Genomic DNA, 56,046 nt, shown 5'->3' with positions numbered 1-56,046 from the left:
ATTGGATATGAGTCCAGTAGAGAAATGCCAATAGAGGATATATTATTATATTTGCAATAATAGTAAACAATACAAAGAGTACTGAATGGTACTGTACTACTAATCGAATGTGGTTGACATGACTTCATTATATTCTTTGTTATACTATATAGTATCTTCTGTTGTATCCATCAAACATGTACGGTAATCATATCATTTCAAAATAATTGAAAAGTACACGGTGAGCATAAATGATTGCCCTAGTTTGGGAATTTTTTATAGACAAACCGTGAATGATACAACAATGGTACTAATATTACCAAATAAGGTATCTCTCAAAGTTTTATTTGAAATTATCCGCGCGGCGTAATTCCACTTCTTACCGGTAGAGGACCTTAGTTTACAGAGTTTACAGAAATGGCGACTGGTGTTGAGCGTGGATTTGTAGCGTTGGAATTTCATTCCACAAGATCAGTCATAACAGTGCAGCGAAATTTTCGAACAAGATTCCATAAAGATCCACCAGACCCCAAGACCATTAGACGATGGTACACTGAATTAGTGAGCACAGGATGTCTGTGTAAAGGAAAATGCCGTGGTCGGCCACTCGTCTCGCAAGAAACAGTTGAACGAGTGCGGGCATGCTTCCAGCGTAGTCCACAGAAATCTACACGCCGCGCCAGCAGGGAGTTAGCTGTATCGCAAAAAACTGTGTGGAGCGTATTGCGCAAACGATTGAATTTCAAACCATACCGCATAAAGCTGTTGCAAGCATTACAGCCTAATGACTACCATCTGCGGTTAGATTTCTGTTCTAACATTTTGCACCGCATGGCAGAAGATGATTATTTCAGCAACAAATTGGTTTTCAGTGATGAGACAACTTTCTTCCTCAGTGGGAAAGTAAACAGATACAATGTGAGAATATGGGGTACTGAAAACCCTCGGGTTTACGTGGAGCATACTCGTAACTCCCCGAAACGTAATGTTTTCTGTGCACTTTTCAACTCCAAAGTGTACGGCCCCTTCTTTTTTTGTTTTAACCCACTGTGTCAGGGCATTCCTATCTGGACATGTTAGAACAGTGGCTGATACCACAGCTGGAGACTGATAGTATTGATTTTATCTATCAACAAGACGGCGCTCCGCCTCACTTCCACAACGAAGTCCGGCAATTCCTGAACAACAGATTGCCAGAGGAGGCTACTTGGAACTTTTCAGCTACTGCCCACGGAAAGGGACCAATAAATGGGTTAGATGGTACTGTGAAACGACAGATACGAGATGCTACCGTTTCAAAACAAGTGATCCTGAAACTGCTGAGCAATTTGCTGAATGTGCACAGCAACTATGCCCAATGATAAATGTTTTATACTACAATGCAAGTGATATCTATTCAAGCATATCAGAAAAACTAAGGAAGTGGAATCAACGGGAAAGAAATCTGCAATGTACCTGATACTAGATATTATCATTACTTTCACTCTGTATCTCGATACAGAATTTAATGTTCTGTTATTTCACACGGAGCGCCGAAAAGGTTATTTGATTTTAAGGAAGGAGTTTTCTGTCCTACAGATGAATGTACCAGTAAGCGCAACAGTGATAGTATTAACATTTCAGTGACACAGGAAGACTCTAAGATATGAATGAACATAGGGGACTGGATTTTGGTACCATTACCTGGAAAAAAAAAATGTGAAACACTTTGCAGGAAATGTGGTGAATAAATTTGAAAAGGAAAAAGAAATTCAAGTTAAATTCTTAAGATATGATGCAGAAACCTCTAAATGTCATTGGCCAGTCAAGGATGATGTGTCTATAGTCGAAGAGAAATAAATTAACACAGTACTAAAACAACCAAGTTTTGATAACAGGCTTAAAAATTATTTCAATTTTGATTTCAAGAATGTAATTTTAGGCTAAGTGATATGTAAATGTTGCAAGAAAAGTCATAAGTTTTGTTATATTGTATGCAGTTATGCTTTATTTCGCAAGAAAAGCCATTAGTATGAACTATATAGTGTGGAGCTATACTTTATATTAGCTTGTTATGTTGCACAGAGATGTATGGACACAGAAGCATACAGAAGGTTGAGAATGTTATGTTTGTAAGTATTATGTTTGTAAGTACCTTGACAAATCGTGTAAGTCACAATATACCTGTCGTGTAAGTCACAGCATGCTTTGAGGAATAAGCAGTAAAATAATATTCAAAATTTAATTTTCTTGCCATTGCAATTCAGTTCATCATAGCTGAAGAAGAAGAAGAAGAAGAAGAAGAAGAAGAAGAAGAAGGTGATCAACAATGTTTTCACCTTGGATTTTTGCAGATGGCTTTTTTTTTTGGTCGCGGGGAAGTCGGTGAACAACATAACATCGATTGCCGTTTTGATTCCGGATCGAACTGGTAGCACCAGGTCTCATCTCCCGTGACGATGGTTTTCAGAAGCAATGGATCCTGGTCACACATGGAAATGAAATCACCAGAAGTTTCCATCCGTTTTGCTTTCTGCTCGTCTGTGCGGCACAAATAGGGAGCAGATCTTCCGCTTAACCAAATCATCGCGGACGATGGTGTGCACCGTGTCCTTGCTAATGTCCAATTACTCCGCAATCAATCTTAGAGTCAGTCGCCGATCTTGTGCCAGCATTTGTCGCACTTTCTCGATCATTTCTGGGGTTCTGCTTGTCGATGGCGGACCTGAACTTGGCTCATCCTCAATTGTTTCCTTCCCTTCAAGGAAGCGTTTAAACCATTCGTAAACACATTTTCTGCTCACGGCTTCCCTCCCGTACACCTGCACCAACATTCCATGTGTCTCCGTTGCAGTCTTCCCCAATTTGTAGCAGAACTTGATGTTTACACGTTGCTCCATTGCGCTGTGACACTTCCTCTCACACTGACTACGTTCAACTGGTCGCAGTCTGTTTACACTGCCAGTCCCATGCATTGCATGCTGTGTATCGATTCTCCCCAAGTCTCTGAAGAACCATGCACATGCGCAAGCACATGCGCCAAGTTGCCGTTCAGATATGACACCATTCACCGAACTTTTTAGACACACCACGTATGTCGTGTCAGTGAAGTGTGCTGTGTAAGTGAAACGTGTTCCTGTCAGTGAAGCTTTATAGTTTATAGTGGCAGTGCAAAGTATTTGAACAGTGAAATGTTTTTGAAGTGTTAGTGAAATCAGGATAGAATCAGTGAAGTGTGTCGTAGTTCCATTGCAGTGAGTGAATTGACAGCGAAATGAGTGTAATTTCAAAGGTACTTGTGCAGATATTAACATATCATACTCGTGGGTTTAGTTCGATCTTAGTTTTAAGATACAAATTAGATTTATTTCAAATGTTATTTTAAGTGAACGTTTCATTTAATTTAGTATATTCCCTGTTGTTGTTGTTGTTATTATTATTATTATTATTATTATTATTATTATTATTATTATTATTAATTATTGTTAGTATTAATTTTTAGTATTATTATTATTAATTGTATTTTTAATTAATAAGTTTATTATTGTCATTATTGAGTGTAGTTAGTTACCACTGCCACCGGGTATATACCCACTGCAGTGTGAATAAATATATACATACACAAAACCGCATAGGGTAAACTAGGGTCTGTTGGACAGTCGGGCATATTGGACACTCCGTACTTTAACGTGTTACCACGCCACTTGTGGGCACCACATTCTGCTAGAAGACAATGACGGAAATAGCCCCACTCTTTCCTACTACCGTCATTAGTTTCTAGCTGAATGTGGTGCCCACAAGTGGCGTGGTAACACGTTAAAGTACGGAGTGTCCAACATGCCCCACTGTCCAACAGACCCTAGTTTACCCTATGTCGCATTGAGAACCTGATTTTGAATATATATTGAAACATGTGATAATCAACGAAATAACGTAACTTCAATGATAAAATGAATTTATGAAGTTAAAATACAATCCATAGTAAACTAAAAGACAAAATAATTATAAGTAAGGATTTGCGATCGCAATATCCCAAGCATATTGGTCTCCGACAATGCAAGACGTGTGCCCTTCAGACGGTAGACAAATTTCGACTAGTGTGTAGTGTAAGAATTAATGACGATACCATTCTAATAATTTTATTTTATACACATATAAAGGAAGATTAAATAAAGCGTAAGACACTAGAACATGATGCGAATTTCACTGAAATACGTTTCCTGATCATGTACTCTACTTATCTATGTCAGAGGTATGCATTGATCAGTGTAAAATTAATTACAAACAATTAATTTGTTTCTCTCAACTCGAATTTTAAAAATTGCTCATGCCTAAATATAAACTATTTACGGCATTCTGAGACAAGCAGGTTCCTGATAAAACAGCACATGTTATTTAGCGAACTTGACTCGATGACCATGAATCGTTCTTCCGTGTTGTCAGATAGTGCGTTAATTTTATGAATGTGTGGGACGTATCGAACTCAAACGTAAAAGCTTCTTGAAATAACATCGAGCCTCTACCTAACTGTCAACTTTCGTGTGCCCATATTTCAAAATATATCGTTCCACTATTTATATAATAATGAGACCACAATGCTATCGCAAACAACATTTCCAGTTCCTGTGTAATCATTCTAAAATTTAAGCCGAGGCTAACCGATATTTACGTTTGTTTCAAAGGAAAATGTTGGTTTTTAGCACTGTTTCTGAAACGTCAATGCTACATATACATATTTGAAAATTGTAGAGTAGATTTTTTTTAGGATTCCAATGGATCAGATTATAAAAAAAATTCTGATAATTCCTCTTATGATGAGACAGACAAATATTTCATGGAAAACCACGAGAAAAGTGTTATTTTAGCTTTTGCAAGTGTGGTGGAAAATCACGTTCCTTAACAAAATGTGCTGGCGCTATTGAGAAATAGATGTACCAGCACTTCCACGAACTTCATATATGGACTGCAATGGCATCACTTTCTTCTCCCAATTGGAAAACGCGGTTCTTTTCTTTTAAATACACGAAAATTGTGTTTCTGTTAACAGAAAGAAGATATTATACGGGTCATTAAAAATTGTGGCAAAACTTTAATTAAGAACAAATACGTAATATTTATTCCCAATTGACAAATTTATGAGTCACAGACCAGTCGAAATGCGTGGACCAAACGGGGCTACAAATGCAGATATCTATCATGGAGAAGGTACCGTGAGCCAGGGACAGATGTGTGACTTCCCCTGATCAGGGTAATCTGCTATTCTATTACCTCTGTCATCATCGGACCTAGAGCCCCAAGAGTAGAAGGATGCATTGAAATCCTCCAGTAGCTACTAGATATGGAGCAAGTACCTGCGACAGAATAGCTTCAGTGTTATTCACTGTGAAAAGTATACCAGGCCGTATATACCCATCATCATCATCATCATCATCATCATCCTTCATGCATTAGGAAATTGATTCCTGTAGCAGCTACTGAAATTGGTCCATCCATCTTTTGGCTGGTCTTCCAATATCTCTTCTTCCCCGAGGTTTATATTTCCAAAACTTATATGGTATCCTGTCCTCCTGCATCCTTGAAATGTGAGACATCCATGTATTTCTATATTCTTCTATTTTGTTGTTTAATTCATATATCTCAAGTTCTTCTCTTATTTCTTCGTTTCTTTTATGTTCTATTTTCCTGTAACCTGCTACGCTTCTCAAAATTTCATCTCATTTGTTTGTAATCTAGAGGCATCTCTCTTTTTCATAACCCATGTTTCGCTTCCATATAGTAAACTGGGCACTGACATCACCTTATAAAATTTTAACAATGTATCTTATCTAGCTTTTGATTTCAGGGTTCTTCTTATTGTTCCATTTATGTAATTAAATTTTTCTATTTTTTCTTTTTGATCATAGTCTTCTTTATAAGATAAGGTAACACCCAAAAATTTAAATTTATTTACCTGTTCTATGATATTGTTTCCTATTACTATTTTAGATCTTACAGGAGATTTGCCACAAAATGCCATAGTTTTAGTCTTATGTACAGATATCTCCATATTATAGTTCTTATTTATTTTCCATAACTCATGTACTGCTCTCTGTAGGTTATTTTCATTATTTGCTATTACTACCTGATCGTCAGCGAATAGCATCGTCATTATGAAATTATCTTCATTAAAATTCTGTGTATAGTTCTTTATTTTTATTTTCCATTTTCTTAATATTTCATCCATATATATATATTGAATAGAATCGGCGACATACTGCAGCCTTGTTTCAAACCTAAGTTAACTTCCTCTACTCTTATCTGTGTATCACTAGCTATTTGTCGTATATACCCATAAACTATTTAAAACTATCCTAGGTAGAGTTATTGTTCTTGAAGCCTGGCATTGCACACCTGATGGCAAATCCTGCACGAGAGGCGAGCCGCTACTTCATGCCCTACGACGGGAATAACCGCCCGCGAATCCCCACTATACACTGAACAATCCCAGGACAATCCAGCTAGCCCAACCTGACTCGTAAAAAGCTCACCCGCTCATAAGACAAAATATGATCCGAGATCGTCCAGCTTCAGGGAACTTGCGCTTGGTTACATCGCGAATATTTTAGAACTGCAAACATAAATGTTGATGTCATGAATGAAGTGCACAGATTTTACGTTAAGTTCATTTTACAATAAGCTTTGTCATTGATTAACTTTTTTGCCGGCCATTCATACAATATTCTTCTTCTTCTTCAACTTCAGGGTATAGGCCTTAAGGCCTGTTCCGACTTCAAAGGATGATGTCATCTATCCAGCGGGTTCTAGGTCTTCCAACGCTTCTTCTACCAGTAGGTTTGTAAGGGGAAGGATTTTAGGAAGTCTATAATATTCCATACGTTGGATGTGTTCGTACCAGTTTTGTTTTTGTGCTTGTACCCGCTCATAAAGATTATATATCTGTAATCTATTGCGTATATCTTCACTTTTTTGTTTATCTAATAATGGGAGGCCTGCAACACTTCGAAGAAATTTCATTTCGCTGCTTTCTAATTTTCTCTTCCTATTTCTCTTTAGTGTTCAATTTTCGCAGCCATAGGTGAGTAATGGGACTGCAATATAGTGATCGAAAAAGTCTGAAACCGACATTCTGATTCCCATGTTTGCATTGACCGTGACCAAAATAATCGATAATTGTAACATTATGCTATCTACATATGGATTTTTTTTATATTTTCCGGAATGAAAAATAATCTCGAAGAAGAAAAATTTCAAAATCTGAAATAAAACTACATTTTGATGTTTAAGTTGATATTATAATTTGCAACAAAGGAAGATATAATAAATAAATAAATGCAACTAGTATTCTAAGGGGAGATTTCACTAACTTAGAGTCCTTTTCTGGAGTTGGCAAGATAATAAGATATATTATTTTAATGTACCCAAGTACATATGATATTCTGTGTCATCATACGTGGTGGAATCCGGTGTCGCTTAGTGGATAAAGCATCAGCAGAGCTGAAAACCCGGGTTCAAATCCCGGCGCCGGAGAGAATTTTTCTCCGTTCCATTACTCTTTCATCGTATGATGACGCAGAATATCTGCATGGATATATCATATGTACTTCGGTACATTAAAATAAATATATGATATGCGTAAATCACTTCGTGATTTAAGACGGCGCTTATTCCGTCGGATCCCGGCCAACTAGTCACTCATAACGAGTGCACCTCAGCACATGTGTGGACTTCGGTCCTACGTCCATAGACATCTATGACGTAGTGCAGAGGGCGGCCACTAGAGGGAACCCAAGAGTTGGAACTTCATCTGAGACGATTCTGTCCGACGTCTGGGTGGAATCCGGTGTGGCTCAGTGGATAAAGAATGAGCACGTAGAGCTGAAAACCCGGGTTCAAATCCCGGCGCCGGAGAGAACTTTTCTCCGTTCCATTACTCTTTCATCGTAAGATAATAAGAGTTACATCCAAGTGAACCAAGAATACAGACACAGCACAAGACGGATTTCTGTATTCGAGGGCATACTAAAAAGTATTTTGAAAGCAATTTGTTAACATATAGTTTACGGAATTTCCGATTGCTTATGGATTTTAAAATATTCTGTATTCATGGGAGATAATACTGATCTCAAGAACTTATAGAAGAATAAAAAGGAAAAGAATTGAAGACCTCAATCGAATGAGGGTGTAACCAACAAATCTATAATACACGTTTCAGGAGAAAAGAAAATAATTTCAGGTCATATTTCTTAAGGCCTACATTTTTTAGCAAAACTATTTGATTAATCAAGGATATGAGTTTATTAAGCTATTGGATGCATTCATTTGCCAGGGAGGTCTTCAATTATATGAATGGTTTGGCTGTTTCTAAACAGTCTAAGTAGCATGTGATGATAACGCTTTCAGGAAGAGCCACGTTATATCCAACATTCACTGCCAATTTAATCCACAATACACCGCACGCATGTTCCGTCAAAGTCCACAAGGTCAATTTTATGTCATATCCTTAGGCTATATATAAGTAAACGTAAACGAAATTTGAATAAGTGTCCATAATTAAGAATTAAGAAATGTTTATTGAATTTGGATGCAGAAGGTGTACGTAATATCCATTCATTTTCGGCTACAGTAACAATGAGTAATGAAGCTGGTGTTTCACTACTCAGCAATGATTTGCTTTGAGTCTGTAAGCTACCACCCCGAAGTTAATAGTAATGCGGTGTTCATTGCAAAGGGAGAAATTAATAATTATTCGAAACATTTTGAAAGTGTTGTTATAAAACGTAATATTTATTCACGGAAATGGAATATTTGACTAACATTTATATAAGATTTTGATGCTGAAGACGCCTATAACGTATAATATGATGGTTTGCTTCGCTTTGCAGAGACTTGTATTTTAATATTCTTATTTATGGATCTCAGCTGGGAATGTAGTCCAATCATATCTCGCTCAGGGGGCAGAATAACTTGAAGCCTTCAAACCCCAGAACCGACTTGGAGAGCGCTACCTTGGCTACGTTCACATCTTCTTCGGTAGGGGTCGACGTAGGAAAAAAAAATAATTGCCACAGATGAAAATAAAATTCTACATTGATACCGGCTTAATGTGGAGCAGGAATGTGACATCTAATTACATGTGTACTCACTCTCTGCATTTATGACTTTGGGACATCCGCCCGCGATAATGAAACTTCCATTCTTTGTGGACAATATATCGTACGTGCTGGACCAATCTTCTGCATAAAGAAAACAAACTTGTTGACGTAACATTACTGTGATGTGAAACATTCAGAGGTAGGCCTACATTATATGTATGCTTGCCATGTTGTTGCTGATGATATTTAACAACAATATATGACGTAATGTGGCGACTACCACTAACAAATGAATATACACTCAGAGATAAAAAAAACCGGACATTTAGTGTTGAAGAGCACTTTTATGTCAGAAATTGTTAATCGGAAGTCTATAGGTTATGAAATTTAATGGTTTTTAAATTGTAGAAAAAAAATTAAAACAAAGGATCGTGTAATTAATCATAAGTACACTATTAGAAATGAAATCTTTTCTTCAGAACGCAAAGGCCGTAAAACCAGTAACAATATTTTTCAGCTGTGGTTCAGATGTTTCGTGGTTGTAACATTGAAATTACATTTTTAGTAACGTGTGTTACTCCCTCGACATTGGATAGCTGCATCCATACGTCTTGCCATGTCTTTAATCAGGTTAGAAAGGGCTTCTTCAGGAATGTTTTCCCATGCTTCAAGAAGTGCCTGTCTTAACTACTGTAAGTTTTCTGGTTGTGGTGGATCTTCAGTAATGTTTTCCCATGCTTCAAGAAGTGCCTCTCTTAACTCCTGTAGGTTTTTTGGTGTTGGCTCCCTCTTCATAATAGGCCGTGCCAGTATCCCCACAAATGCTCAATCTGATTGATGTCAGGACTCCTTGCTGGCCATGTAAAACATGAATCCCCACTTCTTGCAGATAATAATCTCTGGTAACGCGAGCGACGTGTGGGCGTGCATTGTCGTGCATTAGAAGAAAAACATTCCCTAAATATGGACCAAATGACACAACATGATGGACCAAACATTCATTTATGTACCTATCAGCCGTTAGATTTCCATCTATGAAAACCAAATACATACGAGCATTCATAAACACTCCTGCCCAAACCATCACTCCACCATTTCCAAATGGCGATCTCTCGGAAATACAGCATTGCAAAAATTGTTCCCCTCTCCTTCTCCAAATCCTTTCACGTCCATCAGGTGAGCGTAGATTGAAACGGGGCTCCTATGTAAACAGAACACAGCTCCACTGTTCATTTTCACACACTCTATGATTCTGTGCGAAACTCAATCTTTCGACGCGATGCATCCTGAGTAATCTGGGGTAGCTCAGTCGGTAGAGCATTCCTTCTCTAAGCAAAGGCTCCCGGGATCGATACCCGGCCCCGGAACAATTTTTTCCTTGAAATTATTCAATCTGGGACCAGTTGCAGGTTTAGCTGATATCAGTCGACTTGCTTTCAACCTTCTCCTACATGTTTTTGCCAATATTGGACGTCCGTGCATGTCAACAAATCGTTGGGCTACCATCGTAGCTGGTAGGTTGCTTACTTAATTACTGGCTTTTAAAGAAATCGGAGGTTCATTGCCGCCCTCACATAAGCTCGCCATTCGTCCCTATCCTGAGCAAGAATAATCCATTCTCTGTCATCATATCCCACCTGCCTCAAATCCATTTAATATTATAGCTGGTAGGTTGCGCTCCCTAAAAACTGATAACACCATGTGCATCGCGGGCGACCCGAACCTAGTTTCCTGGTGTGTTTTTTGTGTCTCTCTCAAATGGGTAAAGCATCGGCTACAGCAATGTCTTCGGATCGCATTCTTTAAAAAGATAAAGCGTGACTACTAACTTATAATCAAAACACTGATAACATGTGAAAATTAAATAAATAGCGAGAATAAAAACATACACACAAATTCTGTACTAACTGAGACTTTCTACAAATAAACGGCGTATCTCATAAACAAAATAAGTTACATCCGAAACTACACTATACACTAGAAACAGAAAACAACTAATCCATAAATTTCTTAGACATCACAATAACAAATACAGACAATAAACACGTATTCAAAATATACAGGAAACCTACAACCACGGTAACACACATACTCAGCATCTTCAGTCACCCCACACAACACAAACACGCAGCATTCCGATCCGTGATATACAGACTCATCAACATTCCTGTGAGCCAACAAGACTATAACGAACAAATACACACTATCAAATACATAGCACAGGAAAATAGATACATCCCCAACGTAATAGATAACATCATAAGAATGACTAAACGCAAACAAGAAAACGCCAGATAAGCACAGGAAGGAAACAATACATCACACTAACATACGAAAACAAGAACACATTGGCTACAAGATTGCATCATCATTCAATAAACTGAAATACAACATTGCATACAGAACACACTACAAAAGCATCTTAACATACAGAAAGACACAAAAATAAATACAACTTAACAGGAGTTTACAAACTATCAGGCAACAGTTTCAACAACTTCTGGATATGTTGGAAGATCATTTCAAACACGTCACAAAGAACACACCATAGCCATAATCAAACTACGCAACAATTCAACCTACGCAGAACATATCACAAACACCAATCACAGCTACAGCAACATAGACAACGACATGAAAATACTACAAATCAGCCAAAAAACCAGAAACGTGACACCCTAGGATAATATGAAATTTATAAACATACAGGAACACACCCACAGCACATCATGAAAACTGAACTCAATTTCAAAACACACAAACTTTCCGACACAATCATGAACACATCCCACTACAACAGGAAACCAGAAGATAGCGCGAGACCTCCAGCAGGCTTTCGACAATGAAGAACAAGACTTCGATAGTAGACAGCCAGGGTAAACCCTAAATTTAATCATTGATATTATTACTTATGTTAAACAATGACTTCTTGCGAAATTATATTGTATTGAATACTGTAAATAAATAAAAAAATATTGTATTTACTATTTTCTGAATAATTTGTGAGATATAATTTCTTCAGTCGTATTTTTAAAAAAATCAGGTACAGTATAAGGGGTACAGTGGTCAAATATAAATTGTATTATGTAAGTATGTGTATAGGCCTATATTGATTCTTAGTTACGGCCGATAGAGAGATATATTTTGGCTGACAACACCCCAACGGGTTTAAACTGGGAAAAACGGAATTCCGTATTTATTGTCAGCTGTCTCTGAAGTTGAAGTGAAAGCACATATAGACATGAAATTACGTGAAATATATGAGGCGTTCAGTAAGTTCAGCAAGAGCCCGCCAAGGGTCGAATTTTCTGTTTTTTACTCCTCCGAATTTTTAAGACACATATCTGCAACTTAAGCCTGGCAGACGTTGGCTGCCTCTCCCTTACTACATCGAAATTATCATTTTTTGTAAGGTTGGAGAGAATGATTAGCCTGTGACAAGCTCATAATATTCATATTACTCTTTACGAGAAGGGCGAATACGCCACTCTGCCTAAAGGCGCGCCATTCATTGAGTGTTGTTGTAACCACACAGCCGAGTACAAAAGTAGTGAGGAATTATGTGTATTTATGGGCAATGTAATAGCTTAGTATGGTGACAGTGATGATCAACAGGCATATCTCGTTATTGTAGGAAACGTCAGAGGCATGTCGAAAAATGGATTAACGTACAAGCAAAGATTAAAAGAAACAAAGGTGAATCGTACATTAGTACGAAAACATCTCGAATGTGCAAGCTCTCGGTATAGGTCCGCCATGTACTTGTGGGTGCTTCAACGCATTATGTATGGAGAAAATACAGCCCGGGAGTTGGGTGATTATGACTCCAGAATGCCTATATTTCTAAGCCCGTAACCAGTGTTGATGTGAACAGATGTCACATTAAGAACAGGCCGTCCTCTCTCAGCTGGTTTTGCCAAAGAGGTATATCACGTCCACGATGAGCATTTTGAGCAATTGTTGTAACTGTAAAACTCTAAGATGATTAGTGCTCATCATTTTCTGTTTGTGTGGACTCAGCTTTGTTATGTTAACATAGAATTCGACGTCGACGGTGGACATTTTGAACAAATGTTATAACTGTAAAAGTCTAAATGATTAGTGCACATCATTTTCTCTTTGTGTGGATTCAGCTTTGTTATGTTAACATAGAATTCGACGTTCACGGTGGGCATTTTGAACAACTGTTGTGACTGTAAAAGTCTAAATGATTAGTGCTCATCATTTTCTGTATGTGTGAATTCAGCTTTGTTATGTTAACATAGGTTTTCCACGTCCACGGTGGGCATTTTGAACAACTGTTGTAACTGTAAAAGTCTAAGATGATTAGTGCTCATCATTTTCTGTTTGTGTGGATTCAGCTTTATGTTAACATAGTTTTTCCACGTCCACGGTGGGCATTTTGAACAACTGTTGTAACTGTGAAAGTCTAAGATGATTAGTGCTCATCATTTTCTGTTTGTGTGGATTCAGCTTTGTTATGTTAACATAGTTTTTCCACGTCCACGGTGGGCATTTTGAACAACTGTTGTAACTGTGAAAGTCTAAGATGATTGGTGCTCATCATTTTCTGTTTGTGTGATTCAGCTTTGTTATCTTAACATAGTTTTCTACGTCCACGGTGGGCATTTTGAACAACTGTTGTAACTGTTAAAGTCTAAATGATTAGTGATCATCATTTTCTGTTTGTGTGAATTCTGCCTTGTTATGTTAACATAGTTTTTCGACGTCGACGGTGGGCATTTTGAAAAACTGTTGTAACTGATAAAAGTCTAAATGATTAGTGCTCGTTATTTTCTCTTTGTGTGGAGTCAGATTTGTTATGTTAACATAGTTTTTCGACGTCCACGGTGGGCATTTTGAACAACTGTTGTAACTGTAAAAGTCGGATATTTTTTGTGCTCATCATTTTCTGTTTGTGTGGGCTCAGCTTTGTTATGTTAACATAGTTTTTCGACGTCCTCGGTGAGCATTTTGAACAACTGTTGTAACTGTAAATGTCTAACATGATTAGTGCTCATCATTTTCTATTTGTGTGGATTCAGCTTTGTTATGTTAACATAGTTTTTTCTTTGCTTGAAGTGTGTGTACATTTTTGGCACCCTTTGTACTTGTTGTGTAGTACTGAGTTGAGACGGAAGCCAAATTATTCGTTCGGAATAGCGCACCTCCTTTGAAGAATAGCTTGCAATATTATACGTCTTTTATTTTGTATCTTTGAATGTCAGTTTGGACGTTTAGCATTAAGATCGTCAGCAATAATAAAATGTTTATTTATGTGAATAAGTTCATCTAAATCTGACAGTAAGAAAGGTTTACTGGGCAGGTTGTAAACCGATTGTATTCTTGTTTCCACATTATTTTCTAGATGTATATATTACATAAGTTTAGATTTACGTTAAGTTACCGTCCTCAGAAAATAATTATATGGCTACTTCAATTAAGGGAAGAATTTTTTAGAACGCACGTAAATCGTTTGTGTTGAGTAGATTTTATTGTTTTTATAATTTCTTGGAAATTTGTTTCTTTAAAAATTTGAATAATTGACTAAATGTCTTCAAATGAACTTGTAGGCACACAACACGTTTGTTGTTATTGATGTTGTTGTTGCAATTGGGACAAGATCCTGGAATAGCTGTTGTCTATAGTGAAGGGAAATCCTTGACGCTGCTAATGTGGATAGCTGGTGTTGCTTGTTGTGAAACTGTTTGATATGGGCCTGTTTTTCAAAACTCATGGACTAGTAACACTAGTCTGCACAGTAGTAATATTGGTTTACTTTACAAGTCTGTGTCTCTAGAAACTTCAAGAATAAAGTGGTAGTAACCATTTCACAGACTAGTATTATTGGTCGATTTCACCAGTCCATAAGTGATTCTGTTTCTCATATTGCTAATCTAGTTGATTATACTGGTTTTCAACAGGAAACAAGATTCTAAAGACTGATGATTTCTATATTATCAATGACCAGTGACGCCCTTTCTCAGATAATAATAACAAAATATTGTGGTTATTTATTTTTAATATGTGGTTTAGTGATTCCAGTTCAAGTGATGAAAAATTTGTTTTGAGAAAAGCTAAACTATATCGATAAAGAACAATTATTCCTCTATGGGAGCCTTGTATAAATATAATGAACAGTTTAGGTAAAGTGATGAAAAGCTTGAAGAGTTGTTAAATATAGTGAGACCAGACAAAACAAAAGAAATAAATAGAAGCCACGCTTCAAGTACAAGTTCGTCCACAAACTCGGATGTTGATTACTTTCCAGTGCCACCAGGTCTTTCTGCCCTAGACCAGCAACACTTGCAGAATTTTTTCCGAATAATGTAATACCAATTCATCAACTGCAGTGAATTTTGCTGGCTTTCCTCCACTGCCAGTTTCTCTGGAATTGTCAGCTTTGGCCTACAAATAAAATATAAAACCACACTAATTTGTGAATAGATCAAATGTAAAATTGAAACAGAAAATTAGTGAAATTTTTTATCAAGGCATAAGTGGCATCCATATCGGCAGTAGACCCACTACCTACTTTACAGCATATATTCATATTATGATACTAACTGTAAACTTGAATTGCTACTTACCAAAATTGCTTTCTTAATGTTGGGCCAGTAAGTGTCCCTAACGTATGCATAGTCTTTGTTCTGAGGTATCAGTTCCATAGCCTCACACATTACAAACTTTTGTCCATTCTTTTATGTTATCACTTTTTTTAATATGCTTGAAAAAGCACTGAATAATGTATTCTTTGATTCATTAATCATATTGAGTATAGTTAATTTGCTTTGAATTGTTGACATTTCAGCCGCAAAGAGAAATCAAAACCAAAACACAAGCAACCTCTAATAACAATACCTACAAATGACTATAAACAAATGAACTCAATCAGCTGACTAGTATAAAAAATCATGTGACTAGAGAAAAATTGTCACAAGTTATTAGACTGGTGAAATAGTTGGAGAAACGGAATCTATTAGAGCTGGTGAAATGTACTCTGGTAACTAGTAACTGGTGAATTATTAAACTAGTAGTTTAGAGAAACAGGCGCTTGTTATTAAACTGGTGTAAATGACGTAGAACTTCTGAAAAATGCCTATAATTGGATATATGATCGCCAGAGAAGTTACTGTAGCACATTTTGTACCCTTTCTTTGCAATGAGCAATTAAGTGTTTTCTTCGCATTTTAGACAGTAAGGTCCTCTCTGACATCCAGAAGAAATTTGACCAAAGCTGTGACATTGTCTTACTCGCTTTGGAGGATTATATGTTTCACCTTGAATAAAATTTTCTGTAAGATTTTTAATTGATATATTTCTTTTGATTTTGCATAATTTTTTAATGTAACCTGAAATATTGGAAGTTTACATTTGCTGTTTTCAACACCTTTTTTTAAGTCATTGTTGAACTTGTAGTACTTTAAAATTTCATGTTTAAATTTTATCGTAAACGTCTTGTTCAGTGATCCTACAAGACAATTTTCGAATGAGTAGGCCTACCTTAAATGGACGTTCATTTGTATGTGTATAAGTGTAGTATCCATATTAATGATTTTTAAATATTTCTGTCAGATTAATGAAGTCAGTTTCTATTTCACAAAAGTATTTTATATCTTCCTTCGAATAAATTATTTTTAAATTGTCTTTCATGTATGCTTGAAATATTTTGTTTTTAGAGAAAAAATTTGATAGCTTGGTTGTTAGAATTGTACATATGGAACATTTGATTTTCGTTTTGACTGAATAGGAATAATATATTGTTGTTTGGTCGATGTAGATGATGCTTGAGTATAGTTCTTAAGTTCTCATAATAGAGATTATATATATTTGATGTTGGTATGATAAATCGTTGAGAATCATCATTGGCTTTGCTCGTTGTGGTTTAATTGAAGAGTGTGATCAGTCCATTTTTCTTAAAGGACTAGGCTAGTTTTTGTATCCACCGATCTACGGACTGAGCAAGTTTTCTAGTTACATACACAATAACACAACCATTTAGACAAGGATTAGCATTGTTTTAGAAGAGAACATTGTTAATAATTGATATAGATCGCAAATATATAAATCGAATGGAATGAAGATAAATACAAATAAGATGAAGATAATTGCAAATAAGACGAAGAGTATGGTCATGGGAAGAAGAAGAAGAAAAAAGGTAAACTTGCGAATTCTAAATGAGGCATAGAGGGAGTGGACAGCTTCAAATATTTGTGGTGTACTATAAGCAGTAACATGAGCTGCAGCCAGGAAGTCAAAAGGAGGATAGCAATGGCCAAGGAAACTTTTAATAGAAAAAGTAGCATTTTCTGTGAACCTCTGGAAATAGAACTAAATAAGAGACTACTAAAGTGCTTTGTGTGGATTGTGGCATTGTTTGGGGCAGAAACATGGACATTGTGACGAAGTGAAGAGAAGCCAATAAAAGCATTTGATATGTCGATAAGGAGACGAATGGAACATGTGAAGTGGACAGACAAAATAAGAAATGAAGCTGTGTTGGAAAGAATGGGTGAAGAAAGAATGATGCTGACACTGATAAGAAAGAGGAAAAGTAATTAGTTGGGTTACAGGCTGAGAAGAAACTGCCTACTGAAGGATGCACTGGAAGGAACGATGAACGGGAGAAGAGTTCTGGGCAGAAGAATATATCAGATGATAGACGACATGAAGATATATGGGTCGTATGCAGAGATAAAGAGGAAGGCAGAAAATAGGAAAGATTGGAGGAAACTGGGTTTGCAGTGACAGACCTGCCCTTGGGCAGAACACGGAATGAATGAAATAAAAATGACCAAATGGACTGAGTGACTTTTGGGATCACACACTTCTATTGTAGATTAATTATCTGATTCAAGTTGTCTTTCCTCCTTGATATTTACCTCCGTATAGTCGGATTATTACATCATCTACTTACAGAATCTGTAGAACTGTGTGAAGTCTTATTATTTTCATATGTCTTGGTTAAAACAGTGCTGTGCAAACTGTCAGCAATACAACTCTGCGGGATTGATGACTCCGCTGGAAGAGGGAAGTTCCATGCATTCATTTGTAGTTTCAATTTCCATGTTGTTGTTAGTCCCATTAGGATAGAAATCTCATCGTATTCATAAATTTGACGGTTTTTCAGCCACAATGCCTATTTATAAATGTGACCCGTTGCGCGAAAAGGGACCTAAAGTCGTGAAAGGAAATTTTACAGAAAGCAAAATAACGAATTTGCGGTGTAAGAACTGCATTTCTATATTTTGACATCTTGCGCTACCTGCAGGCTTTTTTACATACTAAACTAGGACGTAATTTTGCACAGTGCCTCTTAAATATCTAAATCTTTCTTATAGTTGCTAAGCAAACAAATGAAAACTTTAATTGCATTTTTCTCGAAAATGTAATATCAATATTCAGTAAGTAATATATTAAAAAATCTAGCACCCAGAACCATGGATTTTTTTTTAATCCTCACTATTTCATTCTCTTTTTGAAGCCACAAGAAACAAGAAAATGAAAAATCCGACTTTAGGTCCTATTTCCTGGAACTAGTCACAAATTATAGAGTTAAGAACACACAAAACTATAAACTCACAAGAACTATTATTTTGTGCGAGATCGTGCGTATTTGCTTGTTTTCCGCACAGAACCAATACGCGGTAAGTGTGAAATACCACATTCAATATTCCCAACGTAACACATATAACAATTTCCCTCTTCTTACCGCTTAAGCGCGACATTCATTTTACTGCTTTAGGCTTTTAACATAGTAATAATTATAAATTGGAAACTTACCACTGCAATTTCACCTAAATTGCAATGTTAATTATTGTTTTTAAATATTTGCAAAAATTAAGTAAAGTCTACTACTCCACGAAACTTATTGCATTCCTGATACAAGTAACATTAAGGAAGCCGTGAAAAAATCAACCAGATGCCGATGTTATTACTGCAATATGTTATATAAATAATACTGTTAATATATTTAAATGAAAAATAAATAATTACATAACCTTACCCTTTGTTTTAAGTTTGCATTTATAGACTGGGGGGGGGGGAAAGACAGACGTATATCACGGCCTGCTGGAGTAAAGTAAGCACAGAAAACATTTCATAGCAATAATGTTGAAGAAAGATATTTTGGTTTTCCGAAGTTGCCGTCATTAAACAGAGACCAACATGGAGATTTCATTGTAACTAATTAGAAATTCGTCTTTCAGGTATATAATAAACGATCTTCGCACAAAATAATGTACGATACACGAGCGGTATGTCTATTTTCATGTTCTCGGAAATTAAAAAAGCTCAACTACGTTTCGCTTTTTCAGTCTTTTCCTCGACCATGAAAACGTCAACATACCGCTCTTGTAACGTAGATTACTATTAAAGATAATAGTAACTAGTAACTAAATTAAACAATATTTTTAAGCAACTAGGTTTTCATACGTCTATATTTGAATATGACGCGCAACAATCTCTTTCATACACATTTGGTTGCGAAACTGTCGTCTGTCGCCTGACGCAATAACAAAAGCGATGGTGTTGCCTCTGTAATAAACTTTAGGAACTTCATCTTGAAAAAAATAAATTTACTTCAGATTTTGACACTTCCTTAACATTCTCTCCATTTGGTCCTAAAGCATAAACGTTTCGTGTTGAAAAGTAAAATGGAACGAAAAAAAAAATACAAATTTTCTTATTGTTTGGTCTAATATATTCATATATTGTTGGTATTCATTTTCAGTGAGAGAGTATTTAATGGTTTCGTTTACAACATTTATTATGTCAGAACAACAATAAATTTTTAATCACACACAGTATAATGAAATTAGTACTTCTACTAATTTAATTCCCCATCGTTGGTACTTCTGACGAAATTATTATTCCTTTATTTCACTCAGTGGACAGAATGTCTCGAAGTCCTCGAAATCGAGACCAATCTTGGCGAGAGCCTCTTTGGCGGCTTTAAGAGCTTCCTCACTTGGTGTCCAAGTCAGAAAAGTGATGGCAACCACAGCTGCAATAAATTTCTCATTTTTATACAGTACACATAATATCCGAAGACCCCACATCATAGGTGAAAGATGTTGTAATGTTTAGTATTATTATTTTTTTTCGTTGCAGATGAATCATGTTGAGCATTGTGTTGGGATGATTACTCGATGGTGTTAGGGTAAAGCGAGATAAGTTATAAAAATGAGTTTTGAGATGAATGAAAATTAAAGTTCGGACCGTATTGAAAATAATTTTCTGCACTAATAAAATACATCACATACTGTACTAATATTACTATCTGTTGTTTTGTACACCCACTTACAGAATTTAATTTCTGTATTCACCCGGGGGAACAAAACTCTATTTGCACAAAAATGGCTTAACTCCCTTTACCCGAACATCATTGCATTTCCTCTGCTAACATGAGGGATGGTCACGAGAGCGTTGCCTGATTTGCTGAATGAACTTCATCCCAGTTGGCAGGTACAGCAGAACTGTTCGCTCAATTGTTAAGAAAATTCAACGACCTCGGTAGCAGATTCGTCGTGTTCAGACTTCCAAGGACTCACTGGAAGCACATGCCAATCCACGGGGCAGTAGTTTCCAACTGAGCGCACCAATATAAAGAATTATGCTTTAACATAACTTTTTCCTAATTGGAGAATAGGACATTCCTGATGAAAATATATTATTCTATTTCTGTTTGACCAAGGAATTACTCACATCTCCATCCGTCGTTCGGAATCATGTTGAACGTTACAATGTGATCAACCCTCATGTCCGCATGTACTTATTGGCCTCAACGGGATAGTCCATTATCATCATGATTCTTGCAGCAAGAATAGAAATATTAATACTAGGCATTACAAAAATGTCCTGTTTTTGAGGTACATTCCGGACAATGTATAGTAGGAAATTTAACAATCATTTCAAAAAAGCATAATTTAGCGTTTAATAAACTCGCTACAGCATTTTTCTGTTATTGGAAGTTACCTGTTTCAGATATTTTTCATAGTAGCTGATATAATAATATGATGAACCTTAACAAGTTCAATATTGATATTTAAAATATATTGATCTTGGGTCGTAAAAACTTTCGTTTACTGTAACTTTTGAAACTAAGAGATAGGCATGATATACTGTACTTCGTTCCGTGAATATATTCATTATTTCTAAATGTGTTCAAATTAAAATATATTTCTCGTCACTCTATACGGTACCTTAGTCAGTGTGTGCGTGTTAGAATTTGACAATGAGAAACTACAGTCTTACTCGTTGAAATAGAAACACGTTTAGAAAATTTTTCTTAGAGTGAAGCATTTGGAAACATATTTTTGCGGGAATAATTCCATGGAATGGATGTAATTCGCAGGTAATGATTTCAAATTTATGTCCCCGATGTTAAGAGTAGGTTAGTGTATCCAAATGGTGTTTACATTTTTACAATAAAAGCACATTCTTGGAGAGCAAGCTCTGTAGTAAATCACAAAATCTTTCAGAATGCAGGGTGAGTGCACTCTGTGCAGTAAGACACGATTTAACATTGCATGTGGTTGCAAATTAGGCAAAGTCTTCATAGGTTACGTTCACCACGTTATGTGTGATATTCTTTTATTCGAGATACATACTGCAAGTTTTACGAAATCAGAAATCCTTCATCATTTACCTTCACGGCGCACAGTGATTCTTTTTGCTATCTGGCCGCGCAAAGTACAATTTCAGTTTCACGTATGTTCATGTTTTATGGAGTTTGTAATTGATATAATGTCCAAGGATACGAGATTTGTTATAGTTACGCTTATTTGTGCAGCTCTTTTGTTACAAAAGAAGTCAGAAGTATGGCGTTTCTTATCGTATCCCTGGCCTGAAGCCGAGCTCATAATTTATGTTCGATAACTGTGCTGAAAATGACGTTTTTCGTCCGACGATTTTCATCGGTTACTGGTGCATATGCGAGACCAAGATTTGTGCTATGTTTGTGATATTTTAAAAATTCCACACAGCTCATTACTTTAAAGTGAAATTTGCTTGAAAATTGAGAAATCATTGCTATTTTAACTTGTAGTTTTGAGTATTTTTACACCCGGAAATTTAGAATTGTCAACGATTGGTCAAATTTTTTCAGAAGACTAAAGACAATATCTTATTCTTTCTCCTATATAGAAACTAGCTCCTACTTTTTGCAACTTTGCCTTTTTTTATAGAAGAGGTATCGCGGAACGATCTGTTTCGTGTTTGGCGCCATACAGATGACAAAGCAGAAAGAAGTGATGAACTATTTAACTGTTTACTGCAAAATAATGATTTGAAAACTTACAGATAATCTGTTTTGTAGATGCTGTTAAGATTGTTACTTTTGCTTGCTTGTCACCGAATCCAGAGTAAATTCCAGTCACAGAAAGAAGTTGCTAGAGAGAAATTTGTTTTATATCAACAAAATATAGAAAAAGTTTCCATAATTGGCTTGTTATCTAATGCTGAATATGGTTTTGGTGTCGTCAGATCCTCTAATAAGCAGTCTCACAAAGAAAACGCGAAAGAGAAGTGGACCTGTATTCAACGAAGTTCTTTGTTTATCAAGAACCCGCGCCAGCTTCAGGAACTTAATCTGAAACTTACAGCAGCACTGAGAACTAAATATTATTGAAAACACTTTTAACATTGAATTACATTGAAGGAAAAATTAGTAGTGATAACTGTTCATTGTTAGTGTACGTCTTGTCGTCCTCCCCAGTACTTTATACTTGTAAAATTTTCCTCACAGTTTATAATAAAGAACTAGCTATGTCATAATGCCATTATGATGTAACTGATTTCTTCCACGTATTTTTCTTATATTTTTCATACATGCAGTGATGAAGACCTGAAGTTCTACAGTGTTGTTGCCTATAGAATACCTACATCACTGTGATTGAGAGTTAATATTAAGCCCAAATTGAATTCGAATCATGCCATATGGATAAGGAAATTGCTTCACATACGTACAAATTGTTATTTTAATGTTTCTGCATCATTTTAATACTGAATCGAATTTTGCGCGGCCAGATAGGTAAAAGGATCGCTGTGCGGCGCGGCGGTAGAAGTTACTTCAAAATTGTTTAACATCTCAAATCTATGCAATATTGAAAATATCCACACTAACATAAGAATTAAGATCTTTGGACTAAGATTAGGATGTATTTTTCGTGTAGGCAGATATGTTTCTCTATTTATTCAATAAAGCTTTGGTAATAATAATAATAATAATAATAATAATAATAATAATAATAATAATAATAATAATAATAGTGATGATAATAATAATAGTGATGATAATAATAATAGTGATAATAGCATTACAAATGTTTTTATGACCAAAAGATTTTAATGGCAACTTATAGTAGGGCGTGACTTAGGAAAACTAGAAAAACTCTCATTTTCAGGAAATTAGTTTATTTCGAAAAAGAATATAATTTTAAATTTCAACAGTTTTTTGTAACTTAATTTCTCTTCTTTAACATTATGATGTATGTTTTTAGGTTTGAAATGTTTATAAATGCAAAAATTTCATTTCTGAATAATTTAATAAAGCTGCTCAGATATAGTAAATTGTCCACACCTGTGGAGTAACGGTTATCGCGTCTGGCCGCGAAACCAGATGGCCCGGGTTCGATTCCCGGTCGGGGCAAGTTACCTGGTTGAGGTTTTTTCCGGGGTTTTCCCTCAACCCAATATGAGCAAATGCTGGGTAACTTTCGGTGCTGGACTCCGGACTCATTTCACCGGCATTATCACCTTCATCTCATTCAGACGATAAATAACCTAAGCTATTGATAAAGCGTCGTAAAATAACCTGCTCCTTTTCCAGTCACAGCCAGATTTTTATGTTGTTCTTAATTATCTGTATATGCATGTGGAAAGTGAATAAGTGTTTATAATACTTTCAAATTTAATAAAATGAGTAGCGAATTTTCGTAGGGTTTTTTTAAAATTCTATTCATATTAGCTATTGCCTATTCCGGAAGTTACCTGCCTGTTTCCATTCTAGGACATATTAATTTCATTTATGAATGCACCTCACCTTGCATTTACCGCTGTAACTAGGCCAGGATAAAATACCAAAGCCTATAATCTCTTGGGGTGCAGCATACAGTGCTTAACAGACAGAATTCTTGTCCTACAAAAATGAATAATTATAACCATTTTCAGAATTAAAACTCGCGAGTCTTACAACGTCTATTCAAAAAACAGAAGATTCTAACAGTTCTGTCCATAATTGTCTTCGAATGTGTCCATAATGCTTTCAAACATAACAATTTATTCAAGCGATATTGTGGTTATCAATATTATTATACTAAAAAAAACGCCCTAACCCTCTATAAGTATACTACTAAACTTTTTGACTCGCCTCCCTTTGACCTATGTTTCAAAATCTTTAGTTCGCTTCCGCCCAACATCTGCAGTCAGAAAACAGAAAATTCCTTTTGAAACTCTCTAAAGCATTTCCTCGTAAGCAATCGTACTGCTTTAGGAAGAATGTACAAACGGACAACTAATGCAAGTACTCTAAACTCAGCGTAAACTGCTCACATAGGTTTCTGTGATACTCTTTACCTCTGTACTTCATACTCTGCCATATATCCCTCCATTTATGTTTGCTCTAACGTTTAATCACGGTTTGGCTCTGCTGAGCAATTAGTTCTATGAATAATTGTTAATTTTAGATAGTTGTAATTTGCCATTCTCGAGTGTTTAAACATTCATTTGTATATACTGTAGATGTTATATTTTGTTAGCATGTAATTTGGTATTTATTTAAATAAAATCATTTACACTGCTGTCACTGTAATTAACTTGTGGTCTGTGATTTGCTATTTATTTCACAGGTTCATTTGTAATGTTGTTAAATTTTGTTAGCTTGCAATTTGATATTACCTTCAAAAATGTATTTGCACTGTTATCGTTAATTGAATCTTTTTTTAGAAACCCCTTAAGTCACGAAATACAGCGTTTGGGGAAGCACAAAAAACTGTTTAAAAGAAATGCATGACTTGAGAACTGGAATGTTTGAAATGGGAAATGTTAGTAAAAATTTAACGAATATTTCTGTGTCCGAAAGAATAATTTTAATTAGAATATGACTCAATTTCAGGTTTAAAAATGTCTGACTTATGGCGTTTATCAAATTCTGGTAAAGATTTAACAAAACAATATATTTATTTCATGAAATAATAGAAAATTTGGTTAAAAAATACGAATTTCATTCTTAAAAACAATATTTAGAAGCTGAGTTCATAATTTTTGCTTCTTGTGGACAAACTTTACTCCAACCTGTATATAATGTCACTAAAGACATAAATAATGAACTTCTGCATGAAATAATTCAGTACAATAAATCAGTAATACGTTAAAAACATTATTCTAAAAAATCCAAAATTCACACTCAAAATAAATTAATTTATCAAACACAACAGCATAGGTTATAGTTTTGATCATTCTGTGTCAATCTTGTCACTGACTTATGGGCCTTATCCACGTAACTTAATTTTCAAGCGCACATGTCACAGCAGAAATGCCGTTTGGCTTGTGACATTTTTCTGAAAATGGTGTATCTATCCCTATGCAACATAAATTAGCAATACACTCAATTTTGTTAAAATTTGACTTATCGGATTTCACAAAAAAAAAACCGATTCAATTTTAGTTAGCCTGTGATTTACTGTCTATTTTAAACATTCAAATATACTGCTCTCGTTAATAAATTTTACTCACTTCGTAATTTCCTATTTTTAATGATTACTTGCTACCTATTCTATTTCATTTTTATTTACAATTTATCAATTAATGCAGTGGTTCCCAAGCTTTTGTGACTGAAGACAAACTTTACAGAACGCCCACGATATCGCGACACACGTATTTGTTTTTAAAAATAATAATAATAACAATAATAATAATAATACATAACAACCAGTGCTTCCTTCTACAGCAAAAGGTAGTTGAACTCTGTGGAGAATATTTTGTAGCAAACTGGGGAGATGATTACTACTCATTGCACGAGAATTTTGTCGTTTTAACCTCCTTTTCGTTCAGCTAAGACTTTCAAGGTCTAAGCCGTTCCAGTGCGTTCCGCCAGAAAAGAAAGCACTGATAACTTCTGTGTAATGTTGGACATCCACTGCTGTAGTTAGGTCGATGTTAACACGCAATCTAAAAAAAAAGCAGCAACTTGAGTGGCATTAGAAATAAGCAAAGATACAATACCTGTGTGTCAAAATTCCCAACTGTCTATACTGGATGTCCGATAAAAGATTTTTATTGTCGTTTTTGAAAACTAACTTATTTAAATTAATAGGCGTATAAAATCTGCGCTTGGTGGGCTGCACAGAGTTTCTCCATACGTGCCTTATGGTTGCCAGGCCAACACGTAAGTCATCAAGATGCAGCAGTCTCTTCCTTTTTTTTAGACTTGACTATTTTGATGGTAGAGAATTGCTGATTGACACAAGTATGAATTTGAAAACGGCTGTTCTAAATAATTTTTTAGTTTATTCGGCACCATCGACTGATTTGACAAAACATTTCCGCATATAAACGCTCGGGATTTTGTTTATATTCATCTCCACGCCACGTAAGACCATATTATAAGTATTCATAATTATAATTATGAAACGCAAAACGTTTTTGTGAACCCTGAAGGGAATTTTCGCTCACATTATTTGAATTAGTACTGCTGTCATCTAACCCTGAACTTCATTCGGATTGTCTTTTTCGAATTAAAAATTTTCCCTTGACAAAATCTAAATAAAGAACTTTTGATAAAATAGTAGCACTATCACCCGCTCACAAGTATTTACTGAAACTGACCAATATGTTCCAGCGATTCTAATTTCTGTTTTTTACTAAGTGGCAAGAGTAAATTAATTACAAAGCATTGTTGCAGGTGTTCACGTTTCATTGTTAAATTCTCTCTCAAAATACAATGTACCATATTATCAAAGACTTCGTTGTAAATAAAAAATAAGTTGTAAAGATACTTTCTGGATGACATGAAACTTATTTTTCAGTTCCAAATTCCGCGACACACCGGTTGGGAACCCCTGAATTGGTGTATTCTCGTTTCTTATTTATATTCCATATCGAAGCATTATAGCCTATCTGGGTAATGGAAATTGTTCTACTACTGCTTCTGCTGCTACTACTACTACTACTACTACTACTACTACTACTACTACTACTATTACTACTTCTACTATTACTACCACTACTACTATTAATACTACTACTACTACTACTATTACTATTACTACTACTACTACTGTTGCTACCTTCCTTTGTGAAGAAAATATTAAGCAGTGGAAAAGCAACAACTGTGATTTGTTTGTAACATTACTGGAAAATAAAACAAGAATTTCTAAATACTATAAAATGCTATAAAATGCCATTTCGAACTTTCATCATGTATGACTTGAGGCTTTCCCGGCGTTTGATGTAGAATAACTCTTCTCGGGTTCTCAGCCAGGTGAGTTAGAGATTAGCTTCCAAGCTTTCGACGGCTAGCTCTGCCATCTTCTTCAGGGACGAAGTGATGTGGGACCACGTCTAGCCGGTATATATGCAAAAGTAGGGCTTCCCGCTGCAGGCCAATCAGGAGCTAGTTCCTAGTCCCGACCGCCAGGCGCATTCTGGTTGGTGGACACGTCAGCCAATCAGGAGCCACTTGCTGGTCCCGACTGTCTGCCGTGTGCTGGTGGTCTAAGTGTATTGATGGCAGGTTTCCATGCCGTACTCAGCTGTAGACCCCCGTCTCTGTTGAAATTATTGCCATCTAGCTGGATTTCGATGGCTTCCTTGATAACTAAGTCCCAGTAACCTGATGTCTTGTGATAACTAAGTCCCAGTAACCTGAAGACATGTGATGATTTAATAACAATGCATACAAAATTTGATACGAATTTGAATTTAATACTCACGCTGTCTATTAATGGCTCTAGGGCATGCAGTGATGATTTGAAACCGGTGGTAATCCACCGCCAAAATCTCGTAGAGAGATGATAAGCCCGCTACAAAAATGAGACAAATAAATGATAAGCACACATTCGTAGACTTTGGAACATCACTATAAAACCAAGATATGAAAGAGCACACTTTAAAACATGATGTGAATGCGTGGTAGCTATAATTGCTTCTTCCGGCCCCAAATTGTTGTCGTCCATATTATCTAAGCTATACAAACTTACTTACAAATGGCTTTTAAGGAACATGGAGTTTCATTGCCGCCTTCACATAAGCCCGTCATCGGTCCCTATCCTGACAAGATTAATCCAGTCCCTATCATCATATCCCACATCCCTCAAATCTATTTTAATATCCTCCCATGTACGCCTCGGCCTCCCCAAAAGTCTTTTCTCCTCAAATCTTCCAACTAACACTCTGTATACATTTTTGGATTCGCCCATAATACGTGCTACATGCCCGGCCCATCTCAAACGTCTGGATTTAATGTTCCTCATTATGTTAGTTAAAGAATACAATGCGTGAAGTTCTGCATTGTGTAACTTTCCTCATACTCCTCAAACTTCATCCAAATATTTTCCTAAGCAACTTATTCTCGAACACCCTAAACCTCTGTTTCTCAAAGTGAGAGTCCAAGTTTTGCAACCATACAGAACAACCGGTAATATAATTGAATCGGTCATTTCAAAAAGGTCATGAGTCAAGAAACTGAAATTTTACAGGAGAAAGTTAAAACTACCTGCAGCATAAACTACCTAATTTTTAATTCTCATATGACTGTCAATGATTAAAGCGTTATCGAGGAAAATATTGTATTATAAATTTTTCATTAAAAATTTTTTGTTTGGCATAAAACACATTTTCAAAAACAATGACTCATGACCTTTTTGCAATGAACGTTCACATTTTACCAATTAATAAAATATATTTTTAGCAAATAATGTTCTAATTACATAAATTATTTAATGCACCAATATACCATGAATGAGAACACTTATGCGTACTATTTTCATATTATACAGGGTGATTCACAAGGATTTACCGTCCTTTACTTAGGTTATTTCTGAAGACATTTCGAACAAAAAAAAAAAATGTAATATAATCATAGTTCCTATTCTCAATATTTTCAGAGTTACACTAATTTAAAGTTGTTTGTAAAATACGTTTTTTTCTTAACTCTGTAAATATTGAGAATAGGACCCATGCTTATATGATATTTTTTATACATCTTGATTACACAACTTTTAACACTGTATCACTTCGGAATATGTATGATAAGAACTTTCTTGTGTTAAATATTATTGACGTACCTTGTTAACATGTTTCGACCTATTTCCGGTCATCTTCGAAACTGGTCATTGTTGGTCTTGGCGCCTCTTGTTTCCTGTGTGGGTGCGTTAGTAGTGTAGAGCCAAAGAGTGTATGTGTTTTAAAATTGAGTAGTGTGTTGAGAATATCGTTGGGGTGTGTTTTCGTGTGTTTGTATATTTCATATTGTTCTAGTGTGTTCAGTTTCTGGAAATGACATGGAAATACTGCACATCTAACCAAAAAGCCAGAAACTCAAATATATACATTATATATATATATTTTTTTTTTATGCGTTTAATTTCCTCTCGAGTGTCATTGACGTCACTGGTAAAATTTCACCAGTGACTTCACTTTTCCGTTGCTGCCACCGCATAAAGTTCCTATGCTACAACGCGATTATGCATCGCAGAACGGTAGGAGGAGCGGCGCAGAATACCACGTCCTCATACACGCATGTGTGTTACGAGAACGGCGTTCATCGGCTGTGATAATGTGTTCACACTTTCTCGAATGTATTCATGTGACTATTGCGGTAAATGACAGCATGCTTGTCGCATTCCTTTCCCAACTCCACTTCTCTCTGACATTTCTTCTCCTATCCTGACTTTCACTCATAGTTTTATATAAAGACTAGCCGTGCCCGCTGCACTTGTTATAAATAAATATAATTGTCTTAAATCTGATATATTTCCAAATACAGCTTTGTTATTGTTAGTGAATAATTAATTTATTATCAGTTATAAATCGTTTGCTCCTCAATGACGTTCACAATTGTATTTAGAAATATGAATGTTACTGTTATTAGCATGCAATAGGTTCTGGAGTTGTTCGATTAAGTCTTCTTTTAAGTTTGGTATTAAGTTAGATTAACAGCGTCTGAAATAGAATACATTTGTAAGAACTGAAGGTTGTTACTCTCAGCTGGAAGAAGGTTTTGTCATCAAACGATACTATTTGAAATAAGGTGTTGTACTGCCCTATATTATTTAAAACGTGTGTTGATAACAGATGTTCCGCTGTAAGTACCTACCTAAGTTTTTAATTGGTTGTGAGGGCTCTTGAATCTCAGGAAGAAAAACTTTTCCAGCAGCGCAACGTATTCAAGGCTAATTTACAAACATGTTAAGCGAATTATTCTTGCAACCAAAAAGGATGCTCCCTAGACCAATTAGTCGTATTTCAATCATGTAATTACTTCAAAATTTCATCTGGTGTTACATGACGTTATGACTGAAATACCTATGTTGTTAATTGTTTTTATTGTAACATTCGGCCAAAACTGACAGAGTATATAAGATCTCGCTCTCAGAGGGGTGGAGTTTGGGGTTTGAGAAGGCCTACAAACCACAAGTCATGCTAAAGTGTTGGTTTGTTAATTAGTCAATATGGAGTATTGTTCACTACATAAAACTGTTACCTATTAAGTATACATTGCCGTAGCTCACCCAAATACGTAATTAAGAAATAAAATTTTGTAGTATTATGTTATTGAATAATTAATACTTAATATGTGCCGCATGTATATTTATAAAATTACTCCATCTATGGCTTTCATTCTTTTATAAAAATCGCAACGCAAATCTGACATCATATTTCAATACGGTACCTCCAAATAGCATTAAATTTAACTGCAGTTCATATAGCTAATTATTAGTTTCGACACTATACAAAGTGTTCTGTGCGTAAGGTTCTGTTTATTCCTACCTTATATGCATTTGTGCCCAGTCATCGATTCATCCATGACCTTCTGTAATGACATAAAGCCTACGTCCATCTAAAGGAACTACACTTTCCAATGATGAAATAATTATTGAAATGTACGAGGCGCGTCCATAAATAACTTTCCCACTCGTCCCACAGCTAGCAAACCATATGCTGCGCGAAGCGACTGCGTGCACATGATAGAGTAATATCCTGCCATGGCGCATGCGTTAGTGGAACTTCCCGAGTGCTCTCAGTGCTTCGTTTTATTGGTTGAAGATGGACGTTCCTATTCCAGCTCCCGCCGCGTCAGTATAAAGTTTTTGAATGCACAGAGCATAGCGCGGATTCACATAAGTTGATTGTCAGCTGTGCCAGATATATGGGCAAGCAGATGGTGCGTTGCTGCTGCAGGACGCCAAAATGTGCATGACGAGGAGCACAGTGGAAGGCCAACCATCATCACAGACGACCTTGTGGAGCAACGCGCCATCTGCTTGCCCATATACCTGGCACAGCTGACGATCAATTTCAATCGGCGTTATGTTCTGTGCAATCAAAAACTTTATCACTGCTCGCACTTCACATGCAGCGGGAGCTGGAATAGGAGCGTCCATCTTCAACCAATGCAACGAAGCTACTCAGAGCACTCGGGAAGTTCCGCTAGCGCATGCGCCATGCCAAGATATTATTCTATCACGTACACGCCCTCTCTTCGCGCAACATATGTAGGACGAGTTGGAAAGTTACTTTATGGACGCGCCTCGTATTATATAGTTTCCTGAGATTTCCTCATACAAACACACAAAATAGGCTAGTAATATTTAGTATACTATAAATACATATTATATCATCCGTATATTAATCCGACTGTTGCCGCCTGAAATAAATGCAGAGTCATTTCTTTTATCTTTATTACTCGTATATTAATCGAACTTGGCCATGATATAAAAGCATTGTTATTTCAAAACGGATATATCTCGCCACATGGTAATGCAGAATTCCTGCATGGAAATATTATGGACTTCGGCACAGCATAGTAATATCAGTCCTATCAATATTTTGCATAGAATAAAAGTTATCGGAAATCGTTTTTAAAGAAGTTTTATTACGTAACATTTGTCAAAAAAATAGTAATAAGCGAGATATTTAGATTTATTTAATTCAGGTCCCCTTATAACCCCTCTTTTAAATTAAGTATTTTGAATGGCATATAGCCTAAAATCTAAGCTACAGCGCAGTTAATTTACATTCCAATTTTTCATCGAAATCCGTTCAGCCAGTATCGCGTGAAAAGGAAAAAACATACAGACAGACAGACATACAAAGAACAATTTCAAAAAAAGCGATTTTTGGTTTCAGGATGAATAATTATACATGTTGACACCAATTATTTGTGGAAAACCGAAAATTATCAGAAAAATATCGGTTATAGATTTATTATTGGTATAGATTACGGAATAGTCCTCTCTTGCCAATCCATACCAATTTTTTTTCTGTATCCCATAAGTTTATTTCAATCCGCTATGTCAAAAGCCTTTGCATGTCCACAGATACGATACGTTCTTCTTTCTTTCTTTCTTTCTTTCTTTCTTTCTTTCTTTCTGTCTTTCTTTCTTTCTTTCTAGGTATCTTTCGCCGATTGTTCGCAGCTGTCGAATTGCATCTCTTGTAATTTTTCCTTTCTGAAGCCAAATTGCTCTTCTTCCAACTTTCCTTCCATCTTAGAATATAAATGTCGATTTAATATTCGCAGGAGAATCTTCATCGAGTCCGATAACAGGCTGATAGTCCTAAACTCATAAAATCTCTTGGCGTTATTTTTCTTGAAACTATATATAATATATTTATATATAATATATTATATATCCAGGGTGGAAAGTATTCAGCGGAAGTCCTTTTAAAGGACGAATCCTTGACGTGTTATGATTGGAAAAGTACCTACTCTACTATTTTGCTCTTTTTCGTTAAATTTCCCAAAAATAATTGTTTGACATGATAAATTTTGAACTTATTATTTTTCAAACACGTATTTTATGAATGTCTTTACATAAGAGTGCTCAGTTGAAACGAATATTTTGTATAATGTGTCTGCCATGTTTATGATTTAGGGATATTCCATTACTTTAATAATTAATAAAGCAGTTAAATTAATGGATATTTGGCAAAGCTGTTAACGATATGTACAGAGAGGGTTTGGAATTGAATGGGTTACATCAGCTCCTTGTTTATGCGGATGACGTGACTATGTTAGGAGAAAATCCACAAACGATTAGGGAAAACACGGAAATTTTACTTGAAGCAAGTAAAGAGAGAGAGGTTTGGAAGTAAGTCCCAAAAAGACAAAGTAAGGTCCCTGTGGGTATTAAGGCCCACCTAACGGATCTTTTATTATGGCCGGTACTGAAGTTGGTTTAGAATTACACTAATGAGGTAATGTCTAAAGATGTTTATTTATGTAACAAAATACGAAAAAGAACAGACTGATATATCAAAATGTTTCCTTGTTATTCCAAATTTAGCAAATATTTGCAACTGGACCTTATTTCCCGAGTAGTCTGTTAATATGGCCCATGCCGTAGGGTAATAGAGTCCAAAGAGAGTACATTTCAATTAACTCATCAGATTAGGAAACAGAGTTAATATCACAATAACATAAAGTGAAATGAATACAAGCAACAATTACATGTACTGGAATACCTGAGCAATCGTATTTGTCAACAATAGTGACAATAAACTTCTTAAAATCTGAAACAGTGTGTCACAGAAAAAATCTGACTATTCCAAACATTTAGGGCATACAAGAACATATTTATTAGAGGCAGTGAGGCCCACACAAACTTCATGGACCCACAATGAACATGATGGACACTATCCCATATCCAATGCTTCAGCTGATTCACAGACAAAACAGTACATTCCTTATTAACATCATGTCTCGACTGGGAGATATTGCTCTTTTTCAAGCCAACTGTTCTCGTTTCCTCAATACTTTCCTCCTTAGTGTTTTTCCTTTTAGGGGTTGGATTGTTATTTCCCATTCCTTTATTATTGTCTTTCTTATATCTTTCTTCTTCGCCCTCTTTGGTTACTTTCACAAAGAATTCCTTTGTAAGTGTGACTGCTTTATAATTTAATGCTTTTTTACAGATTACCTGTTTCTCGCATGCTACTTTCTTCGGTGTGCTCAGAATAGTTGCGAATGGGCTTGTTATCTTACCAGTATTTTCGATTTGTACTCCACTTGTCCTGGTACCTGATTGTCATCACTCTGGCTACCTTCTATTGTAGTTGATTGAGGTGTTGAAGGCTTGGAGCCAAATGCCTTATTTTCTATACCAAAGAAAGATGATTCAGTTGTAATTTATGAATGAGTTGCTGCTCGTATTTCTGAGTCCTGTTGTTCCAGTGGATGTTCAGTGACCAAACTTGGAGCAAAGACTGTTTCTGGTATAACATCTGGCGCAAAAAGATAGATACCAGTGGCTCGGAAACCATTGGCGACATTTTGTACGGTCATGCATTTTATTCCAGACAGGTTTAAATAGTGCTGAGAATCTCTCTTTATGTAGTCGCCTTTCAGGATGAAGCTCCCAGTATCTGAGCAATGTTTCATCCCAATAGTGTTCGAAGGATCTATAGATCGTTTTATCAAGTGGTTGCAGTTCACAAACACATAAGAGTAAATGCAATGTCTGCGAACAAAATAGTAATCTGTACTTAAATTATTTATATAGCATAGTTTAATTTTATCCCTAGATATTTATTATTATTATTATTATTATTATTATTATTATTATTATTATTATTATTATTATTAAAACATTTGCAATCTGAAGTGGAAGTTCATGCTCAATAATATAATTAACTTATTTAATCGTCTTGTAAATTTTAATAGTTGTCGGGAAATAAGGCCCGGGCCTTATTTGCCTGTTGTTGCTTGGGCCTTATTGCACGATCACAGACCTGGTATGATTTTGAGGGTATATCTGTGTCATGGAGATTTGGAAAAATTATTTTGAACCTGTATCTGGAACGATGAAATATCTCTCAAGCATAACATGCAATAACATTTCCAATATTCTGAGCATTGAAATATATTATTACATTTAACTTTACTTCCAATATTATAGTTTTGTCTCCTCAACAATGTTTCGGCGCGTTTTCTTCTTGTTACTCCATTACTACCAACATAAGCTGCGCGCAATTTATTAGGCAGATGTAATTTTAGTTCCCCAACATGACTACAGAGTGATCACTCTTCCTCTTAGCCTTGATCCGCGAATTTCAAAATTGGGCCTTATTTCTCGATGGGCTTTATTACCCACTGGGACCTCATATAATGATGTCTCGTGACCAGATTATTGTAGGACATGGAAATATAAACACTTGAAATTCATCCTATGAAGTAGTGTAAACATTCAAATATCTTGAAGCAACAGTAACAAATATAAATGATACTCGGGAGGAAATTAAATGCAGAATAAATATGGGAAAAGCGTGTTATTAATCGGTTTAGAAGCTTTTATCTTCCAGTCTGCTCTAAAAAAAGCTGAAAGTTGGAATTTATAAAAGAATTATATTACCGGTTCTTGTGTATGGTTGTGAAACTTGAACGATCACTTTGAGGAGGAACAGAGGTTAAGGGTGTTTGAGAATAATGTGCTTAGAAAAATATTTGGGGCTAAGAGGGATGAAGTTACAGGAGAATGGATAAGTTACAGGACGCAGAACTGCATGCATTTTATTCTTTAGCTGACATAATTAGAAACATTAAATCCAGACGTTTGAGATGGGCAGGGCATGTAGCACGTATGGGCGAATCCAGAAATGCACATAGGCCTACAGTATTAGTTGGGAGACCGGAGGGATGGCTGGCTTATGTGAGGGCTGCAATGAACCTCCGGGTTGCTTAAAAGCCATTTGTAATATAATAGTTACCGATATGTAGACGCATGCTAGGCCTATCTTTTTTCCGTAACATGCTGCCGAGAGGGTGAGTTCTTTATGTTAGGTTCTTTGAAGGTAGGCTACGGGATTCCTACGAAAGGGAATTTAGCATTTTTTTCAAATTCACTTCTGTATGTTGAATTTTGTTATGCAAATGTATTTCTGAGAAGCTTATGTAGCCTATATGCTAAAGAGACTTTTAATGTAATAAATAATGAAAATAATTTAATAATTGGTAGTTAGTTGTACTCCAAACAACAGCAATGGAAAAGTGGCACAGATTGCAACTTAATTCAACTCTATAGCAAAATATAAGGAACCCATTATAACTGCAAATAATGTAACAATTCAACCTAGTCGACCTGCTTGGCAAGTTGGTATAGCGCTGGCCTTCTATGCCCAAGGTTGCGGGTTCGATCCCGGGTCAGGTCGATGGCATTTAAGTGTGCTTAAATGCGACAGGCTCATGTCAGTAGATTTACTGGCATGTAAAAGAACTCCTGCGGGACAAAATTCCGGCACATCCGGCGACGCTGATATAACCTCTGCAGTTGCGAGCGTCGTTAAATAAAACATAACAATTCAACCTAAAACCTATATTTTTTTTTTACTGCGCTTTGCGTGAAATGGATTACGGCTTTATATTTTGGTGTAATAAATTATTATTTGAAACTCAATGTGACTGGATATTTTTGTAACCTGATGCATCATAGTAATAAACAGAGATTTTTAAGATTTGTACTGGGCTTTTACAGAACAGAAGATTTAAAGTCTTCATACTGTAATTCTGATGTTAGCGCCACATTTAACCTAATTTTATTGTTATTCCAATAGAAAGTAACATGTTTCGTTTCTTGTATTCAATGCAGCATGGGAATGATGTTCGACAAAGTTTCAAATTAAATTTTTATTATTATTATTGTTATTATTATTATTATTATTGTTATTATTATTGTTATTATTATTATTGTTATTGTTATTATTATTATTATTATTATTATTATTATTATTATTATTATTATTATTATTATTAAAACTTGCTTCTGAACTGCGTACACATTCTTGTGCCTATTCCAATTATATTTAACTGCATTGATATTAAGCAGTGATACTTGATTGGTTTGCAGTAAAACTCGTAATTTATTTAATGCGGAAATAAATAAATTAATTAATTAAACATAAAAAATTATGATGAATGATTATTTTGCAAAGGCACTCAGTCATCTCGTAAAACAAACTTGGTGTTTCCTGACAATATAACTAAGTAATAACAAGTCTTAAACACTTATCTTTCTTATAATATTAATATGGTAGTCATCTCCAGGTCCCAATTTACATACGCCCTATATAATTGCATTGCGAACACAGGAATATAAGTTATAAGGTTTACAGATTAGCACAGCTTTGAACAATTAAAAATCATATATTGAAATTAAATGTTGAAATTACGTAAAGGTTACCTTATGGTTTAACAGTCAATGTCGATTTTACAAACAATAACTGCTTAAAACATTTGTACATTTAACGAATTCTTGAGCAACGATGTTAATTGACCAATTGCAAACAAGCATTATAATTAAACATTTTTACATTATGGCGATGTGAGATAATCCATAGCGTTGACGTTCCGAACACGCAAGTTTGTGAAAAAATTAATATTTAGGCCTATAATTTAAAATGGAGTATTCCATTTTATTAGTATTGCAATTATTCGAGTAATTTGACTATAGCCTACCTTACGGAGTGTAGATGTGCATTGTGGTCTGGTTAAAGGTATGCTTTCCACCTATACGCAATTTTAAGCTCTAATTTAAATATATGCTGATTTGTAAACCTTATAAGTTAAATTACTGTGTTCACTAAGCAGTTACATTTGAATACCTGCGAGAAAAACTGCTGTAACTTGCATTTTTGTTTCTCGAAGCCATGAGAAATGTATGTATGGAGTTAATTTTGGCTACTCTGATATTTGTCTGTTTATGTATGAAATTATATTGCTGAGCGGAAACAAAAAGGTTGCAACGTTTAGTAGTAATGGCTGACTTAGCATGCTGTAAAGTTAGTCCAACATTTTGTGGCCACAGAAATAAAGTAAAAAGCGAAAATAATATGTCGAAGTGGAAGGGGAATCAGAAGAGACACAAAAGGAATTCTGGACATCCATACAGTATATAGCTCTGGAAAGAGACATAGACTAGGAAAAATACCAAGTGAAGAGGTGGGTGCATAAAGGTTGTAAGCCTTTGTTAACCACATATGAATCTTAGGTTACGGTGAGACAACTACCATTTTCAATAGAAAATTAAGTTAGTAAAAGACAACATTACAGTAATGCTTAGCCGTGAATGATTTCTATCTAAATACACATTTTGTTTCTTATGGCTTGACGCAAATGCCCCTATCCATGCAAGGATTTAAGTAAGGAACACAGCAAGCTCTTCTTTGAAAAATTGTACCAGATGGATTAATAATCAGCGACGTCTTTGCCCATCTGCTGAATGTGTGGAGCTTATAGATGTCAGGAGAAAGAGTACTCGTCAGGAAGTTTCTAGAAGATACTGTATAAATTGTTAAAAGTTTGTAACCAACAATGTAACGGAGTGTTACGAACTCTTAGATAGAAAGTTAGTATCTTGTTCAATTTCTAAAAGTTCAGCAATGTTGAATGTTTTTCCATTCCTCTATAATCTACATTGCTACAGAAACACTATGGGATCCAAAGAAAAAAGAATTGAAAATATATACCAATAAAATGTCAAAATAATTTTTCTCTATCTTGAAAAATTTAAGTTTTGCCAGTTAAATTCTTTTTTGCCCGCAGGTAGGCCTATTCATTTATGTAAATTGGGACCTGAAGATGATTTTCAGTTAGTCGAAAACGTTGGTCCTGATACCAACTAAAGACAAACAATTAAATTTCAAGAAAGATAAGTGTTAGGACTGTTGTTATTATTATTAGTAATATTGTTAGACATACCAACAGCTCATCGTAAAATGTATGAAAAAAAAAAAAAGATTTGCTGCTGACAATGACTACATAACCGCCTCACAGCTGCGAAGAGGGGGAGTTTCCATGCGTTGGGAAGTGATACTGAATTTATTACGATGTTGCAATTTTTCTTCAAGTCAAGGCAATTCTCCACTAAATATAAGATATAACGCAAATTGGCATAATAAATTGTTGTTCCTTTTATATGAAAGACTTTCCTCTGTGAAGTCCCTGCCGTTGAACTCCTCCCATGAAGTATGGCAGCAATACTCTTCATAGCACCACTATTCTTCTTTATAGGCTTCCTGGTTTTATAATATATAAAACATTTTAAATCTTTGGAAGAAAACAGCGTATTTACTTGAATTAGATTTAGAAGGCTGAACTGACGCTATTGATTCACTCATAAGTGAAAACTACAGGGTCTACTAATATTCTCCTTGTTATTTCCTAATTTGAAAGGATGCGATGTAAATTATTTTGTAATAAATTTCAATTTCAGCAATTCAAAATAATGCGAACTAGTTAACATTTTCACGATTGTACATCTTCCCACAATTTTGTACCCGTCAGACTAGTTACAGTTGTCAGTGGCGTGCTTGCCTCAGGTTTTCCATTTGAAATCATAAATACTGTTGCACGTATCACACCATTTAGCTAGCCATAACTATCTATAAGCACACGAGAGATATTTCGACTTGACCAACAGGTTGGTTCAAAGACACCAGTATTAGTTATCAGTGACCTTCACTTCGAGGTAAGCAACAAGTTAATGCAAGTCGTAGTATTTATGTAATTTGTGGCAGTAAGGACTTTGTAATAAATTTGTTTCCAGTTTGTTACTTTAATGTTATCCTATTTTCTTATTAAGTTCTACTTCTTAAAGCATGAAAGGAAAGTGCTCGTTTTTTTGATAATGTACGTACGAGTATTTAAATATGTAAGTTGTTAACTTTACAGAGCTAAAATAGTATCTGCTGACAACTGTGCAATGGATTTGGCGACCTGAGAATCTTGACAATATGCCAATATCCAACTAGGCCGAGGTGCATTGCTACAACACTTAACGAATTTACACAGACGTTCAAAGACATCTGATCCTACTAATCGATAGTGGTCGATAATTTATTGGTGTAAGTGTGACTTCTTTAGTTATTATTTCTGTGAATAGTTGGCGAAGATAATAGTAGTCTATTGTCAGTAGCACATAAATATATCCGAATTATAGAATTCAATTTTGATACCACTCTACTTATTGTAAAACAACAATGGGTAAGCTGCAAACCGCTAATATATTCAATTACGAGAATTAATTATGCTTAATCGACATAATCACTTTCTCTGACACTTTTAACCGCCCCAATAATGGTGCCATCTACCGAGAACTAGCGGAACTCTTTCAAAGTTCGTTAAATTTGATATCTTTGGGTCTGACTTATCCGTGGTTGGAAAGTTCGCTTACACGATCGTAAAATCGTAGGTCAGATTTCTTTGAAGGTCAGTGTACGAGTATCAACCGGAGCGATGTGGCTGCAACTTTATTAGCACTCACCATTGTCAGAAAGAATGTAATCCACGTAGTGGCCGTTCACCTTCTCGTAGGTTCCATGGAAGGTGTTGTTCTGTCCGTTACTGCAACAGGAACACGTTGTTCTTGTTTACTAACTTTTTACGTATAATTAATTATATGGTCGTCCTACACTAATAGAAAAAACGGAAAGATTTTGTGCAACAGAAATTACACTGACGTTATCATGGAAATGTTTGTCATATCCCGTAACAACAATGATAACGAGTCCATTCCTATACCCAAATCAGTCCACATTGTGTGTGCGAAGATATGAGAAGTTACCAGTTGTCGGATATTGACTTATAGCTGTTTTTTTATTTACGTTATTGATTTGACATATGTATGCATTGAAAGAATTAGTTAATTTAAGAAAGATAACATCGTGAAACTGAAAAAGAAAAATCATTTTTATAAAAAAAAAAAACATTTCCCAGTACAATCTAGAAGTGTCTAAATTAATTCTATTAAAACATTCACAACTTTGGTCACATACAACTCTTATTTTGTTTTATTTAAATCTTAATTTGCAAAATAAATTAAAATGTAGATTTATACTTCGCCCGATCATCTGTTATTCACACGACAATTTAGATTTTCCGTTGAATTTGTCTCATTTTATACAGAGTGTTTCAAAAGTGACGGTAAAAAGTTTAGGGATGAAAAATAAAAATGAAGGGAAGCAAAATAGTCCCAGTAAACATGAGTCCGCAAATTAACCATATACGAGATAATGCCATTTTGTGCTGGTGGAGGCCAGCTGAATATACTAAGTACTAATTCCAACAAAATCAGTGATAGCTTTATTTCATTTATCAGTCACGGGACAGTAAAATTCATAATTTTGGTATTGAAATATGATTAAACATACACAAAAGAAAAATTTTTGTTTGAGCAACAGTAAAGTTTGTGGATAAACAAGGTGCGGTACGGTATCAACATGTTAACTGAAGAATTTTACAGAAGATGTTCAAAGTTCTGACCATGAACTTGACTGCATCTGTCTAGTTTTCTCTGCAAAGACCATGGCAGTCCTGGGTCATTCTTCATTTGCTGGAAGGCATCTACAATCCGATAGGCCTACTGCAATTCTTCAGCTGTGGTGATGTCTGTTGTGTAAACTTGGCTTTTTGCGTAACTCCATACACAAAAATTCGAAGAATTTAAATCCGGTAATCTAGGTATAGGCCCTCCTCTACCGTTCACTACATTGTCTGGTTAGATATATTTTCACGCTTAGAATGAAATGGGAAACTTATTACAAATAAGTCAGTCTCTTCTATGTGACATTAACTCAGTTGCAGAATGGTCAGAAGTTAATGATATGAAAATTAACGTCTCCAAATCTAATGTGATAACCTTTTCCACGAAAACTTCTTCACTGAAATTTAATTATTATCTAAATATTGCTGTAATAAACAGAACTGATTGTGTAAAATATCTGGTTATATTCATTGACAGTAAACTGTATTTTCGTAATCATGTTGATTACATTAATTTACAATCATGCAATCAGAACGTTGGGAATAATGCGGTCCATAACTTATTCTTTTTCCACGGCTGATTCTCTTTTAAGAATCTACTACAGCCTATAACAGTGCGATCGAAACTCGAATATTTTGCATCTGTAGTTTTGAACTCTATTACAACTACTGATTCGGCTAAAATAGAATACATACAAAGAAAAATTATATCCTTATGATCATTCAGATTTCTCCTCATTATCATTAATTCCGGACATAGCTATGAGAGAAAATGCGAATACTGTAATTTTCGAAGCCTACAAGACGTCATGAGTTCGATTATCCATTCTTTGCAAGGTTCTAAAAGGTGTACCCTGTGACTTCTTCTTAAAGAATATTATCTTACGTATTCAGACGATGATAAAAGAGCTCACAAACTTTTCTATAATAGAAATTCAACATTTCTTTCACCAGTCTCCAGATGCATTAAAACGCCAAGATGCATGAAGGCGAATTCGATCCTTTCAATGTATAGATTCAGTTTGTTCTTGCAATGACTTATATGATTTATTTATTCTTCTAAAAATTTTATTCAATTTACATAGTAACATTTTCATTATTCTTGTAATACCGATAATATTATATCATCGACTAGACAAGAATTCTTTGTTTAAGATTGTTTTATTTAATTGTATCTGTTAATTAACGTTATAATATCAGTTTACTTAATTTAATAGTTGTATTATTGTCATTCTAAAATATTGTATTCAATTTTAATATTATTATTATTATTATTATTATTATTATTATTATTATTATTATTATTATTATTATTTCTCTAGTTTAAATATGAATTTTAATATTATTCTCGTTACCTTTTATATTATTTAGTTGTTTATTTAATCATTTACATGATTCCATCTTTTCATTTTCAAATAATATTACTTTAATTGTCATTATTTTATGTATTTTAGTCATCCCCTTTATTCCATCTATCCAATGTTATTATTGTCGTTGTGTTATAATATTCTCGTCGTCTTGCGTACCTTTGTAATACTATTTATATGTTTCCATTCTTCATTTATATAACTCCATTATTTAATTTATAATTATCATTTTATTTAATTGCCCTTATTTTAATTACGTCATTGTACTTTTATTGTTATTTATATCATTGCTGATGTTTTTGTTATATTCTTTGTGCTGAACTGTAATTGGCCACTGGCTGTTGTACAACACATTAAATATAAGTAAATAAATAAAAAATAAATTATTATTATTATGATTATTATTATTATTATTTTTATTATTATTATTATTATCATTATTATTATTATTATTATTATTATTATTATTATTATTATTATTATTATTATTATTATTATTATTATTATTATTATTATTATTATTATTATTGGAAGATTGAATGTTGATCACATAGCTCATTTCTTTCCTTTATTACATGCAATGAAATCTTACAGCAAATTGTAAGTTACTTATCAATCCTAATTCTCTTTATACTTTGTAAGTATAAGGAATCACATTATAGATGTCCTCAAATTCCCTGCCAGGCTTTGTTTTGTCTTACCTGTTGTCAACGATGCTGACCTGCAGTTGAAGCTCTCCGTTAGGTGCGGTGCTTGCTTCGCTTACCCAGCAGGAGAATTTTGCCATCAGATCTTTATTGTTGACGTAGACAACCTTCCAAGAATCCTGTACCTATATAAAGATTACAGATCTCAATTAGACAAGACCGTCCTCAGTTTATGTTCATGGGTGAGGATTATTATCATGACTTCTCGTAAAGGCAGCTGAAGCCTTGGTCTTGTGTCTAGAGTTAAAAAAATAATAAAGTGTTTATCTGAATAAGAGTGAGCTACAGGAAACATATTTTAACTGTTCGAAGGATGACAATAAAATCGTGTAAAGCTTTAATTGAAAGAATTCATCTATACATCTCGTAAAAGCCCTATATACACAGGGTGGAAGTGAAATACCCCTGCAGATTGAAAGGGGCGATAGGGTACATTGAAGAAATAGGAAACCGTTTTTACGTTTTGTAATTAAATGCACGTTTAACATCGCCGCTAACACAGTAATCTTTTCTTCAAGTAGTAAAGATGTAAGAGGTGAACGAACTCAGGTCTGTCTCTGTACGCGAGCCTCCCTCTCTCGCTACGACGTTGCAATCTGTTCGCATCGTTCAGTGGCTTGAAATTAGTGGTTTTAAATTAAATTTACGCGAAAACCGTCGACGCGTTTGAAATATGCCAGAGTGATAAATTATTCTTTATTAGATTTTCTATCGATATGGATGAAAGTCACTATCCTACTCGCAATAGTTACCGAATAACAGGGTGTTAAGTATTTGGGAAAAAAACATTTTTTTTTTCTCAGAAAACTATGAACTTTCCACCAACATGGTATTTCAATTTTTGTTACATACAATATGATCTATTCCCTCTGAAAATGTGAAGGGTTTCATTTCCACCCTGTATACATATAAAAGATCTATAAATCGATTTAATCTAAATAATTCTACTATAGTGGTGTATCGAAGTACATATGATATTTCCATGCAGCAATTCTGCGTTATCATAATGATGAAAGATCGGTGGAGCGGAAAGTGTTGGGCACTAAAGCGAAACTAAGAGGTGGAGTAGATCCAGAGCTGCGAGGTGGGTTAGACGCTATAGAGTTCATTCCTATACCTACTTTGCTTCTGCTTTTTCTAAGAAGAAAGTGTGGCATTTAGTTTGGGTTTGGCGAACCACACATTTTCCTATAAAGAGGAACTCTCTCCCGACAATCTACGTCACCTCTACATGCATCCTATGCTCGTAAATTCGCTTAATTAATTTCGGTGATGGTAATCAAAATGTAATCGTTCCTTCTTTAGATTTGCTAAAACAACTGATGAAACATGAATCTCCACAGAGCCGAATGAACACTTTATTGGGCCTCTGGTGAGTGCTGTATGAAACAGCCAGGCATCTTCCTCTGTGTTACACTGGTTAATACGGACACTTACTTCTTGGTAATAAAAAGCACTCAGAAAAAATTGGAATATTCATTATTAACAATATTTATTGAATTCAGAAATTTCAGTTCAAAGGGGAGTCAACAACGCTCTCCGAGAGAGCTTTCACTTTAAAACGATAAACAATTTCTTACCTTGTATACATCGATGTCTTCGATTAGAGATTTTCCAGTCTTGCAGTCTTCGGCCACGGTCGATTGAACGACGAGACAAAGTGCAAACACAAGTAGAAACGACGCCATGGTACACAGTAAAGGAATGGGGCACCAAAATTACACCTGGCCAAGAGAAAAATATAGGGTAAAGGTTGGTAATTCTGTGATACGAGTAATATTGTGATATTTCTTTTTGAGAATTTATTACAACTTACTGAGCGAGAGAAGAACCGGTTTTGTGCAGCAACTTGTCCACGAACACTCCATTAATACGTTGACACAAACAACCGATCTTCCTCTTCTCAGTTTCCGACAACGAAACTCAACCTATTCCTAATTTTGGACCCAATTTCCATACGCTCCATAAATTAAGATGCGGTCCGTAATCGCTTTAAAATTCGGAATTTAGTACCGATACCGAAACAGTTATTTTCATATGTATGTAAGTTTATTCTAGACGCATTGTGGGGCCAACCGAGGTTTACCGCTATTATAGGTAACAACACTTCATGTTGCACAGCTTTGCAGCGCACTTTTCGAATATGCGCACCGCTTGTATACAATCTAGTTTGATGTGAGAATAAATTACATACTCTCAGTTGGATAACATTATTATCTTTACTGTATACTACGTATACTTACTTGCTTAATGCTGTCAGCTAGTTCACGAACTAATGTAGCTAACGTAGCTTCATGGACAATTTATTCTAAAGTTTTTTCAACGTTCCCTCCCATTACATATGAAGGGTTCAGAGCTGTAGAGGGCCAAGCGCCATTTACTAAAAACGGAGGAAGCAAGGGTTAACGTTAAGTGAATAGCATAATTTAATGAAGATTGACATATCATTTAGTTTGAATGTGCATACTTTATATTACTTGCTATATGTTTCGTTAAATCATGGTAATCACTCAATTTAAGACCTTGTTTTCTCCGTTTTTCATTAATGGCGCTTGGACCACTATGGCTCTGAACCTTTCATATCTCGCTGTGAAATTCCTGGAAATAATGACAATAGTGACCTCTTATCTCATTGTGCACGTTTCCTGGCCAACTGCTTATGATTCTCCTTATTCTGATAATTATGGAATTATTTTTTTGCAATCGCTTGTATATTATCGCAAGCAGTTCTTCGAGTTATCTGTTGAATTTGTTGAGGTATGGTCGTAAAATAGTGTAATTATGTACTGTTCTGCCGGAAAACAGAAAACTTTCATTTGAAATTCAGTCATCACTGAACTACTGTTTGTTGCAGTCTGTCCAGAATGAAAAATTATTTGAAAATTTGTGTTCTCAGGTTATCAATTAGTGTTATATCCTGGTCGTCTATTAAAAATGAACACATGGCAAGAACGCGTGACTGCCTACACCAGGGGAAGGAAAAAGAAAAGCAGATACCACCGCCCATGTTCTTTCCACTACACTGCTTTCATATAGTAAAACAATGTGCATCAGTGGTGGATTTTAGGTGACCAGCGAGAGTCAAACGCTATGATGCATACATTATTCAATCCGTCACTCAGCAATGCTTGCCTTCAGACGTTCATGTAACAGTCCGATATATAACTGTGTCTGTGGAGTGGAGAGTCAAGGGGTGGTCTGCAGTAGCCTACCTCAATTGAGCTATTAACGCCCAGGCTTGATCTATAAGAAGTAAAATGTGTAGGCTAACTTTGAAAAATAGTTTGAATTTACTGCACAAAATGTCTTTCTCACATTGCCTTGCGGCATTAATGTGCCCTATTTCGCAGGCTTCATCGATAGAGACATGATCACTTAAAGAACTTGGTTGATACGAAGGCGTGCATTGCACATCCCACTTGAAAGGGGACACGACAAAGATGTGAAGCGCAACGCAATATGTATCTCCTTATTGCGGAGAATTAGATATAATAGTTTTTCATTGGATATGAGTTCAGTAGAGAAATGCCAATAGAGGATATATTATAAATTTGCAATAATAGTAAACAGTACAAAGATTACTGAATGGCACTGTACTACTAATCGAATGTGGTTGACATGACATGACTTCATTATTTTCTTTGTTATAATGTATAGTATCTTTTGTTCTATTCATCAAACATGTACGGAAATCATGTCATTTCAAAATAATTGAAAAGTAAATGTATTACAAATCCAAGACGCCGTGGTGATTCAGTTACAGATTGTTGGCTTGAGTTAAACGGAGACATCATTTCAAACAATGAGGTTAGGATCGTTGTGCACGGAGGCTAGGTTAACAGGAATTTTCCTGGGGTTCCCACATTTTGGAGTAGAACTTCGTCTTTCTTCTCACTACGTATGAGGGATAAATAGAAAATTATCAGCCACATGAAAATCCAACCCCATCTTCTCCTTGTTGTCCATGCATTGCCCTGTTTTTTATTGTATTACACTTGCTCACATTTAATTCATTCATTCATAGTGTTCTGCTCAAGAGAAGGTCTTTCACTGCGAACTCAGCATTCTCCAGTCCTATTTCCCTTATTCCCCTTGTATTCTCTGTGTGTTAATTGCGGTCTTCATTTCTCGTTTTCTTTCTATTTTTCCTTCTACATTTTGTTCTCCATGCATTTGCCTTAGTCTTGTCGTTATCTTTCTGTTCTCCTTGTATTCCGTGTGTTCTCTTTATTTTACCTATATTCTTCTCTTTCCATTTTCCTTGTATTCCCACGTTCTATTTGTTTTCCCATTCTTCTCATAATCCTCCCTTTGTTCACCGGTGAATTTCATGAAAATATATACCCAGGGTGAAAATATTGAAGTATTATTTTAAGCTGGTAACACTAAAAAATAATGTTGTCTAGACATTGAAGCTTCCAGAAACATACGACATAGTTCTAAATTTTGAACACAGTTAACAGCAATGTTGTCAGATTGGAGAAAAGTGCCATTAAACTGCAGTATTGAATATTATACTCAGAATAAAAGCATGTACAACGTCTTTAAGTGCTAACAGCAGATATTACTTACCATAATAACTTGAAATCTAACTCTTTTTATTCACACTGAAGTAAAAGGTAAGTTTTGGCAAGGAATGCTGAAATATAGTTAATTGCTAAGTAAGGTGGGATTGTCGTGTAAGTCACAAAAATTTGTGAATTGTCAGATTCTAGGCGTAATGCTTCGAGTTAATCGATTGTAAATTATTATGTTCTTACTTTAGTAAGAACAAAGTGATAAAATATATGATTCCTGACTTTAGATAATTTGCCTTCAATGTAATAATTTTTTATTAACTTGTCGTGTAAGTCACACTGAATTTCACAGTTCCTTCCAGTTACTTTTAATTTCTTTTCTTTCTGTAGGGAAGTGTGATACTTCATTTACTTGAAAATAAGGCATAAAATACAAACACCAGTCCATTCTTAACCTAACCTTGCCAGAGGTAAAATGCCTCAAACAGCAGCAGAACGGAAGAGAAAACAGATTGGAAGACTGAAAAAAGAGGGGAAATACGAACAGTTTAAAGGAAAGCAAACCAGTATGCAAAGACAGAGAAGAGAGAAAAGGAAGAGTTCAGTGACTTTTGATGGGAAAGACGAATAGAGGAAGAAACGTAGAATAGAGCAAAGAGTACATAGAGAGAAAAAGAAGATGCAAACTCCTGCTTTGTCTTCCGCAGTCGCATCTCCATCAAAAAAGCTATCAGTTACCTTGTTCATTTGGAAAAGCCGTGGCAAAAGCAAAACGTGGCCTTCCTCATAGACCTAGAAAATGTGTCGTAGTTGTAGCTAAAGTAGCAAGGGATATTGTTCCGACAATTGTTGCAACACCGAAGACTGCCAGATCACAATGCAGCAAGAGAGCAATTGCAGAAGATGTTAAAGCTGCTGTTACAGCTTTCTATAACAGTGACAGCGTGTCCTATCAAATGCTTGGGACTAAGGATTATGTCATCATTCGTTCAGAAGATGAAGAAGAGAAGGTACAAAAGCGGTACCTATTCCTTACTGTGAGTGAAACCTACAAACAGTTTCAAAACGATTACCCAGAATTTAAAATTGGATTGACAAGATTTGGTGAACTTCGTCCACAATACATCTGACTTAGGACTGACACTCCTGAACATTTTTGCCTATGTAATTATCATGACACTGCTACTTACATCACTACCGGAAATGTCTAGGAGCATATCAGATTTTATAGGAAATATTGTAATGCGATGAGAACAAAATGAAGTGAATTATGTCTGTGGCACTGCAAGAAAGGTTGACCATTACATTCTTAATGTATTTTCACAAGATATCAGAGATGATGAAAGAATCTACAAACAATGGATGAAGGACGAATGAGGACACATATCCAGAAAAATAATATGAGGGTCTGTTACAGAGATACTGGACGCAATGGGAAGTAAGCTGCCACAATTCCTTAAACATGTGTTTATTAACTCGAATCAATCTTCTTATTTTGAAAACCTGAAGAAAACATTGTGCCCAATACAATAATTATTCACATTGACTTCAGTGAAAGCAATTGCTTCCAATACCAAGATGAGATACAGCCTGCTCATTGGGTGTCACATAGTTGTACTTTGTATACTGCTAATATATATTTTGTTTCAGAAACTGAACAATTAGAACATGAATCCTATGTTCTAGTGTCTGATTAAATGCAGCATGATAAGTTTGCAGTAGCCCACTTCAATACTTTGCTGGCTGATCATTTCAAGACAAAGCATCCAAACATTTTGTTTTCACATACACATTATCAATCTGATGGCACAGCCCAACATTTCAAACAGAGGTATTCTCTGTCCTAGATAATTTTCCAGCCAGAGGAGGCTATTTGGAACTTTTCAGCTACTGCCCACGGAAAGGGACCAATAGATGGGTTAGATGGTACTGTGAAACGACGGATACGAGGTGCTACCGTTTCAAGACAATTGATCCTGAAACTGCTGAGCAATTTGCTGAATGTGCACAGCAATTATGCCCAATGATAAATGTTTTATACTACAATGCAAGTGATATCTATTCAAGCATATCAGAAAAACTAAGGAAGTGGAATCAACGGGAAAGAAATCTGCAATGTACCTGATACTAGAAATTATCATTACTTTCACTCTGTATCTCGATATAGAATTTAATGTTCTGTTATTTCACACGGAGCGCCGAAAAGGTTATTTGATTTTAAGGAAGGAGTTTTCTGTCCTGCAGATGAATGTACCAGTAAGCGCAACAGTGATAGTATTAACATTTCAGTGACACAGGAAGATTCTAAGAAACGAGTGAACATAGGGGACTGGATTTTGGTACCATTACCTGGAAATAAAACTGTGAAACACTTTGCAGGAAATGTGGTGAATAAATTTGAAAAGGAAAAAAGAAAATTCAAGTTAAATTCTTAAGATATGATGCAGAAACCTCTAAATGTCATTGGCCAGTCAAGGATGATGTGTCTATAGTCGAAGAGGAATAAATTAACACAGTACTAAAAGAACCAAGTTTTGATAACAGGCTTAAAAATTATTTCAATTTTGATTTCAAGACTGTAATTTTAGACTAAGTGATATGTAAATGTTGCAAGAAAAGTCATAAGTTTTGTTATATTGTATGCTGTTATACTTTATTTCGCTAGAAAAGTTATTATTATGAACCATATAGTGTGGAGCTATACTTTATATTAGCTTGTTATGTTGCACAGAGATGTATGGACACAGAAGCATACAAAAGGTTGAGAATGTTATGTTTGTAAGTACCTTGACAAATCGTGTAAGTCACAGCATATTTTCAGGAATAAGCAGTGAAATAATGTTCAAAATTTAATTTTCTTGCCATTGCAATTCATTTCATCATCGCTGAAAAACCTACCCACCTCTCATACTTTTCATTCAAATAAAAGAACAGAAATTGTTAAATTATAGTAGAGGTGCATTCTGCATGTCTTTTGTTGTCGTGTAAGTCACACTATGACACAATATTACAATTATGTTACCTCGTGTGTGATGTACATTTTTCAACATACCATATGTACAACTCTGATATATGAGGCTGTCAAGTGCAAAATCGCCATATCCAAAATTTAAAAAAAAATAGTTTCATATGGCATATTGTACTTCTCGCAGCTCTCTATCTACTGATGTAGTCGGTTTGTGCAAATCTTGTCTAATTCCTCTTCCATAGAGCTCAGGAAACTACTATCAAATGCAAAACTGTCCATATCCATAACAGTTTTTCCTGTTTTCTGACAAATCACTTTTCCTGGATAAGGCGAGTTTTGCATTTGATAGTCTCATATAATAATTGAATTTGTACAAAATGTTGTATAATTAAACACATTTCCTGGCATATTTTTTGCAAACGCAGTCTATTAAGTGTCTCCAATGTCGTGAAAATCACACGTGAAATTCACCCACCATGTCTTCGCCTTCTTCTCTTTGAATTTGCCTAGTTCACGTTGTCTTTGTTTCGTTCTCGTTTTCTTGTTATTATTCCTGTCTCCGCTTTATTCTCTTTGTCTTCGCCATGTTCTCGTTATCTTCCTCTTGATTTCCATGTCTTTCCTTTGTTCTAAATATCTCTGCCCTATTCTCGTTGTCTTCCTCTTGTCCTTAATCTCTTCGCTTTGATTTCTATCGCCCTGTTTTTCTTATCTTGCCTTTTTCGCCATACCTCCGCCCTGTTCTTCTTTTCTACTCATTGTTCTCCACGCCTACCCCTTCTTTCAATTGTCTTCTCCTAATTCTGAATGTTTTCGCCTTGTTCTCGTTGTCTTCTCCTTCTTCTAACGTCTTCGCCTCATTCTTCATTATGTGTTCTTCTTGCTGTCCTTCTCTTCCCATTGTTCTCGTTGTCTTCCCCTTCTCAATTTTTCACCTTGTTTTCATTGCTTTTACCTTGTTGTCCATGTATTCGCATTGTTTTTTAAATTAAAATTACAATCTATACTAATAATAAATCAGTAACGAAATTTTTCTTATAATTTTCGCTTTTCCAAAAATAATTGGTGTTAACATGTATAATTATATGATTATAATTAATCATCCTGAAACCGAAAATCGATTTTCTGCAATTTTTGTTTGTATGTCTGTCTGTCTGTATTTCAAGATTTTTGGGCAGTTTGTAAAATTTGCTGGATGTTTTCATCCATAATTTGCACATGTAGCCGGAATTTCAATAGGTTTCTTGCAGTCTCTGGAATTATGACCCGCTGCACATTTAACACATTTAGGTGGTAAGATGCACATTTATGCCTTATGATCGAGGCCTTGACACTAGAAGCATTGAAGTAATGAATTGTTACTTTTGTAGCTTTCAATTTATATTTTTATGTGCTCCCTGTACAACAGGATATACATAAATATACTTGGACTTCTCCAGATGGATTAATGCACAACCATATTATAGAAGACATTCGGGGAGCAGACTGTAATTCTGATCTTTATTTTGTACTTGGAGCATTAAACTACCCTTATAAGTACAGTAAAGACAACATTTCTGTTCTTTTCTTAAAAAAAAAAATTGATAATTTAGACACGCTTTAGATGGAAGAGCTAGAGTTCACAAAAGTATTACTTTAATTATTATTGATACTACAATAAGTAATGCAAGGTTTGATTAAATGGATCATTAAATAAACATAGAGTGATTATTGACTCCTTTTTTATGTACCAATGGCTGGAAATAAAATCTTTTACCTTACACCACTCAGGAAAACTTTAGAGATATCTCAACATGAAGTTTGATGAAATAATTTATATCCGAATAATTAATTCAGCTTTCTATCGAAGAGACCCCTAAGATTGTACTAACAGACATGTTTTATTTTTTTAGTTTTAATTTATCATTTAATTGCTGTCAAGAACTAACCGAGTTAGTACATGCAGTTAATATGTAGCTAATTGGCGATGTATGCAATGCAGGAGGAAAGGGATTGGCCACCAAACCCCATTATCTCCTGGCCTAGTTGCTTCGTAAGTGGTGTCTTGCTGATATCACTTGTGAGGTTCAGAGATGTCTTTCGACAGTTGACTAAACACCTATACAACATAAATACATAGCACTATATATTTTTAGAAACAACAGATGGTATGATAACACTCCACCGCAATCCATGAAGTGGGCATGGTACCAGGTGTTTTTATTTATTCACGGAGTTGTTATTAAAATAAGTTTAGGCATTTTGTACTTGAAATTCCAGGATCATAGTGTTCTAAATTTGAAATAACTGGATTAAAGATTTCACTAGTTTGAAGGTAGAAAGTGCTGGCGATCTGTTGACCTTCTTGTGTGATATATTTAAGATATCTTCATGTAATTGAAGAATGCAAATGTTGTAATCTGCTCCAGAAATTACTTTGCCAACTTTATTTTAAAGCACTTGTAGTCTTTGGAGATATTTCTTTGCTGCGGACCCCCAAGCAGGCGCTGCATAAAGCAGTACTGGAAGAATGAGACATTTGCACAACTGAATTTCCTTTTGAAGTTTCAGAACCGGAGGGGAAAGCTGGGGATACAATTGATGTTTCTTTGTAAATTCTCTACATTATTATTCGCCTCAAGTATAGAAGTAGAGTCACAGGTGTCGCTAGTGCTGAGAAGGTAGATCACTAAGTACAATTAGAGTGATAATTGACTCCTTTTTTATGTACCATTGGCTGGAAATAAAATCTTTCACCTTACTCCACTCAGGAAAATTTTAGAGGTATTCCACCATATGCGACGAATATACTGTACATTACACTCGTAATTAATAATGTTGATTGAGAATTATTCTATTGTTAGAATGTTACAGGAGAAGCGGAGTATCCGGATAAAACCGTATATGTCGCATTGAGAACATGATTTTGCATATATATTGAAACATGTGATAATCAACGAAACAACGTAACTTCAATGATAAAATGAATTTATGAAGTTAAAATACAATCCATAGTAAACTAAAAGACAAAATTTTTATAGGTAAGGATTTGCGATCGTAGTATCCCAAGCATATTTCTATATTCAGTATATTTCATGTTATACAGGCAGAGCACACAACATAGTGCAATTGACAAAGTCAGTAATAAAAAGTAAACAAAACAATAAAATTGACATTAAAAAACTCATTAATTTCATAAAATGGTTTCTTGATTAACTAACCAGAGACAAGTCTGTTAAAAGACTTCCTTTCCAGATTAAAAAGATATCTCGGAAATTTATTTGCTATTTTTAACGACATAATAAAATAATTATTCATAGTTTTAGTTAGCCTACACTTAGGTATGTCAAAAAGGTCACGTTTTCTGGTGTTATATATATATATATATATATATATATATATATATATATATACATCATTCCTATGTGTCAACATATGTGAATTTTCTTTGACGAAATTTAGGGCTTGATAAATATACAGTGATGTTACAGTCATAATTTTTTCATTTACAAATAACGGTCAGCAGTGTGCCTTCATTGATGAATTAGTCATAATTCTAATAGCTTTTTTTTGTAACATAAGTACCTTATTAGTATGAGAATTATTACCCCATAAAAGTAGTCCATAAGAAAGTATACTATGAAAATAAGAAAAATAGACAACTCTAATGTAATTCTTCGGAACATACATTTTCAAATTTCGCAGAAGAAATATTACTGTTGACAACTTTTACAAACAGAATCAACATGGTCGGCCCAAGTAAGTGTGCTCTCCACAGTAATACCAAGAAGTTTAAAATTATTTTCCATTTCTGTACTACTAAACAACAAAGATGCAGTTTCACTTACATTTAAAAGAAATTTATTAGAATTAAACCATTTCTTGGCTTTATTAAAAACGGAATTACTAAGAGTTTTCAATTCATTAATATCACTATGACTTGTCAAGAAAGTGGCGTCATTAGCGAATACCACAGAATAAGCAGAGACATTGCACATCAAATCATTAACCATTATCTATACTAATAATAAATCTGTAGCCGAAATTTTTCTGGTAATTTTCGATTTTCCAAAAATAATTGGTCCTAACATATATAATTAACCACCCTGAAACCGAAAATCGCATTTTTGAAATTTTTGTTTGTATGTCTGTCTGGATATTTGTTACCTTTTCACGCGATAATGGCTGAACCGATTTATATGAAAATTGGAATATAAATTAAGTTTGTTGTAACTTAGATTTTAGGCTATATGGCATTCAAAATACTTTATTTAAAAGGGGGGTTATAAGGGGGCCTGAATTAAATAAATCGAAATATCTCGCTTATTATTGGCGTTTGTGAAAAGTATTACGTAACACAAGTTTCTTTAAAATTGATTTCCGATAAGTTTTATTCTTTACAAAATTTTGATAGGACTGATATTTAATGAGATAAATGAGTTTTAAAATTAAAATGACGCCATCTAAGACGGTGCAATGAAATAACAAATGACTTCGTCTATAAGGGGCCTTGGACAACAACAATCGAAAAAGGGGCCTTGGACAGCAACAATCGAAAGCCATTAAACTTAGCCAACAGAGAATGTTTCTGTGTTTGTATGAAGTAATATCGAAAGCTAAATTAACCGATTTGTATAATTAATTATTATTTCACCATTGGAAAGTGTAGTTTCTCTAGATGGACATACTGCTATAATGTTATTACAGTTAACTTCTTAGTAAATCGAGGACAGGTAAGTTTAAATTAGCTTCCTATGCACAGAAAATTTGATAGTTTTTTTTTTACATTCGTTTTCTGTATTTCTTAAAATAATATTTATGTACACTCTCATTTTAATCTCAGAGAATTAACGAACAACGAGAGTGTATTGATTTAGTATGCAGTAATAGTACGTTAGCTTAGCAATCCATTATTTTATAATTCAAACTTTAACTATGCTCAATCGAATCGTGTTAAAATACATAAAATAGACTATATATGA

General features: G+C 35.0%; 1 protein-coding gene across 3 annotated transcripts; it reads right to left on the bottom strand.

The window, feature by feature from the left end:
- Positions 1–19,792: 19,792 nt before the first annotated feature.
- On the bottom strand, positions 19,793–45,981 carry LOC138715515 (allergen Bla g 4-like). 3 transcript variants are annotated; one of them, XM_069848523.1, is made up of 6 exons: positions 45,844–45,981; positions 45,181–45,324; positions 43,595–43,725; positions 40,529–40,608; positions 27,983–28,072; positions 19,793–20,055 (listed from the first exon to the last, which is right to left on the bottom strand). In XM_069848523.1, the coding sequence occupies exons 2-6, from the start codon at positions 45,286–45,288 to the stop codon at positions 19,919–19,921; spliced, it is 546 nt and encodes a 181-aa protein (XP_069704624.1). In that variant the 5' UTR covers positions 45,289–45,324; positions 45,844–45,981; the 3' UTR covers positions 19,793–19,918. The 3 variants fall into 3 exon arrangements, with proteins under 3 accessions (XP_069704624.1, XP_069704625.1, XP_069704627.1); XM_069848526.1 differs by lacking the exon at positions 19,793–20,055 and adding an exon at positions 26,182–26,219; XM_069848524.1 differs by lacking the exon at positions 27,983–28,072.
- Positions 45,982–56,046: the final 10,065 nt, after the last annotated feature.

This window comes from Periplaneta americana, chromosome 15 (assembly GCF_040183065.1).
Source record: "Periplaneta americana isolate PAMFEO1 chromosome 15, P.americana_PAMFEO1_priV1, whole genome shotgun sequence".
Taxonomy (NCBI): Eukaryota; Metazoa; Arthropoda; class Insecta; order Blattodea; family Blattidae; genus Periplaneta; species Periplaneta americana.
Note: the sequence above shows the minus strand (reverse complement) of the source record. Positions and strands in the feature narration are given on the sequence as shown.

Bases quoted from the DNA above. Each gene is read 5' to 3' on its own strand.
- LOC138715515 (XM_069848523.1), bottom strand. From the start codon at position 45,288: ATGGCGTCGTTTCTACTTGTGTTTGCACTTTGTCTCGTCGTTCAATCG. The intron at 43,726-45,180 runs GTAAGAAATTGT...ATCTTTATATAG, and splicing joins AAGACATCGATGTATACAAG to GTACAGGATTCTTGGAAGGT. The intron at 28,073-40,528 runs GTGAGTGCTAAT...TCATTTTTGTAG, and splicing joins TTACATTCTTTCTGACAATG to CGGGCTTATCATCTCTCTAC.